The sequence below is a fragment of the Lactuca saligna genome, chromosome 8, assembly GCF_052625555.1.
Source record: "Lactuca saligna cultivar CGN05327 chromosome 8, ASM5262555v1, whole genome shotgun sequence".
NCBI classification, from domain to species: domain Eukaryota; kingdom Viridiplantae; phylum Streptophyta; class Magnoliopsida; order Asterales; family Asteraceae; genus Lactuca; species Lactuca saligna.
The window spans coordinates 90966537-91038625 of NC_136424.1; the positions used below are offsets into that span (position 1 = coordinate 90966537).

The 72089-nt window shown below is 38.8% G+C and overlaps 1 protein-coding gene and 1 long non-coding RNA gene across 2 annotated transcripts; both read right to left on the reverse strand.

Annotated features, from left to right (window-relative positions):
- Positions 1–22763: 22763 nt before the first annotated feature.
- Positions 22764–25205, reverse strand: LOC145012703 (heat shock cognate 70 kDa protein 2-like). The gene is made up of 2 exons (XM_078971496.1): positions 24911–25205; positions 22764–24603 (listed from the first exon to the last, which is right to left on the reverse strand). Exons 1-2 carry the CDS (start codon positions 25122–25124, stop codon positions 22877–22879), a joined length of 1941 nt encoding a protein of 646 aa, XP_078827622.1. The 5' UTR covers positions 25125–25205; the 3' UTR covers positions 22764–22876.
- Positions 25206–27598: 2393 nt separating this feature from the next.
- Positions 27599–28971, reverse strand: LOC145008059 (uncharacterized). Its single transcript, XR_013663245.1, has 2 exons — positions 28139–28971; positions 27599–28043 (listed from the first exon to the last, which is right to left on the reverse strand). It is a non-coding gene; the product is annotated as an uncharacterized LOC145008059 (long non-coding RNA).
- Between the last annotated feature and the right edge of the window lie 43118 nt (positions 28972–72089).

A 72089-nucleotide genomic window follows, 5' to 3' on the forward strand; every position in this document is an offset into this window, starting at 1 on the left:
TTTTTTGGGTTGCCCTCAGAACTAGTAGTTGGGTAGAATGATTTTTTAAGAGAGATGTTGATTTATTGATTTATTATGTGATTAATATAGCAATAAATAATTTGTTAATATATTATGAGATTAATATGTTAATTAGAATTACTATTATTTAATTAATAATTAATCATAAATTAATTGGGTTAATTCAAAGTACATGTACTTAAGTTGTAATCGTTCAATAGTTGAACAAGATAAATTCTAGAACCTTCCATGGGTCATGGACGGTTTTGGAGAGCCTTTTAAGGGTTCTAGATTAATCTTTAAAGGTAATTAATGAGTTGAATAATTACCAAATTTGAAATAATAGTATTATATTCAGATTAGGGTTTCCAAGTTCCTTAATTCAACCATAAATATGACCATTTGCCTATTAGTTTTCGTCTACTCCTAATCCAAGAAGGATAGTTGAAATTTTCATTTCCTAACCCCATCTCTCCTCAAGTCTTCTTGTTACTAGGGTTTAGGTACAAACCATTAGAGACATTTAAATTTTGGTGCTTGCTTTCCAAGGCTTTTGAAGAAAGGAATTGATTTGATTATATAATCAAAAGGTATGTAAACCCTAATCCATTGTTATTTTTGATAATAGTATGGTATTAATAGAGTACTGCTATCAATAGAGAAAACTTAGATCCAAATACGTTGCATGCGAACTTAAGATTTAAATTATTTTTGTTGGAATAGTATCTAAGCCCGTAACTATATTTGGTATGTACTTGACCCGGTTGTGCATGGTCCTTTTGGGTTGCCTTCACCAAAGCAACTTGATAAGGTAATTTAAGGAGAAAGAGAGAATATTATGATTTATTAATATATTATTAGAATAATATATTAAAGGAGAAATCATACTTATTTAATTAGTATTGGTCATAAATTAATTAGGAATTAAGACCCCTAGGCTATGGAAATCGGCTACACATGTTTCTAAGAGAACCCTAGGGTCGATTTCAGCACCTCTCATCTCTCTTCATATTGCCTTCTTGCTTGTGGGGTTTGTGAACCATTAGAGGAGTTACAATTGTGACTCTAAGCTCAAGATCAAGAAGACTACAAGGATTTCAAGCTACTTGAAAGAGGTAAAACATTTAGATCTTTTTTCTTTATGATAATTTCGAATTATATATGATAGATCTAGGTTTGTACGTCTTGGATTCAAAGCATGTACAATAGAGAAACCTAGATCCAAGCATTAGGGTTTGTATGAGCACATATGATTGTTTCTTATGCGCAAATCCCATCAGTGGTATCAGAGCCTTGATTGGTTTTAATTGTATGTGATGCTTAACTGTTTTGCTTGCTGAAAATCGAGTTTCTTGCCTCTGCCCGACTCAACTCGGCAGTCAGTATTTGGACTCGGCGAGTTGGCCCCTACTCGGCGAGTTCAGAGAGCTGACTAGGCGAGTTCGTGCGTCAGGCAGAGGATATTTTGGGATTTAGTTGCCTTTTGTCTTGGATTTAATGCCTAAATCGTTTTTTGAAGTTAAAATCCGAATTTTACCTTAATTAAATGATTATCCTTGCCAAAACAATAGATAATTTCAAATCTTTTGAATATTGGTTGTTATGTGATAAATATGGATTATTTAAAATTATTTGGTAATTATCTAATGACTAAAACTGGATTAGGTCAAATATAAATAATTATGAAATTAATTGTTTAATTTAAATTATTTATTATTTGATCCCTTTGGTTTTGAAAAAGTTCAAAACTTGCCCTCAAGTTTTGAAATTTGAATTTTGTGATTAAAAGTTTAATTTTGAAGAATTTAAATTTCAAACCCTTAGAGTTTTACAAGTTTAAAATTCAATCCTATACTATTATATTATTACAAGCTTAATGAATATATATATATATATATATATATATGGGTAAAGTGAATATACCTAACAACCTTATATAAGCTTAGGTACCTAACTCCATAATACTACATCGGTTTGTATCATATTTAGATTGTAATTGCCTAAGGTTCTTAAACTTCAACCTCATAACTTGATTACTTCCAAAATCTTTGGACTTTCAACAATATCTTTCTTTTACATCACGTCTTTTATCGAATACCACCTATGGGCTTCATATCTTACCGCTACAAATGAAAGGATGTAGGAGAAATATAATAATGAACTTCCAATTTTTTTTGAAGTAAATCAAGTTTAGGGATAAATTTTAAGAATCTTGGATGATTGCAATGAAAATTTAATGCAAAATGACGTAGTTTGATGAGGTTAGGTACGTAAGCTTATATAAGGTTGTTAGGTATATTCACTTTACCCTATATATATATATATATAATTAAAATGCTAGTCTTACTGTTAGTAGGCCTCATTCACGAAGCCGGTCTATAAGGTGGGTATAAGGTTACTGCCTATAAAATGGTGCTTAATGGGTGTACACTCACACCCACCGCTTGCTTCACTGGTGGAGGGTCGTTAGCCGAACGGGTAGGATAGGGCAATCCTCTCCTTATTAAAAGTATAATGTAAGATACAAAGTAACTACATGTTTTACAAAATTCCCAATCTTAGTTACATCAGGGTAAAATGTGAAAATGATGCTATTCCATGGAATTACACTTTGTACCCTTGTCAAATGTTAGTGGAGCGTGCGTGGTTAACCGACACTCTAATTTGGGATTGACATTGGTGGCGAAGGGTGACTCGATGTTTTATCATAGATCAATGGAGCGTGTGTGGTTTACCGGCACATTGATTAGGTGATAGAGACATTGAGTGCACCATGTAGATTCGCATGGTTATTCACAACTTGTTTGCGATCCTCGGCATCCCAGTTGCAAATTTGAAGTGCATATCGAGATTTAAACATGCCATTGAAAAGTTCAATGAATCTCAAAGATCTAGGAGTTTTCAATACAATTAAAACTTAAATCTTCTTTTTCGTTTTTCATGGAGAGAATTAGTGAATCGTCATTCACTTACCTTCAAATTATTTACTTTTAGAGTACGACATCCCTTTCTAAGTTGTAAATAATGTTGTTGGGTCCTAGCCCTAATTTCTTATTTGGGTGTTTAATTAGGGACTCATTTCTAATCAAACTTTGTTCCTTTTCTTTTCAGATGTCTGGAAACAACAACAACGCTTCTGGGTCATTCTCGTTGATGAACCTATGTCAAAAGGTGACATTTGATGGCTCAAACTTCAACGAGTGGATGAGGTATATTCGCATGATCACTTGCTACGAGGACAAAGAATATGTCCTCGATGAAAAGCTTGAGAAGATCATCCCAGATGTTGCTACTCCTGAAGAGTTGGCCGCCTTTGATACCCACGAGCGTGATGCTATGAAAGTTCATTGCATCATGCTGGCCACCATGAACCTCGAACTCCAAAAGTCCTATGAGGACATGTATCCGTATGAAATAAATCAGGTTTTGCTAGACCGGTACCACCAAAGCACGATGCAAGAGCGCTATGAGATCATTTATAACATGATCACTGCTAAGATGGGGAGTGGAGAATCGTCTTCTCAAACTTAATGTTAAGTTTGATGAGGATTTGGCTATTGACATAATCCTCCACTCCTTTCCCTCCTGTTACAACCAGTTCAAAATGACCTACCACATGAACAAAGAGGAGGTCTCCTTAAGCAAGCTCCAAGGACTGCTGAGAGAAACCTCAAAGACAAATTCGTTGCGCCATCCCCTGCTGTGGCTACTCCCGTGTTGGCAATTGGCCAAGGAAAGGGTAAGAAGAGAAAGGCTCCCTGTAAGGGCCACCATAACGGTAAGACCCAAGATGGTTCCTCTTCTAGTGGAACCAAAGTTGGTTCAGTCAAACCCTCTTCCGACCCCAAAGAACAAGAGTGCTATTACTGCTACAAGAAGGGCCACTGGAAACGAAGCTGCCCTCAATATCTGCAAGAGATAAAGGATGGGAAGATTAAGCCGACCTTCGCAGGTATGTATTCTATTAAATCTAATAACTCATCATTTGCTACTTCATGGGTTCTTGATACAAGTTATGGTTACCACATTTGTTCTGATTTGCAGGGCCTAAGAAGAAGTAGGGAGATGGAACATGGGAAGATAAACTTGATTATGGGAAACAGAAGATCGTCGCCTGTGACCAGAGTCGAAGTTTATTCTTTAGTGCTGAGTAATGGGTTAGGGTTAGATTTAGAAAATTGATGTTATTCGCCAGATATGGCAAGAAACATTATTTCATTTCATGGATTGTTTAGACAAGGTTTCCGATGTTCTTTTGATAATAGTAATGGTTATATTAATGTTTATTTGAATGGTGTCTGTTATTTCAATGCATTACCTTGTAATGTGATTTATGAATTTGTGATGGTTGTTGATAATTTAGGAAATGATGTGTTGAATATTGATTCGTCTACTAGCCTAGACAAAGCATGCTTGTGGCATTGTCTATTTGGCCATGTCAACAAGAAACGCATAGCCCAACTCCAAAATGATGGAGTGTTGGAGTCATTCGACCTTAGGGACGATGACGCGTGTGAATCTTGTTTGCTTAGGAAGATGACCAAGTCACCCTTTACTGGCACTTGTGAAAGGGGTGAGGGTCCATTGGATCTCATACACACCGATGTGTGTGGGCCCTTTAGATCCACCACAAGGGATGCTTGTCGTTTCTACGTGAATTTTACGAACGATTATAACAGATATGGATATATCTACATAATCATGCAAAAGTAGGAAACCTTTGAAAAGTTCAAAGAGTTTAAGAATGAAGTGGAGAATCAGTTGGGCAGGAAAATCAAGATGCTTCGGTCAGACCGAGGATGAGAGTACCTAAGTCTTGAGTTTCACGACTATCTAAAAGAATGCATAATTGTTTCGCAATTGACGCCTCCGAGAACGCCACAGTTGAATGGTGTGGCTGAGAGACGTAATCAAACCTTGTTGGACATGGTTCATTCTATGATGAGTTGGACTTTGTTACCAATATCTTTCTGGGGGTATGCCTTAGAGACTGCCGCCCATATCCTTAACTTAGTTCCCACCAAAAAGGTTACCAAGACTCCTCACGAGATGTGGACAGGGAAAGCTCCCTCGTTAGCACATATTAAGGTTTGGGGTTGCGAGGCTTTCGTAAGACGAGAGACTTACGACAAGCTCGAATCTCGTAGTGAGAAGTGTTATTTCATCAGCTATCCACATAAGACTTTTGGCTATCTTTTCTATAGACCGAATGACAATGTTATCTTTGTTGCTAGAAGAGGAGTGTTCCGAGAAAGGGAATTGATAAGCCAAGAAGACAGTGGGAGGCAAATTGATCTTGAAGAGATTCAAGAACAAATCGGTGAAGGAACCTCTAACACTGGCGTTCAACTCGAGGAGGAAACTCTTGTTGAACCCGTTGACGAGTCCTTACCTCTTAGACGTTCTAATAGGGTTAGTGTTCAACCCCAGTTTTATGGTTTTCATATTACTACTGAAGGGGATATGTTTATTAGTGATGAAGCACTATTGAATTTGGATGAACCTAGCAGCTACAAAGAAGCCATGGTAGACCCGGAGTCTGCTAAATGGAAAGAGGCGATGGACAGCAAGATTCAGTCCATGTACGACAATCAAGTTTGGAACTTGGTTGATAATGTACCGGGTCGTAAGACAGTCGGGTGCAAATGGATCTTCAAGAAGAAGAAGGACATGAATGGGAATGTGAACACTTATAAAGCACGATTGGTTGCGAAGGGCTTTACTCAAACTCTCGGAGTTGACTATGATGAGACCTTTTCACCAGTTGCAAAGATAAAGTCTATTAGAGTAAAGCTTGCGATAGCTGCGTTTCATGATTATAAAATTTGGCAGATGGACGTAAAAACCGTTTTCCTTAATGGGAAGTTGGCTGAAGATGTGTATATGAATCAGCCAGATGGTTTTGTCGATACGAAGCATCCAAATAGAGTGTGTAAGCTTGATAAATCCATTTATGGATTGAAACAAGCATTTCGCAGATGGAATCTTTGTTTTGATGAGAAAGTTAAACAGTTTGGCTTTCTGCGAAGCGAAGATGAATCTTGTGTATATGTCAAAGCCAGTGGGAGTATAGTGAGCTTCCTTGTATTGTATGTTGATGACATACTACTCATAGGAAACGATGTCCCAACCTTGCAGGGGGTCAAGTCCTGGCTTGGGAAATGTTTCGCTATGAAGGACCTCGGAGAGGCTGCTTATATTCTGGGAATAAGGATAGTAAGAAACAAGGAAAAGAGACTGATAGGACTTAGTCAGGATACATACTTGGATAAGGTACTAAAGCCTTTTAGTATGGAAAATTCCAAGAAAGGGGAGTTGCCAATCCAAAGCAATACCAAGTTGAATAAGACTCAAAGCCCGAGTACAGAGGCTGAGATAGCTGATATGAGCCGAGTACCTTATGCTCCCGCAGTAGGATCTTGATGGGTTTTATACAAACAATCCTATGTGTGCATGCAACCCTAGTATTGGATCTATGTTTTCACTATTAGTTATACAACTTTATGAACACAAAAAGAAACCTGGCATGCTATTATAATTTTTCGAAATTCATATATAAAGCTAGAATACATACCTTTTGTTGTTATATAGCAATAACAACTAGTTCATTGAATTTCCTTAGCTCTTGAAAGCAAGTACCACAAGTGTAGTACCTCTAATGGAGTCACAAACACCATATGCAACTTGGATGAAGAGGAGAAGAAAAGGAGGCACCAAAAACGGCTAGAAACCCTAATGGAAGTGTTGTCCACGTTTTTGGGGCCTAAGAGGTCCTTTATATACTTGTGTGGGCTGCTAGGGTTTCAGTCAAAACCCTAATGGACAGCTTAAACTCTAAGCAGCCCATGGAACCTTCTGGACAAGGCTATGGACGAAAATATGATGGGTTTCCATCATAATTTCGTTCACCCCTTATTCCTTTAGCATTCCTTAGCCCAATAACTCAATTATCCAATAATTGCAGTCCAGTTCCCTATATTTAATTAATCTCTTTTAGTCACAAAATTAATTCTTAATTAATTATTGACTAATATTAATTAAACAATATGATTTCTCCTTTAATATATTATTCTCATAATATATTAATAAATCATATTTAAACCTTTCTCTCCTTAAATCATCCTACATATTGCTATGGTGAAGGCAACCCAAAAGGACCATGCTCATAATCGGGTCAAGTACATACCAAAATAGTTATGGACTTAGACATTAATCCAACAGTCTCCCACTTGGATAAGTCTAATAACTATTTTCCGTATGACTTCAGAACCTGATCAGCAATCGTAGCTTTCAAAAGCCGCTGTCAACTCTGATCTTATCAGATAGCGTGTCCTCTAGATAAGGGATTATATATTCCTCCATTCTCAAGATATCGTATAGACATAAGACATGAATTTCAATCATTCTCTCTATACTGTTTCCCGACTTCCGATTTATGACGACTGACTCAAATGCTCGCTTGCATTTACTGATCAAATCACACACAACAATAAGTTTTATAACACCAAGTTACTGGTGCGTTTACTTATTATCAATGTGCAACCGACCAACAAATAACAACTCACATGTCTCGGTTTCAAGAATATACAATATTATCGTCTCACTAATCACTCGTGATAAAATCATGAAGTGATCCAAGTGAGCGTGGGTTTAATCCAATACTTTAATCTTATCAAAGCACTCACGAACTCTGCAGCAAACTTGTGCCATGTCTAAACACTTCAGACAATCTACAGACAGATTCATGACAGTCTTTATTCATACCTACTCCCAACGTATGACCAACTGTGGATGTTTGAATAACCTAGTTATTCTGGAAGTCAAAACATGCAAATTGAAACATGACAACAATACTTAATCCTATATGGCCCCAAACTTGTGAGAGTAAATAAAACCCTTCTATTTATCCACCATATTGATTACTCATTATTTATCATTTAATGTTTCGGATAATCAACTCATTGCTTGAATTACAACAACAATTGTCCCATGCTCTAAGCATGCACACCGTGTTTCCTATGGTCCATGCTTTGTGAAATACATCAATTGAACACATTTCCAATCATTCTCATTTCACAACTCCAAATCCATTTTCATAAGTGTAAGAATATCAAATTCTCGCTACTTATAGAATATGCTAGATCTTAACACTTTATGCAACGATCCCTTCATAATGTCACTGCACTATTGCCAATGATATTACAAAGTCTTCTATCGGAGATTGTTACAAGACAATTCCTTAGATATGATGTCTCTCACTCAAAGTACATTCCTTTGAACATCCTTTTGCATAAAAGTTTCTAATCTAGATTTTCAATATTTACTTCCTAATATGAACACGCTTCCATATTACCCTCATGACAACCCATTCTTAATAGAATCTTTTCTATTTGTAATGATGTCGATATGGTCCATCCAATATGGAAACATTTCCATATTTTTCCAATACTATACTTCCAACTACTCACAAGCGACCAATCCTCGTCGAACTTTGGATTGTCCTTTGATAGTTGTTTAATTATTTTAGTCGAAACCAATTCTAGTCCCTTTTTCCCTCTAAATGCGCTAGACATTTGGAAAATTTTAGAATGGTAAAATACTATAGCATTTGCAATCGATCCTATACCCGAAACGTATGGGACACGATGCATAATGTCCTACATAAAGATCTGATACTTTACCAATCTTTTGCCATAATATTTTATGTGTCATGTTCTCACAATTCGAACTATGAAGAGGGATGCCGTAATCATAATCGAATTTTAAGAACACACAATGTATCCTTTGACTGAAAATGTTAAAATTTCTTAATCTAAGCTTTAGATTTTGAAACAGAGTATAATATTCTCTCCCTTAATTATAGCAAAACAACTTTTCAACCCATGCAACTTTGCAAATGGAATCTTTGTTTTTCTATAATTAATATTGCTAACTTGCAATACTCGCCATAACAATCATACAAGCATAACACTTATGCTCCCACTATCATGATGATTATCATATAAGCATAACATTTATGCTCCCACTAGCTTTGACATGTATTCAGAAAACAAATGAACTTCCCGAAAACAATGCCTATTGAATTTCTGAAATTCATATTTTTAATACTAGATGCTTCGATAAGCCTTTATCTAAGCTTGTTAACCTTATACACCTTTGCCTTCGATAGCTCATATGTGTGTTTAAACAATTCATAACTTATGTTACTAAGTTCCAAATTTTGAAACTAATTGCCAAATCTCACAATTCGAACTATGGAAAGGGATGCCGTAACCATAATCGAATTTGAGAATACAATTTTCACAATTGCTATCTTCTTAAAATCTCTCTTAGTGAAAGCATTTCCTCACAGTCATTTTCATGAAGGAGAGAATCTTATGACACTTAGATTTTATGGTGTATGAGTTCCTATCCATGTGAATTTGCCAAAACCAAGGTTTGCGACAAATCCAAACTCATATGGACTGAACTTTCTTAATCTTGATTTCTTGCCCTATGGTAACACGAGTGCCCACCATGTCTTCCAAGTAGTTTAGTAACTTGTCATATCAATTTACTTTCCATTGACTAAGGCTTTAGTGTGTATTCAAATGAGAACTCATAGAACTCATATACACAATTAACTCAATTGGAATGGCACAGAAACAAAACAATGTCAGCACGATAGGTTGTAAACCTCAAGTCGTGTGCTAGTGATGATCGATAAGGTTTATTCTTGATTTGTTCTTGAAACTTTTCAAGACCATTAAAACTCCCATTGACCTCTTGACATATATGATTCTCTTTGTCAAGAAACATTTCTTGACAATCAAATATTCAAGAGTCAGTGCAGTTATTATCAAGACAAGAACACTTCACAAGTTGGTCCTAGTTGGTCTTTGTCTTATCCAAGACATCACAACTTACCAATCTCAAATGTACAAAAATAAGAAAACTTTTCCAAGTTCCATATTTGATGAGTGTTATAAACCTACTTAAAACTTTTCACTCAATGTCATAATCTTGACTTTAAGACTTGATATTGGAACGAAGTATGATTGACTTCTTGATTTAACCATTTCTACAATACTTGATTCCTCTTCTTAGACATGCAATTGCACTAAGACTCACTTAGAGGATCTATTGAGACATGGTTCTTAATCTTTAAGACTTAACACAATAAAAGGCACTCTCCCTTCTTCTTAGAATAGAGAAACTTTTATCTTTCTGCCTACTTGATTCTTCTTTATTCGTTCTACTATTCATTGAAACTTTTTCAATCAACTCAGAATTATACTTAATCTTATAAGTATAATCATATTTACTAAGCTTTAGTAAATCATGACGAATATCTTTGTCACTCTTGTGGTGGACTTGATCAACACACAACCTAGTGTACTTGATCTCCTTGTCCTTCAATTGACACTTTGCCAAAGAATTAGTCTAAGTTTGCCAAATGTGAAGGTTTTTCATTCATCATACAATACACACTGCATGATTCCAAGTTTTTGTCCAATTGAAACTTGGGCGATGAGAAACTCTCCCTATTTGGTAAACGTTTGACATTTGCACAAATAACATAATTAAGAATCAAATCCATTATGCTAATAATAGAAGTACATGAACATCAATTTTTCATATATTTCATTGTAAGGATAAATAAATAAGACAAAATCAAAATTTATTTTATTGCGGAAAAAAACTTGTCCTTACAATGTAATTCAATTGAAAAACTATGTTAACAATCTATTCTAACTCCAAGTTGTAGCTCAAGAATCCATTCTTCAAGTAATGCGATCGAAATCCATTTCTTCATGATCAGATTCAGCTCACTTCTTTTCTCAAGCTTCCTCTCTTTTCTTCGATCCTTCAAAACATCAAAATGTAATCTTATCACATCATGTATTAAGAATCTAGAATAGGAACTTAAAAGAGTTAGTTAATGGATTTTACCTGAAGCAGAGCCATACGTCTTGACTCTCCCATCTCTTGGATCTCTCAGGTAATTAGGGCAGCTTCGTCTCCAATGCCCCTTCTCTTGGCAATAAAAGCAAATAGACTCCTTTGGCACAACACATCGGACAATCACAGACTTAGTTCTTTCTGGACTTCCAATGTTGCCAGTGTCCATTGAAGTTTGGGAGTTTGATTCACTAGACAAATTTGCTTGACCATCACGCCAAATCATTGCTGATTCAGCAGCTATAAGCAAATAGGTGAGATCAATTAGGGTCACGTCGTGGTCCATCATATAGTACTCTCTAACGAACTCACTATATGATTCAGGAAGTGACTGAAGAACCCAGTCAACAGCCAACTCACTTGAAATCTCGACACCCAACATGTTTAACTTATCAATGTATGGCTTCATCTCTAAGACGTGCGCACACACAGGTTTCCCATCTTCGTGTTTACTTGCCAAAAGGGCTTGAGTGAGCTTGAACGTTTCAAGCCTTTGAACTTGTGGGTCAGGGAGAATAATTGGAGGATGTGGAGGAAGTGAAGCATGACTCTCATTTCCTCGATCGTATCTCGGAACGTCATCTTCATTTGGAAAGCTTGTTCCAAAGGATTTAGGAAGACCATTGTAAGATTCAGACATCTACAAAACGGGAGAAAATTCAAGTTATGTTGATTAGAATTCTTGATGTGACACCTAAATGAAACATCAAGCTAGGATCCAACACAATACTCTACAACCTAGAAGAGGGATGCCGTAATCTAGTTGCAGAATATTTGAAGGTAGGTAAATGACGATTTACCAATTTCCACCATGAAAAACGAAAAAGAAGTTTAAGTTTTAAATGAATTGAAACTCCTAGATCTTTTGAGATTCATTGAACTTTTCAATGGCATGTTTAATCTCGATTATGCCCTACTATTTGTGACTGGGATGCCGAGGATCACAAACAAGGTGTAAATAACCATACAAATCACGTGGTGCACCCAATGTTACTATCACCTAATCAATGTGCCGGTTAGCCACACACGCTCCATTGATCTATGACAAACATCGAGTCACCCTTCGCTACCAATGTCATCCCCAAATTAGTGTGCCGGTTAACCACACACGCTCCACTAACGTTTGACAAGGGTACGAAGTGTAATTCCATGGGTTAGCATACAATTTCACATTTTGCCTATGATTTCGGAATTTGAAAAAGCATTTAGTTACTTTGTACTTCATTATACTTATAATGGAAGGTTTCTGTCCTATCCTACCCGTTCGGCTAACGACCCTCCACTAGTCAAGAGTGCGGTGGGTAAGAGTGGATACCCATTCAATCGCCATTTTATAGGCAATTTCCTTAAACACCCCTTATAGACTAGTTTCGTGAATGAGGCCTACTAACGGTAAGACTGACTTTTTAGTTATACATATATAATATTAAACTTTTAATGTTATATATAGTATAAGGGTGTATTTTACACTTTTAAAATACTAGGTGGTTTAAATTATACTTTTAACTAACCAAAATCATTATGGATTTATTAAATCTCTTTTAATTATACACTTAATTAATTTAATAAAACCATAAGGGTTTAATTTGAACTTTTCAAAATCAGGGTTTTGGAATTTAGACTTTCAAAATTAACTTTTAATCAACAATTTAAATTCCAAAACTTGAGGGCAAGTTTTGAAACTCTTCAAAACAATTAGGTTTTAATCTCACTTAAAATTTTCGAATTTAAGACATTTAAATTAAAATTTTAAATATTAAAACTCTTGATTTAATAATTACCATAAATTAAACAATTAATTTAAATTATTAAATCACAAGGGATTATCTAGATCATGAGGATAATTACCAATTATACATCTAAGATATCCTAATCCCTTGAATCCCTCTCTAAATCTCGAAAATAAGGGATGGGATAATTCAGGATCTTTAATTACCATATTTAACAATTAAAAGATATGAGATTATCCAAATCCCTAAAATTTAGGATCTAACCTTGGGGAAGGAGGTAATTTCGAAATCCAAGGGTTGGATAACCCTAGATTTCAAAATCTTGGAGGCTAAGGAAAGGATTTGGGAAACCCTAGCAAAAATCGTCATCTAGGGTTTTGCAACCCTAATTGCGAAAATTACCTAGCCTTTAGGGTTCATTAGCCATAAACCCTAATATGTCAAGTTCATAAAATTGAATAAAAGCTAATTGAAAACAAAAACCAATGGCTCTGATACCACTGATGGGTTTTATACAAACAATCCTATGTGTGCATGCAACCCTAGTATTGGATCTATGTTTTCACTATTAGTTATACAACTTTATGAACACAAAAAGAAACCTGGCATGCTATTATAATTTTTCGAAATTCATATATAAAGCTAGAATACATACCTTTTGTTTTTATATAGCAATAACAACTAGTTCATTGAATTTCCTTAGCTCTTGAAAGCAAGTACCATAAGTGTAGTACCTCTAATGGAGTCACAAACACCATATGCAACTTGGATGAAGAGGAGAAGAAAAGGAGGCACCAAAAACGGCTAGAAACCCTAATGGAAGTGTTGTCCACGTTTTTGGGGCCTAAGAGGTCCTTTATATACTTGTGTGGGCTGCTAGGGTTTTAGTCAAAACCCTAATGGACAGCTTAAACTCTAAGCAGCCCATGGAACCTTCTGGACAAGGCTATGGACGAAAATATGATGGGTTTCCATCATAATTTCGTTCACCCCTTATTCCTTTAGCATTCCTTAGCCCAATAACTCAATTATCCAATAATTGCAGTCCAGTTCCCTATATTTAATTAATCTATTTTAGTCACAAAATTAATTCTTAATTAATTATTGACTAATATTAATTAAACAATATGATTTCTCCTTTAATATATTATTCTCATAATATATTAATAAATCATATTTAAACCTTTCTCTCCTTAAATCATCCTACATATTGCTATGGTGAAGGCAACCCAAAAGGACCATGCTCATAATCGGGTCAAGTACATACCAAAATAGTTATGGACTTAGACATTAATCCAACAGATCTATCATGTACGCTATGACTTGTACTCATCCTGATGTTGCCTTCGTTTTGAGCATGGTTAACATATATCAGGGGAATCCTGGTAGAGCTCATTGGATTGCAGTTAATAATATTTTTAAGTACCTACGAAGGACCAAGGAATGGTTCCTAGTCCTCGGTGGGAGTGATGACTTAAGAGTACGAGGGTATAGTGACACTAGTTTTCAGACAGATTGGGATAGTTACTGATCGCAGTCGGGCTGGGTCTTTACCCTAAATGGAGGAGCAGTAACTTGAAAAAGTTCCAAGCAGGAGACCGTGGCTGATTCAACGTGCGAATCAGAGTACATTGCGGAAAGCGAAGCGTCGAAGGAGGCTTATGGTTTAAGAACTTCATTGGAGACCTTGGAGTTATGCCATCCATAAAGGAGCCGATGGAAATTTAAGCTGTAGTTGTTCAATAGTTGAACAAGAAGGATTCCAGAACCTTCCACGTGTCATGGACGGTTTTAGAGTGCCTTTAAGGGTTCTATATTAATCATTAAAGATAATTAAAAAGGTGGATAATTATCAAATTTGAAATAATAATTTTATATTAAATTCGGGTTTCCAAGTGTTGACGTTCCCACCGGGAATCCATCAAAGATAACAGAACCGTTAGTTCGATAAATGGATCGACCAAGGAGCAACGCATGACTAACGTTGGGCCTTATCCCTCTCCTTCGAGACCCTGTATCCGTTCCTTGGTTCCCAAGTTCCAAGGCTAACGTTGAAGACAAAGCAGTACCAAGAGTTCCCCAGAGTGACAGGTGTAGTGCTCTGGACGCTGCTTCTGGCAGAGTCTACACCAACAGCGAACAACCAACCCTGGAACACACTCCTCTAATCAAAAGCCATCACCCTACCAAACCTAAAAAGGTAGAAGATACTTTCGGGGATCTGTTCCCCTAACCATAGGTATAAAAGGCACTTTTCTCCCTCAAGAAAAGGGGCCAAGAAAAAAACGCCTTAACACTCTCTTTATGCATTAGAGCCACTCCTTCTCTCAAACCAACACTGACTTGATCATCGAAGCCTCGTTCCGGGACTACCTACTCGATGATGACTGAAGGTCTTATCTTCTTTGTTGTGATTTATAGGATCTTCATTTCCACCCTCACAGAGACAGAGTTAACCTAGTGACATATCACAACAGTTGACGCCATCCGAGCTTGCAACCATTTCTGCAAAACCCACTCAACAACACCAGGCACCGGAAATGACGAACAAAGGAATGTGTCGGCAAGAATGTGACACCACTAGCCTGGTTCGACCAATGCAATCCTTCAACGAAAGCAGTCTTTCGACATTAGAAGGACAGCTGCTAGCATAAGCACTGACAACGCCGCCAGTCAGCTCCGCGCGAAGTTCATAGCTTGTTTATCGCGACCAACACCCACCGCAACGACACATCCAGCCACGACGACCACCATGGCACCCTAAAGGGTATCGACCACAAAATCCCAGCCAGCAGCTATCCATGTGGTAGGCATGAACTAGCACCTGGTGCCCGAGCACCATCCCATCCGCTCTTCAACCAATTCTTGTAGGTCACCTGTCCTCCCTGATGACCCATGTCGCACATCGTGCTATTCGCATAACAACCAACATTCAACCCATACTACTACTATTATCAAGGCATGTACCCCCGACACAACCGCAAAACAACAACAGTCAAGGCACACGATTGTAAGGGACACACTCACATACCATGGGACCAACAGAATCGAGCCCACAATCAAATCAATTGGTGCATGCATACCCCACGCATGCGGTGTATGTGCCACAAAAGTCGGGGTACAACCACGGGTACCATTACGAACATGGTCAAGGGTATGCCAATACCTATCACATGCAGCACCCAATGTCCAGTGGAGAACTTGCATATCTAGACATACACGACTCAGTATCAACAATTAGCTCAACATTTTTCTAGGAGCTCCTGCTGTACGAAATACCACATTCCACCATCATCCCAAATATTCCAAAATATAACGGCACGATAGATCCCGACGAGCACATAGACACTTATGAATCGACGATGACATTGCTCTAGATGGACAAGAGGTTCACCTGCACCTACTTCCCAGTTACACTATCAGGAAATGCCAGCAAGTGGTTCAAGGAGTTACGGCCTGAAAGCATCTCCAACTTTAAACCATTGAGACATCTATTCCTCCACAATTTCATTTAGTTGAGAAATGTAAAAGGAGATGCCAACTCGATCATGGCATGCAAGCAAAAGGAGGGAGAGTCCATCTGAGCATATTATGACCGAATCACCTTAGCAACTTTAAGCGTCCCAAACCATGAAAAATTCTTAGTCATAGGCGCCTTCGCTCAGGGGATACTCCCAGGCCCCCTATCAAGAAAAATGCAAGGCACAATACTGAAATCTAGAGACGAGCTTAAATACAAGGTCGAGAAATACCTCTGACAGATCAAAGGAGAAGAACACAAATAAGCAAATTAAAGGTTGTAGCAAATGCCTACCTTACACAAGAATCAATTGATAGGGGTGACAATTGTTGACACGACACGATAAAAATACACGACACGAAACGAAATTGGGATGAAAATGAAATTCGAATTTGTGTCCGTGTCGTGTTCGTGTTAAGTGTAAAAAACACGATGTCGTGCCGTGTCGTGTTCGTGTTTGTGTTTAAAATTCAACACGAAATTAACACGATTTAGCATTTATTTGTCTTGTTTTTTGTGTTATGTATGATTAAATATTAATTAAATAAATGATTTTTTTATTATGTTCTCTTTGTCGTGTCGTGTTTTTTGTTTTCTAATCAGTTTGTTTTCATGTTAGTTAATAAAAAACACGACATCGTGGCGTGTCGTGTTCGTTTTACATAAAACATTGTCGTGTCGTGCCGTGTCAGACAAAAACATGACACGATGGCCTGATTTGCCACCCCTATCAATTGACTCTTACTCCCACCACAACCATAAAGAGCACAAGTATAGGTACCACGGCAAACAGAGCAAGCATTCAAGACAATCCTCCCGCAGATTTTGCCCGTTCTTCAAAGACGATCCAAGAGCCATAGGTCGGAAGTACACGCCATAAAAAAACCCCACAACGGATGGAGAAGGAAAAAATCAAATACTATGAATACCACATGAGCAAAACAAACGACACCGGAGAATGCACGATACTCGAAAGAGAAGTAACGGAAAGGCAATTTAACGGAGACCTAACAGAAATAGCAAGGACCCTACGGTCAAATTTCAAATTTGACCAAAAAGATGGACGAAATCGCAAGGAATCAAGCAAACAACCAATCAAAAAAGAGGAGATTTTCACAATAACAAGACCCAAGGATTGAGACAAGTACCAAAAGCTGGCCAAAGGCCATGAGATCCCACCCGAAGGCACTCTAAACATCAGTTTCTCGCCATTAGACCCGTGGGTGCCCGAATGGGACCTAACATATCCAATTATAATCCATGCCACAGTCATACGGTAGAAGACACGGCGAGCCTTAGTCGACAGAGGTAGCATAATCGAAATCCTCTACAAACACTGTTTCAAGCAACTCCCATCATCCTGGAGAAGAAACCTGAAACCCCTAGCCCCGACACCACACGTTGGCTTCACGGGACACAAGTTGTGGCCACTCGGCACCATAAACCAACCATTGACTATAATCAACTGAAACATCCAAAAATATGGTCCCAAAAAATTCAATTTATTAATAGATAAAATAGTATTTTTCCATAACATCCAAACATTTGAATAAAACCAATGTATCAATTTTCCATAAATCAGAGTACAACATCATAGCGGAATCTCAATGGTGTGTGCGATACAGTCATCCCGAGCTCTTCCCTTTACAATCGAAAGTACCTGAAACAAAAACTAAAAACTATAAGTACAGATCTTAGTGAGTTTCCCCAAAAATACCTCATACCATACATACAATAAATATATAATGGGCCCAGCCCAGTGCATACGACATATATACATAGCATACAAATAGTCATCAGGCCCCACCCAACATCAGACCTTAGCCCGGAAAGCATATAAACACAAACAAATGCAAGAGTCATGAAGATAGTTGGCATACTATCAACCATGTCATCTTCTTTAGATGCCACCAGCCACTGTGAAGAGGCGGTTGTGTGCGTGATTTGGTGGTTGTATGACCGTATTTCATAAGGATAATGCTTTGTAGATCTTTTCTTGGCCAGGAAACAGAAGGAAATTCATCACCGCCACCGGTCGTCGCCGTTCCGCCACTTGCTGTCATTGCTCCACCACTGTTAGCCATTATCTCGGGGTGGCTGTGGGCTTTCGGGTGCGTTTGGATCAATATCTGGAGTACCTTTGGTGTTGTATTGGCCGAGATCATAATCACCACCACCGTGAGGTGGTGGCTGCCACCATATACCACCACCAACTACCACAAGGGTGGTTGTGTGTGTGTTTTTATTAGTGTGTGTGTTTATATTAATGTGTGTGTATGTTATTTGGATTGTGTTGTAAGTTGTAATCAGTCGGAATAATGATAGAAAACTTATAACAACCACCATGAGGTGGTGGCTGCAGCCACCAGCCGCCGTGTTGGGTGGCGGTGTGCCTCGTTTGCGTTTTGACTCGTTTAGGATGCTTGGACATAATGGGCCTAATGAAAACCTAATGGGCCCAATGAAACACTAATGGTCCCAATGAAGCCTTAATTGACCTAAAAGCCCAACCATGTGACTAATGGACTTCTATTAGGCAAGAAACCCTAATTAGGGTTTGGAAAACCCAAATGTCATGAAGCCCTAATTTTGGGAATTTGATTGGGACACGCACGAGAATTATTTAATAAACCTAAAATATTAATTAATAATCATTTGCAAATAACCTAAGGCAACATTTGACTTAATTGATTAAGTCCTTAATGGGTTAAGTAAGAAACACTTAACCTTAATCATCATTTCATTTGAAACCCTAATTTCACTTAGACCTTAAGTTGGGCGTTTCTATTGGGCTTTGGTGATTGGGCCAATAATGGGACATTCAAGAACAATCATATGGACTAGAATAATTGATGAGCTTTAGGGTAAAGCCCATATGAGGGGATGGACCTAATTTGGAAAATTAGGCCATAGATGGTCCATTATTTGGGCCTTGATGATTATGAGATATTGGTCCATTTGAATTCCAAATGTTTGGATTGGACTAAATGGTTGGGCCTTAAGGGAAGACCATGTAGAGGTTTGGGCCCAATTTGGAAAATTGGGCTGTAAGTTGGGCTTTGGTCTATTAGTTGACTATTAGGCCTTTAGAGTGTGAGTTGAACCTTGGGCTTAGAACCCAATTATTAATTGGGTGTTGTTTGATGTTGGTGGTTGAGGCTTATCTTCTTTGTGCGAAAGCCAATAGACCTAGGCATTCCAACCCGATGGTTATGGGTCGTGAGTATTCCATCTCGTGGATGATTGGATTCGTAGTATGTAGGCATTCCAACCCGATGGTTATGGGTCACGAGTATTCCATCCTGAGGATGAGTGAACTCATAGTTTGTGGGAATTCCAACCCGATGGTTGTGGGCTGTGAGTATTCCATCCAGAGGATGATTGGACTCGTGTTATGTGGGCATTCCAACCCGATGGTTGTGGGCCGAGGGTATTCCATCCTGAGGATGACTGCACCCGTTATATATATTGGCATTCCAACCTGGGGTATTCCATCCAGATCGATTACTGAACCCGAAGGTTGATTAGGACCCATAGTATGCTGTTTGTGATTATATGTTTATTGTTGTGTGTATGGGTATTTTTGGGGAACTCACTAAGCTTTGTGCTTACGGTTTCAGTTTATTGTTTCAGGTGCTTCAAATATTTCGGTAAGGCGAAGGCGTGACCGTACACATCCTCATGTTTTGGACTTATGGTTTCCTAGATACTCTGATATTAAACTAGTTTGAAAACAGTTTGTAATAACTAATGGCCTTCGGATGTTTGAAAAAGTTTTAAATTGGCTTGATTTTTGTGGGTGTTACAAGAAAATTGACACGATTACTCATAGATCCTTCTAAATCAGATAGTAACCAACATAAGTAGTGGATGTGATTTATCTTCAATCGATCTTTTACTCTATTTGGTTTTTCCCGTTCAAACTGCAACCCACACAAGGGTGCGAGTATGGTTTCTCTTGCCTTGCGAACAAAGCCCACAACCAGAATCATATAGAAAGGCTTGCGCATAATGATGGAGATAGTCCAAATAGCAATAAAGATGGTGATAACTCGACCTCTAGCTCTATTCTCTGGCATTTCAAGGTCTTGACTGGAAAATCATCGATGAGAGCTTCTCTTAATTGGAAAGTTGCACCACCGACTCGTTGATCATTTAGGGAGCATTTGGGAATTTTTTGAAAAGCCATGAATCACTAGCTTTTTAAAGGGAAATATTCAATAAAGTGTCAGTATTTTAGGTCATTTTACGGTTTAATCTCAGATTAAATTTTGTTTACAAAAAAGAAAGATTATCGGCTAAAACTTCGGAATAACCTTTCGTGGCCAGTTTCCCATCATTTAGCCAGTATCTTGTCTTTTTTCATTGATTGATCAAAAATTTGGGGCCTTTCTGAAGATTATATCATTTTTTACCAATTACGCTAAAACTAATGTATATTATATCATCCAATTAATATGTACAATTCCCCATCTTCTTTCTTGCGCTCTTTCTAGGCTCACCATGTGTTTCCATCGTTGTGGTCGAACACAACAACAAAAAGCTCACTCACAAGCATCGTTAACTCCATTGATTTTCCAAAGTCATCCATTCACAACTTTGCTATCATCTTTTAATCTCTAAACGAAGAAAGGAGAAAATCCTTGTTTATCATGTGGAACTTCCTCGATCATTCACCTTCTCTTTTGGTAATACATACTTTGTATCTTCATGAATCATCTCTTAATTTGGTACTTTTTCATGTATATTTTCTAAACTTTCATTGATTGTAAAATGACGGATCTTACTCGAAGTTTCAACTATTCAAAGTGTTTGTTTCGTTTTTCTGTACAAGTAGTGTGTGAAACCAAAAGTTTTATATTTTTCCTTTCCATTTCTGATCTGATGACTTATTCCTTTCACTAAATTGCATATGAAATTGATTGATTGCACGTCTGATTGAATCGAAAGAAGCTGAAAATGTTGTAGGGTAAAAAATTTACAGGCTTCATCGACCTAAACAACAATTTCCAAGACACGATACAAGAAATCCATCTTAAGCTCGATGAAAAAATGTCAATGGAAAGTTTCATTAGCTTGAATATGAGCAACAATGGAGGTCCAATAGCATTCTCCATAAATAACGGCAATGTCAGCTCAAATAACTCCTCAAGGGTTCCAACACTCTGATGTTCTTATTACCTAACCATAACTTGAACCATGGTTCGAACCAATACACTAATGGACTTGGCCGTAGTGTTGTTAACAACAGAAGACGAATCCCATATGGTTCAACCACTGATACATTAGCTCAACATGAGTGAAAAATAATATAATCTTCAGAAAAGCCTTATAATTTTGATAATTTATTTTGCATTTTAAAAATATTTTTTTTATCTACAAAATAAATGGTTAGGATTGAATCTCCCTATCTTACAAAATATAACACTCATATATATATATATATATATATATATATATATATATATATATATATATATATATATATATATATATATATATATATATATATATATGTATATATAATCTGCTTTTCCTTAAAACTTTTTTTTCTTTAATTAAAAAAAAAAAAAATTTTAATGTACTTTTATAAATCGAAAGTCGCCAATGTTTCGACGTAAATTTTGAACTTTTATTCATCAATTCTTTTTAATTTATTTATTTATTTATATATAAAAAGTTTATTTACGTTTCACGTAATTTTTTTCTTTTAGGTTTTTGTGCTTATATTTATATCCAATTTCTACGTATGAGTCGGATCATATATAATACGTTTTAGATTATGTAAACTTTCGTTTGTTAATTTAAAAAAGTTAAATTCAAGTTTTTTTTATGTTTAGATGTAAATTTTATATCTTTTTTCATGTTTATTTTTTTTTCTGCAATTTAGTACCTTTGTTTTTTTGTTTTTTAATTTTGTAGTTGTACAACGTAAATAAATCTACTTTGTTAAATGATATTTTCTACACTTTGATTTTCCCATAGTTAATAGCCATCAACTTTATTTCTACGCTTTCATGTTTACCCCTATGCATTGCCCGTTACCACCCCTCAATTGTGTAAAATATCAATTTTACATCCTAGACTTTTAACTAATGTGGTTGTTTGTGTATTTGTCGTTTTAAATTGGAGGTGGTCAAATGTTTTAACGTTAATTAAAAAAAAAATCTTCCTTAATAAATAAATAATTTTTGCCATGTGTTGCTCTCTAATTAACTTTGAGACATATCATTTTTTGTATTTTTGAATAATTGGTTTTTCTATTTCTCATTTAATAATTATCCTATTTTACATCTTATTTAATAACTGCCCAAAATATAAAAAAACAATGTTTGGGCCTATTTGTAAAACAATCTACATGCCCATTACACAATTATAATAACCCATTAGAAAGCACCAATCTACAAATTTCAAACACAACCACAATGATTTCATATGAAATAAACAACCATGAAAACATCATCAATAAGAAATGGTTTCCTCACAAACACATCCAAAATGGTCTACTTTTAACCAATCAACTATTAAAATACTTTCTAGAATTGTTTGGTAATGTATTGTAAAATCAGAAATACCAAATAGAAACTTCCATATATTAAAAAAAAAAACAATGTCTACTTATCGTCAAGAAACAAAAATTATCCCCAATCAGAAAAATAGCGTATCAAATGGCTATAAACAAAATTTAATCAACCTCTTCAATCTTAGGGCCAGCACCACCACCGGAAGGAATATCCTCATCCATGGATCCACCAGCAGCACCCTCTCCACCCTGATACATCTTAGCAATAATTGGGTTGCAAACACCCTCAAGCTCCTTCAACTTGTCTTCAAACTCATCAGCCTCTGCAAGCTGATTTGCATCCAACCATGAAATGGATTCATCAATGGCATCCTCAATCTTCTTCTTATCAGCAGGACTCAACTTCTCCCCGATCTTCTCATCCTTGATCGTGTTCCTCATGTTGTAAGCATAATTCTCCAATGTGTTCTTCGCCTCCACCTTCTTCTTATGTTCCTCATCCTCAGACTTATACTTCTCTGCCTCCTGAACCATCTTCTCAATCTCCTCCTTGGAAAGCCTTCCCTTGTCATTTGTGATGGTGATCTTGTTCTTCTGCCCTGTTGTTTTATCCTCAGCCGACACATTCAGAATACCATTTGCATCAATATCAAAACAAACTGTGATCTGTGGGACCCCCCTTGGTGCCGGAGGAATCCCAGAAAGCTCAAATTTCCCGAGCAAATTGTTGTCTTTGGTTCTTGTTCTTTCACCTTCGTAAACCTGAATCAAAACCCCTGGTTGGTTATCAGAGTAGGTGGAAAACACCTGTTCCTTTTTGGTTGGAATAGTTGTGTTCCTTTGAATGAGAGTAGTCATAACACCTCCGGCAGTTTCCAGACCCAAAGAGAGAGGAGTGACATCCAAAAGAAGCAAATCTTGAACTTTTTCGTTACCCTCACCACTCAAAATTGCCGCCTGGACTGCAGCACCATAAGCCACCGCCTCATCCGGGTTGATGCTTTTGCAGAGCTCCTTTCCATTGAAAAAATCTTGAAGAAGCTGTTGCACTTTGGGAATTCGGGTCGACCCACCCACAAGAACGACTTCGTGGACTGTGCTTTTGTCCATCTTCGCGTCTCTCAAACACTTTTCAACAGGCTCCATGCATTTTCTGAACAGATCCATGTTTAGCTCTTCGAATCTGGCACGGGTTATGGTGGAGTAGAAATCGACACCTTCATACAAAGAGTCTATTTCGATTGTGGTTTGAGCGGTGGACGATAAAGTCCTCTTAGCTCTCTCGCAAGAAGTTCTTAACCTTCTCAGAGCTCTTGGGTTTCCGGTGATGTCCTTCTTATGCTTTCTTTTAAACTCCTGAACGAAATGGTTCACCATTCTGTTGTCGAAATCTTCTCCGCCGAGATGGGTGTCACCGGCGGTTGATTTCACTTCAAAGATACCTTCTTCTATTGTCAAAAGAGACACATCGAAAGTACCACCACCGAGGTCAAAGATAAGAACGTTCTTCTCTCCGACGCTCGTTGCTTTCTTGTCGAGACCGTAAGCGATTGCAGCGGCGGTTGGCTCGTTGATGATACGCATGACATTCAGACCAGAGATGACACCGGCATCCTTGGTGGCCTGTCTTTGCGAGTCGTTGAAGTAAGCAGGAACAGTGACGACGGCGTTCTTCACCGTTGATCCGAGAAAAGCTTCAGCGATTTCCTTCATCTTGATGAGAACCATGGACGAGATCTCCTCCGCAGCAAATTGTTTTTCCTCGCCTTTGTAATTGACGGCGATCATTGGCTTCTCAGCTGGGCCGGGAGTGACCTTAAAAGGCCATAACTTGATGTCACTCTGTACAGAGGCATCGCTGAATCTACGACCAATAAGACGTTTTGCGTCTGTTACAGTACACAATTAAAGTAAGCATAAAAACAAAGTCAGATTGAAATTACAGATCTATGAACATAAACAGATGACAAAGTCAACAGCAAAACTGGAGGTTGGAGATTGAAAGTTTAAACATTGAGTTGATTTTACAATATAAAAGTTCAGACTAAATAGATCTTGAAAAAAAAAAGCTCTGTAAGTGCAGATCGTAACCTATTAAAATCTTCTAAACATAATTTCCAAACACAATGAATGTAAATAAACGTACATAAATAAATCAGATCTAATAGGATTTAAAGTCGATAAAGAAGAACTAACCAAATACTGTATTTGTCGGATTCATCGCCACTTGGTTCTTAGCAGCATCACCAATCAACCTTTCGGAATCGGTAAAGGCAACGTAAGACGGCGTCGTCCTGTTACCCTGATCATTGGCAATGATCTCCACACGATCATGTTGCCAAACGCCGACACAAGAATACGTAGTTCCGAGATCGATTCCAATCGCTGGACCTTCACCTTTGCCTGCCATTGATTCTCTGATCTGATGTTGTGTTTGTTTAGGCGACTGTGCTATTGTTTTTAGGGTTGTGAGAGAAAGATTATTATATAAGTGGAGAGGTGCTGTTGTAACGAAAGGTATAAATAGGGTTTTAGAAGATGTGTTGTCTGACTTCTAGAATGTTCTACAACCGTTGAGATCAGATTCAAAAATATAAAATCGACGGCTAAGATTGATCACGGAGGGTAGCGTTCAATATTGGTCTAAGTAGGGTTCATATTTCCCGCGGCTCTCGGTCTATAGCTTCTAAGAAGAAAGAGGCTTGTTCACCATAGGAAAGTCAAAAAGTTGAGTGAGGCCTTTTTTTTTTTTTATTTTTTTTTATTTTTTTTTTATTTTTTTTTATTTTTATTTTTATTTTTTTATTTATGAGAGGATCACTCCTTATCGTTAGGCTATTAACATTTGGTGTGAGACCCTCTTATCATGGAGGTGATGTCCTGTATGAGATAGTTGTTTAAAAAATCGTAAATTGGAAAGGGGTTGGGTAAGATTAACCCCGTTTTATTTTCGGAGGCGGGGGCGGGATAGGTAGTTTCGTCCCGAAACCAACATGGGCCCCACTGATAAATTATATTCCGTTCCAGATCGCAGTGCGCTCACCTCGTACGCAGCGTGTTCGGTCATGCGTGACACTCCATCGGATACCTTGCTTTGGATGCGATGGGTGATGCGACTAGGGGGCGACGTGGTTGTGACATCCCGGAATTTTGGTCAAAGACTGTAAACGGTCAAGTTCACAGTAAGGTAGTGTTTGTTTTTTGTCTGCAGATCTGCGAGACGTCTTCTGTCTGCGCCGCGCAGATCACGCGCAGACATTAGTTTTCGCAGACTGTTTGTATTTTTGAAGACTGCAGACCTAAAAATGTATGCGCGCCCTCTTCTTGGCGCAGATGTGGACCAGAGTCTTCTAACATCTTCAGACATCTTCTAGCTTAAAAAAACATATATATCTTTATTTTTTTAAAGTTTTTTTTTTAATTTATATTTTTTCCAACTTTATTAATGATAAACAATATAAAAAAAATTACAAAACTTAAAAAAAAACATTTGACGATACAAACATGATATTTTTAACAAATTTATAAATAAAAATTTATTATAATAATATTCGTTGAAGTTGTTTATATAAATATGAAAAAAAATCATAATATATTCTTATATTTTTTTGCCAAAATTTTGTAAAACTTTATTTAATAGAGTATCATCAATTTTTCGAGAAAATATTTATCGTACGTTTTTAATATATTTATTTGAAAAAATCGAAGTTTATTTCCATCTATTTATGTATCAAATTCTTTGATCACTAATTATAATGTTTAGTTATAACTTTGCAATCAAAGTTGTTGGTTTTTATCAAATATGTATATGAATTAATACCATTTTTATTTTTATTTTTTATATAATAATACATAAAAGTTGATCTAGATTCGTTATATATTTATAATAAAGTCGTAAAAATATATAAAAAATTCGCTTTGAAGTTTTAAAAAATCAGTTTATTTAGATTTCAGTTTATTTTAATAGCCCGTAGATGTTAAAAAAACAAACAGTCTTCTTTTTTCAGACTGCAGACGTTTGGTCCACCTCTTCTACTGCAGAGGTCTACAGATGTGGTCCGTAGACTGCAGACATTTTGCCTCAGAAAAAACAAACAGCACCTAAGTCTCTTGGTAAATTGACTTATTGAGTTTCAGTACACTTAATATAAAATAAATGAGCTATTTCAACTATTATAAGATATCAGATGGTATTTTACTTATGAATATGGAATTTGGCAAGCAAAACAAATAGCTCAAACTACAATGTGAAAATATATCTGGAAAACTAAAATTTCGTAATAAGTCGTTAAGAGAAAAAAAACAAACTAACCTCGTAGTACGTGTTTCCCTGATTCTGAAAATAAAAAGAACGTCCAAATGGTGTTCGTATACAAAAGATACGACCGTTTTAAGAGCCACAAACAAATATAATATTGATTTTTCTAAAATCGTTAAAACCATTACTAACCATTGAGGGACTTGCACACCTCAAATGGAATTTCCGAAAACATTTTTGGACTCAGGGTATAGCTTAATATTTAATTTTGTATTTGAAATATTTTTAGCAAAAATATTTATAAATGTTGAGAATTTAGATGTTTTCATGTTTATAAATCGTGAAATGTTAAACTATTCATTTCGACATAATTTCTACTATTAGTTATGTATTCCAGAATAATAATACATATAAATCCAAATCCAGTTAATTTGGACGCTAAAAATATTTATAAATGATATGGATATGATTCATAATCTATTAGATGTTGTTGGTTAAATTTTCATAAATATACATCATATATAAAGTGTATTTTAAAACCAAGGTTTAACAAATTAATAAATTTCATATTTCCTAACACATGAGTTTAAATTTATATATTATCCATATATGTATACTAGAATATATATAACCAGCAAAATAAATCAATACTCATTAAATACATCATACACCTTGCTAATACACCTTGCTGACTACTCAACTGATTTGCACACAGTGAACTTTGTACAACTCACTTGGAGTCCAAGTTGTATCCAAAACAAAACTATACACAAAAGATAAACAATCCCACACTCAAACCAAAGGGAAACATGTTTCCCTTTCTCCCTGGAAGCTGTCACATGAACAATCCCCTTCACACTCATTCTCTTCTACAATACCTATCAATGAGAACCAGGTTAACACTCGAACACAATGAAATCAACAATCAAGCCAACCATCACCTGCATTGCTTCATTAATTCGTCCATCAAAACCACAACCAAGACCCCCTATTCGTAAATACTTCTATCCTCCCCTCTCCTTTCCTGTGAGAAATCAAATCCAAACATCCAAATTATTCCTCCTTTGAATGCTGTTAAACATCAAACAAACACCCCGTTGATCGATCATTTATTCCTTGTGGATTCCAAATCATGAAAACAGAATAAAATAGGGTAACAAAGTTACATGTTGCTGATCGGGTTCATTGTTTTGTGTTGAAGAAGAACCACCCAAATACCCTAGCTGCCATGATCGATGAATCTACTGTTGCCTTCATTCTTTCTACTTTCATTCATATATCTTCCCTCTTCAGTCAATCAAGAATCTGAGATAACCTCACCTTTTCTCGTCGACCTTCACCACCGAAGCATCCCCGTTCACCCAAATGTCACCACCGGTCTCATCTAGCCTCATCACAGAACCATCGAGACCAACAATCGAACCCTTTTACCCTCCTCTTCTTTTTCCGTCGAGTTCCACTACCGAGAACCCTCCCCATCATAGCAGCGGTCGTTAATAACTCATTCCTTCGCACCTCGCTGCCGGAAACGAGATCACAACAACCTCGCTGCTTCACCTATTTTCTTCTTCGACCTTGACGATCCAAGAGATGACCATTCTCCTCACGATAGATCGATCAGTCGCTGCCTTTTGCCTATTCTCCTCCCTTTCGCCGACTGACATTGAGAATCATCACCTCTCCCTCCTCGTGACCATTTAGCCATCGTAGTCCCCCATTGCCTCCCTCTCGGTGTTATAGAGACACCTGATCGATCTCCGCCCTCCAGTTTCCCTCACCGACTGATCGATGGACGCAAGGAAGGGAGCAGCGGAGCCACCCAGCGCCGCTTGCTGCTGTCGCTGCCTTCTGCTTCCACCATTAAATCCAACCGCCAACTTGTGACTCTTGAACCGAGAGAACCGCTAGAGACCTCGACGAAAGATCAGCAGCCACCGAACATGAATTGTGTTTGCCTGTCCTTTATCGATGATCGCTTTTTGTTCCCTTACTCGATCAAAACAAGAAACGGGGTAAGAAGTAACAACCCTGATCTTTTTTTTTGTAAATGGATCCCTTTGTGTGGATCGGACTTGGAGCCCCGATAAACAAATGGGTAAGGATTTTGACCTAGTCAAAGGTCAAAACTAAATCAAACTTATATTTAAATTAAACAGAATTTGTCCTTCCCCAGAAAAACCTAATAAATTAAGTCCTAATACCTTAAAATAGTTTCAAACAAACATGTTTAACCCCTGTCACGAGAATAGTTTGCATATCAGTCCCTGAAGTATGATTTTGGCAAAATCAAACCCTAGAGTCCATTTATTTTAACAAAGACCACTATATAATTAATAATTAATACCAAAACTATCATTTGGTTTATTAGGAAATACAAATATACTCGGTGATTCGTTTTACGAACGAGGAATGCCACGTAACAAATCTCACGACAAGTTTCCCAAAGGAATCCGAATACCGTACGAATCAACCTCACGCTTCAAGGGTGAGTGCTTACGGCCCCTTTTCAATATTATTTCGGGGGGGAATACATGTGCCTATATATTTTGTTTATACAAATATATTACCTTTTTATGCGAAAACCCTAGTTTATAAAAATATTATCATTTAACAATTTACTATATTGTTACGAATAACCTAGTGTAAATTTGCGTATACGTATTATGGTTATTTTATTGTGAAATAACCATTTCACACAACAAATACTACATACAATAAATACTATATGATACAAAGTTTTATGATTTTTATATTATAACACGTACGTTATGAAATTGTGTAGTATTTCAATGGTTCAAGATATTACTATACATGTATATTTATATGTTTATATGCATAAAGTTTATACATGTACATATGTTCATTAATTTGAAACATGCATTTTTAGTCTTATATGATATGCATACTACCAATTAAAGTATTTCAAAGTTTCAAGACTTCTATACATGAATACTTTTATGCATGGCTTTACACACATATACAAGTTCGTTATATTGAAATATATATCTCTATAAAAGCGAGTAATTTATACTTTTATAAATACGTCAACCATACTCGGCTTTTAAAAATGTTATACTTCGAAATTCATTATGCGCGGTACTTAACTATAATTAAGTTAGGGCTGAGAGTTATTCACAAACTTTTCGTTAATGGTTTTTGAGTGAGACGCTACTATTCATTAGCTGAGTTTAATTACTTAGCCTACCCCACGCTGCTATAATCGTTAATCTTCGGAGTGAGGTACATATGTATAGATCTATATGGGGTTGACAACCCCACCTGTGGTTGCTAGCTACAACCTTCGACTGATCAATCGTAGCAGGTGATATGTGTCTACGATCGTTACTACGACGTCCAATGAAGCGTCGTAGGGAGGGGTACTTCTCGTCCATAGCTCGATTATAGAACTCACTAAAAACATTAACACGAATCTCTCTCTCACTCTTTCTCTTACTACAACCATAGGCTTGGTTGCCTTCAAGTACATTTTTAAGTATGAAAATTACTCATACAATGCATTCATTTTGACTTTTAATGAAGTCACTACAAGTACATTTTAAGTAAGGAAATTACTTATACAAAACATTCATTTTGGCTTTCAATAAGTCATTACAAGTACATTTTTAAGTATGTAAGTTACTTATACAAAACATTCATTTTGACTTTCAAGGAGTTGTTACAAGTAAATGTTAAAAACATGAATTTACTCATATCAAAATACATTCTTGGATTATAAAGACACTTTGCAAATACTGTTTTTAACTATTGTTATAGTTATACATACAAAGTTAATACTTTTTAGACTTATTAAAAGTATTACTGCGTTAGCAGAAAACCTGTGACACTCACCAACCTTTGTGTTGACTTTTAAAATTACATGTATTCTCAGGAAAACACTAAGCATACATTCAAGACAGATTGGATTACAGGTGATCAAGTTTATTTGTTGTTGTATCATATGCCTACCTACCTACCTGTTAAGGCAATTAATGTATTATTATTATTATTATTTGTAAAATCATTGTATCAAGATGGAACATGAATGCTTTTTTGTTTATTGTTGTACTTGTGCTATATATTCAATTTGTCTGTGATCCATGAACTTAGTCGCACTGCCCGGCGTGTTCCGCCGTCTCGGCCGGGGGTGTGACAGTGGTCAATCTGATGCCTTGCATTGCGAACACGGGGAGTTCTTAGGAACGTAGGGCGTTTCCTTCAGACCAACCTCGAAGTCTGTGCCCAGATCTTTAAAAATATGTAACTTTCGTGTACGAACTCCGTTTTTGACATTCTTTATATTCATGCGTATGTTAGAATATACTCTACAACTTTCGTTTCGAATCCGTCGGATAATTTTGAATTTATTTTTAATATTATATTTTTAACAGGTCGAGACATGAAAAGTCCATTAAAAATTTATAACTCCTTTCATCCGACGTCTGATTTCGTCTGTCTTTTTATCGTTGCACTACTATTATCGAGATCTTCAATTATTGTTTAGGTTGCGTTGGCTAAAAATCACTCTATCTTTATTTCGAGTTTTTAGTTGTCTACCGCTATTTTGAAACTTAGAAAAATCATAACTTACTCATACGAAGTCATATTTGGATGTTTTTTATGTATGTTTACGGTTCAATGTATTCTATGACTTTCATTTAGATACTTAAGGCTAAAAAGTATTTTATTGAAAACTCATTTTTTACACCTAACAATGTTCTACCGGTTTTGTCGCGGATCTTCGGTTGGTCATAACTTCTTCATTATAACTTGGATTTTTGTGTTCGTTATATTTATGAAAACCTTGTTACGATATCTATCATTTTACACATCCCAATTGAGACTTTTGAACATTTCATTTTTGACGCTATTTTATTATTGTTTCAAAAATAGGTTACAATACTTGACTTTCGATCATTACATTGAATCGAAATATTGGGTTGTTACATCATCCCCCAGATAGAGGAATTTTGTCCTGAAATTATTTCTAAAATGAGCATTTATGGAATAGGGAAAAGATGCGGATACTTCTGTTGCATCTGATCTTCTCGCTCCCAAGTGAATTCAGGTCATCGCTTGGCATTCCAGCGAACCTTCACTATTGGTATGCGAATTTGTTTTGTTCGTTTGGTTTCCCTATCCATGATTCCAACGGGTTCCTCCACAAAGTTAAGATTTTCGTTCAATTTAATCTCCTCAAGTGGAATTACAAGAGTTTCATCCGATAGACACTTTTTCAGATTTGACACGTGAAACACAGGATGTACGTTGTTAAGTTCGAGTGGTAGCTGGAGTTTATAAGCTACTGGACCAATACTTGCAATAATTTCAAAGGGTCCAATATACCTTGGATTTAGTTTCCCACACTTTCCAAAGCGTATCATGCCCTTCCAGAGTGAGACTTTTAGTAGAACACGGTCACCAACCTCGAATTCCAAGGGTTTTCGTCTCTTATCGGTGTAGCTCTTTTGTCTATCTCGTGAGGATTTCAGTCGTTCGTGGATTTGGACAATCTACTCAGTCATTTCTCTAATTATTTTTGGACCTGTGAGAGTGTTGTCAGAAACTTTTCTTTTAGCTAACTATGTGTCACCCATCTCAGCATATAGGCATTCAAATGGAACAACCTTTATGCTCGTGGGATAACTATTGTTATAAATGAGTATCCCATGCCTTCCCAAAGTCTATCACTCAAGCTCGCAATATGTCTTCCAATGTTTAAATAGTCCTCTCACTTTGTCCGTCGGTTTGCGGATGGTAGGTTGTACTCATGTCCAACCTAGTTCCTAGGGAACTTTGTAGCGACTTCCAGAACCTTGAAGTGAACCTACTATCTCTATCAAAGATAATGGATATGGGAACACCATGCAGTCGTACGATCTCCCTGATGTGTGTTCTTGTTAGTTTCTCCATCTTGTCAGTTTCCTTGATAGGCAGGAAGTGTGTGGACTTTGTTAATCTTTCTACAATAACCCAAATGGTATCGATACCACCTATTGTCTCGGGCAACTTGGTTATGAAGTCCATCGTGATCCGCTCCCACTTCCATTCCGGTATCTCAGGTTGTTGTAGTAAGCCTGAGGGTTTCTGGTATTCGACATTAACCTTGGTGCAAGTAAGACACTTACTCACGAAGGTAGCGGTCTTTGCTTTCATGTTACGCCACCATGATAGCTTTTTAAGGTCAAGATACATCTTATTTGAACTTGGGTGGACGGAATATCGAGTGTTATGTGCTTCAGTCATGACCAAGTCTCTGAAACCACCGTGCCTCGGTGTCCAGATCCGAACCATGAGTTTTACGACTACACCACCCTTGACTTCCAAGTTTTTATCCATCCCTGTTAGGGATTCACCCGCCACATTTTCAGGTTTTAAGGCTTCTAGCTAAGCCTCCATAATTTGTGTGGACATATGTGAATGGATAGTTATAGTCAATGATTTGACTCTACAACCAGAGTATTCTTTCCGACTTAGGGTGTCAGTTACTACGTTGGCTTTACCGGGATGACAACGATTTTCGCATTCGTACTCATTGAGTAGTTCGACCCACCGTCGTCATCTCATATTGAGCTCCTTATGGTCGAATATGTGTTGAAGGCTTTTGTGGTCTGTAACGATAGTGCTTTTTGTACCATACAGGTAGTGTCTCTAGATTTTCAGAGAAAATACCATTGCTCATAAGTCATGATCGTGTGTGGTGTAGTTGACCTTGTGTGTCTTTAGCTGTCTTGAGGCATAGGCAATGACCTTACCTCTTTGCATAAGGACACGGCCGAGCCCTTGGTTGTATGTGTTGGAATAGTGTCTAAGGCTGCAACTATATTAGGCAAGTATTTGACCCGATTGTGCATGGTCCTTTTGGGTTGCCTTCACCATAGCAACTTGGTAGGATGATTTATTATGAGAGAATATATATTATTAATATATTATGAGAATAATATAAGGAATAATAATATAGTTATTTGATTAATATAAGTCATAGACTAATTATTATTAATTTGGTGACTTAAGGAGATTAATTAAATAAGAGGGTATAAACTATCAATTGTTTGATAGTTAAACTTTAGGCTGTAAATCCATATTGGATAGATAGTGGACGGATTCTAGAAGCTATGGATAGCTTTAAATCGTCCAAGGTTATCTAAGGAATGGATTTGGATTGCTTTAAGAGAAGATTATCCAATTAGGGTTTAAGTGGTAACCCTCAAGTTTAAATAGACCCTATGGCAAAGGGAATTCGACACATCATCTAAAGTAGAGAACCCTTGCCAAATTTCACCTCTCTCCTCTCTCTCAAATCATCCTCTTTGCTAGTTGGTGTTTGTAAGTCATTAGAAGAGTGACAATTGTGACTCTAAAGCTCCAAGAACAAGAAGATCAAACAAGTGTCTCAAGGTATGATTCTAACTCTGATTTTGTGTTGTTCTTATACCTAATTAGCCATTAGAACTCTTGGATTCAAAGCATGTTTAATAGAGAAACCTAGATCTGAGCATTAGGGTTTGTATGCACACTTAGGAATGTTCTTATGTACAAAACCCATCAGTGGTATCAGAGTCTTGATTGGTTTCTATTAAATTGATGCTTGAATGTTTGAATATTAACTACAAAATTCGATTTTTTGTGTTTCTGAGTCATGGACTCGGCGAGTTGGCCTGACTCGGCGAGTCCAGTGTGAGTACTCGGCGAGTACGAGCGTCAGGATTAGCCAAAAACGGGATTTTTTCATATTTATCTTATGGAAACTTACCTTAATCATATTAGATCAACCCTAATCCGATTTTATGATATATATGATTATATTTTTGATCTAATTGAAGATATTTATCAATTAATAAAATATTTAATTTCCTTATATGATAATTATTAATAAAATATGGATAATTATGTGATTAATTGTTAATTTAAATTATTTGTTATTTGATCCTTTATGTTTTAAATGTTTAAAACCTGTCATCAAGTTTTGAAATTTATGTTTTGTGATTAAAAGTTTAATTTAGACAATTTAAATTTCAAACCCTAAAATTTTACAAGTTTAAAATACAACCCTATACTAATATAATATTACAACATTAATATCTATATATGTATAACTTAAATGCTAGTCTTACCGTTAGTAGGCCTCATTCACGAAGCCGGTCTATAAGGTGGGTATAAGGTTGCGGCCTATAAAATGGTGCTTAATGGGTGTACACTCACACCCACCGCTCGCTTGATTGGTGGAGGGTCGTTAGCTGAACGGGTAGGATAGGGCAACCTCATCCTCTCATTAAAAGTATAATAAGAAATACAAAGTAACTACATGTTTTTTAAAATTTTCCCAATCTTAGTTACTTTAGGAAAAGTGAATTGATGCAATCCCATGAAATTACACTATGCACCTTGCTAAGAAGTTAGTGGAGCGTGTGTGGTTTACCGGCACACTAATTGGTTCTAAGCGAATGTGGCAAAGGGTGATTCATTGTTTATCATAGTTCGATGGAGCGTGTGTGGTTTACCGGCACATCGAATAGGTGATCGTTACAATGAAGGACCATGTTAATTTGCATGGTAATTCATACCCGGTTTGTGATCCTCGGTATCCCAGTCACAAACAAGAGGGGCATATCGAGATTTAAACATGTCATTGAAAAGTTTCAATGAATCTCATCCGAACCTAGGAATTCTCAATACATTTAGGACTTAAAGTTATATTTTTCATGGTGGAGAATTAGTGAATCGTCATTCACTTACCTTCAAATTGTTTGCATATTAGATTACGGCATCCCTTTTCTAGTGTGTAAATATTGTTGTTGGATCCTAGCCCTAATTTTCTAGTGTGTAAATATTGATAATTAGGGATTCATATTCTAATCTATCTTTGTCCTTTCTATTTATAGATGTCGAACGCCAACAATGTTGCTACGAGTTCTTTCACTTTGATGAGCCTTTGTCAAAAGATCACCTTTGATGGAACGAACTTTAGCGAATGGATAAGATACATTCGCACGATTGCTCGCTATGAGGATAAAGAGTATATCCTCGATGAGAAGCTCGAGAAAATCAACCCTGAAATTGCTACTCCCACTGAAATCATCGCTTTCGAAACTCACGAGCGTGATGCAACGAAAGTGCATTGCATCATGATCGCGACAATGAACTCCGAATTCCAAAAGTCCTACGAGGACATGTATCCGTACGAAATGCACCAAGAATTATTGGAGAGATACCATCAAAACGCGAGACAAGAGCGTTATGAGATTTTCACGAACATGATTTCCGCTAAGATGGGTCATGGAGAGTCTCTTACCGTGCACTTGCAAAAGATGCAAAGGTATGTCGACCGCCTTCGCAAGTTAAATGTTGACTTTGGGGAAGACTTGGCGATCGACATGGTGCTTCACTCTTTGGCTCCAAGCTATAATCAATTTCGGATGACCTATCACATGAACAAAGAAGAGGTCACCCTAAGCAAATTCCAAGATCTCTTGAGGGTCGCTGAGAGAAACTTCAAGGACAAGTCTGTTGCACCAACTCCTAATCTGCCCGTTGCTCCTGTCTGGAAATTGGACAAGGAAAGGGAAAGAAGAGGAAGGCTTCATCAAAGAACTATCGAAAGGTTAAAGCCCGAGATGGTGCCTCTTCTAGTAGGACCAAAGTTGATCCAGCTAAGCCCTGCTCTAACTCGAAGGAGGCAGAGTGCCACCACTACCACAAGATAGGACATTGGAAGAGAAGCTGCCCGGAGTACCTGCAAGCCATCAAGAAAGGAAAGATCATGCCATCTTTCGTAGGTATATATACAATTAAATCTAATGATTCATCTCACAATACTTCTTGGGTTCTTGATACCGGTTGTGGTTACCACATTTGTTCTAATGTGCAGGGACTAAGAAGAAGTAGAGACGTGGAGCATGGAAGAATAAATCTAATCATGGGGAACAGAAGATCGTCGCTTGTGACCAAGATTTGAGTGTATTCTTTAGTGCTTAGGAATAGTTTATCTTTAGATTTGAACAATTGTTGCTATTCGCCAGAAATGGCTAGAAACATCATTTCTTTTCATGGTTTGTTTAGACAAGGTTTTAGATTTTCTTTTAATAATGAGAATGGTTCTATTTTAGCTTATCTAAATGGTGTCTTTTACTTTGAAGCTGTTATGATTGTTAATAACTTAGGAAATGATGTTTTATACTTGGATTCTTCTAATAGTATGGATAAGGCATCCTTATGGCATTGTCGTCTTGGACATGTCAACAAGAAACGCATATCCCAACTCCAAAAGGATGGAGTGTTGGAGTCATTCGAACTTAGGGAAGATGACACATGTGAATCTTGTTTACTTCGAAAGATGACTAAGTCACCCTTTGCTGGTACGTGCGAAAGGGGTGAGGGTCTATTGGACCTCATACATACCGATGTGTGTGGACCGTTTAGATCTACCACGAAGGATGGTAGCCGCTTCTACGTGACTTTTGCCGATGACTATAGTAGATATGGGTATATCTACTTAATCAAGCAAAAGTCGGAAACTTTTGAAAAGTTCAAAGAGTTCAAGAATGAAGTGGAGAATCAATTGGCAGGAAGATCAAGATGCTTCTATCCGATCGAGGGGGAGAGTACCTAAGTCTTGAATTCCACGATTATCTCAAGGAGTGTGGAATAGTTTCACAATTGACACCACCTAGGACACCACAATTGAATGGTGTGGCAGAAAGGCGTAATCGAACCTTGTTGGACATGGTTCGCTCTATGATGAGTCGTGCTTCGCTATCTATCTCTTTTTGGCGGTATGCCTTAGAGACTGCCGCCCATATCCTTAACCGAGTCCCTACTAAGAAGGTTACCAAAACACCTCACGAGATGTGGACGGGGAAAGCTCCTTCGTTGACACATATCAAGGTTTGGGGTTGAGAGGCTTTTGTAAGATGAGATACTCACGATAAGCTCCAACCTCGTAGTGAGCGATGTATTTTCATCGGCTACCAGCAGAAATCCTTTGGATATCTCTTCTATAGATCGAAGGACAATGTTGTCTTTGTTGCGAGGAGAGGAGTTTTCCGAGAGCAAGAACTCATAAGCCAAGGAGACAGTGGGAGGCAAATCGATCTTGAAGAGATTCAAGAATCGATAGATGAAGGAACCTCTACCGCTGGCACTCAACCCGAGGAGGAAACTCCAGTTGAACCGATTGACGTATCATTACCTCTTAGACGTTCCGAAAGAGTTAGGTTTCAACCCCAGTTGTATGGTTTTCATATTACTACCGAAAGGGACACGTATATTAGTGATAGTACACTAATAAATCTTGATGAACGTAATAGCTATAAGGAAGCCATGGCAGGCCCGGAGTCTGCGAAATGGAAAGAGGCAATGGAAAGCGAGATCCAATCCATGTATGATAACCAAGTTTGGAATTTGGTTGATAATGTGCCTGGACGTAATACCATTGGGTGCAAATGTATCTTCAAGAAGAAGACCGATGTGGATGGAAAGGTACACACGTTTAAAGCGTGATTAGTTGCGAAGGGCTTTACTCAAACTCCCGGAGTTGACTATGAAGAGACCTTCTCACCAGTTGCGAAGATAAAATCTATTAGATTGATGCTAGCTATTGCCGCATTTCATGATTATGAGATTTGGAAAATGGATGTCAAGACCGCTTTCCTTAACGGGAAGTTGGTTGAGGATGTTTACATGGCTCAGCCAGAGGGTTTTGTGGATCCGAAGCATCCGAATAGAGTGTGTAAGCTTAAGAAGTCCATTTATGGACTAAAGCAAGCGTCTCGCAGATGGAATCTTTGCTTCGATGAGAAAGTCAAAGAGTTTGGATTTGTACAAAGCGAAGATGAATCGTGTGTATATGTCAAAGCCAATGGGAGTGTAGTAAGCTTTCTCGTTCTATATGTCGATGACATATTACTCATAGGAAACGACGTCCCGACTCTGTAGGAGGTTAAGTCCTAGCTCGGGAAGTGCTTCGCTATGAAGGACCTCGGAGAGGCTTCCTATATTTTGGGAATAAGGATAGTAAGAGAAAGAAGTAAGAGATGAATAGGACTTAGCCAGAACACTTACTTAGAGAAGGTACTAAAACGTTTTAGTATGGAAAACTCGAAGAAGGGAGAATTACCGATACAAAGCAATGCCAAGTTGAGTAAGACTCGAAGTCCGAGTACTGAAGCCGAGATAGCTGAAATGAGCCGAGTTCCATACGCTTCCGCAGTTGGCTCAATCATGTACGCTATGACTTGTACTCGCCCTGATGTAGCCTTTGCTTTGAGCATGGTTAGTAGATATCACGGGAACCCTAGTAGAGCTCATTGGATTTCGGTGAAGAATATCCTTAAGTACCTTCGGAGGACGAAGGAATGGTTCTTAGTCCTTGGAGGGAGTGATGACTTGAAGGTGCGAGGGTATAGTGACGCCAGTTTTCAGACCGATAGGGACAACTACCGTTCGCATTCGGGCTGGGTCTTTACCCTGAATGGAGGAGCAGTAACTTGGAAAAGTTCCAAGCAGGAAACCGTAGCTGATTCAACGTGCGAATCAGAGTACATTGCAGTGAGCGAAGCGTCAAAGGAGGCAATATGGCTAATGAACTTCATTGGTGATCTTGGAGTTGTACCTACCATAAAGGAGCCCATGGAGATTTTCTGTGATAATGAAGGTGCGGTTGCCTTGCCCAAGGAACCAAGAGATCATGGTAGATCACGATATATCGACAGAAAATATCACTTTATTAGACATCGTGTAGAAGAAGGACAACTCGTAGTGAAGAGGATATCATCAGAAGATAACCCAGCAGATCCGTTTACAAAGGGACTAAGTAGGGTTAAGCATTTGCAGCATGCTAGGAGTATTGGGCTGAAGGATGATATTAGCATAGATTAGATAGTATTAGAAACGTGTAATAGATAAATGTAATTAACATTTGATGATTAAATAAAGGAGTTTTATTTATAAGTAATGTTACTATCTTATGTTAATTGTTTAACTATTGTTTCACTTTGCATGTTTTGACTTCTAGAATAATTGAGTTTATTAAGAATAATCGAATTGTTCATATGTCGGAAGTAGATATGAATGAAGATTGTCATGAATAGGTGTGTAGAGTGTCTAAATGGTGTTAGACATAGCAAAAGATCGCTGCAACATTCATGAGTGCTTATGAACTAGATTTGAGCATTGGAACAAACCTGTGCTTGCTGGAATCACCTTATGGAATGTGATAGTAAATGGGTGATCGCAAGATGATAATATCATAGAGTCTTAAAACCTAGATGTATGGTTTGTTATTGGTTAATTGATTGTACATTGATAATGCGAAAACGAATTGGTAACTCGATGTTATAAAACACATTGTTGTGTGTAGTTGATTAATGAATAAGTAAATGCATATAAGTCGAAGTTTATCTGTAACTTTTATTCTTTGAGGGAAAAAGTGATATCTCGACCGCTCGATGATTTGATTTGACTCATGTGCCGGGCACGGTCAGAATTGAATTGATGTGTTCGATTAAGTTCTATGTCAAATAAATCGGAAATCGAGAAACCAAATGCTAGACTAACTATTCCATAGTATTGTCAGCATGATATCTAACACAAGACTGTACGATCCCTTATCTGAAGGACAAGATTAATTAGATCAGAGTTTGACAGCGTCTTTGAGAGCTACGATTACAAATCGGAATGTACCTGCACATATAGTTACTAGACTTATCCAAGTGGGAGACTGTTGGAATAGTGTCTAAGGCTGCAACTATATTAGGCAAGTATTTGACCCGATTGTGCATGGTCATTTTGGGTTGCCTTCACCATAGCAACTTGGTAGGATGATTTATTATGAGAGAATATATATTATTAATATATTATGAGAATAATATAAGGAATAATAATATAGTTATTTGATTAATATAAGTCATAAATTAATTAGTATTAATTTGGTGACTTAAGGAGATTAATTAAATAAGAGGATATAAACTGTCAATTGTTTGATAGTTAAACTTTAGACTGTAAATCCATATTGGATAGATAGTGGACGGATTCTAGAAGCTATGGATAGCTTTAAATCGTCCAAGGTTATCTAAGGAATGGATTTGGATTGCTTTAAGAGAAGATTATCCAATTAGGGTTTAAGTGGTAACCCTTAAGGAGTCTACAAGTATAAATAGACCCTATGGCAAAGGGAATTCGACACATCATCTAAAGTAGAGAACCCCTGGCCGAATTTCACCTCTTTCCTCTCTCTCAAATCATCCTCTTTGCTAGTTGGTGTTTGTAAGCCATTAGAGGAGTGACAATTATGAGTCTAAAGCTCCAAGAACAAGAAGATCAAACAAGTGTCTCAAGGTATGATTCTAACTTTGATTTTGTGTTGTTCTTATACCTAATTAGCCATTAGAAGTCTTGGATTCAAAGCATGTTTAATAGAGAAACCTAGATCCGAGCATTAGGGTTTGTATACGCACTTAGGAATGTTCTTATGTACAAAACCCATCAGTATGCATCACAATAAACCACGAAGTCGTCTATCCCTTCCGAGAGGGATAGTATCGGTGTGCTGTATAAGGCTTGCTTTAGCGTTTGGAATGCTTTTTCTTGTTTCGCTTCCCAGTCAAAGGCCACGCCTTTCTGGGTCAATGTAGTAAGCGGTTTCACGATCCTAGAGAAGTTCTGAATGAACCTGCGATAGTAGCCAGCGACGGCTAGAAATTACGAATTTCTATAGGCGTCTTTAGTGCTGACCTGTTCTCAATAGCCTTAATTTTGGAAGGGTCCATATGAATTCCTTCTTCGCTAACCACGTGACCCAAGAATTCGACTCTTCAAATCCAAAATTCGCACTTTGAGAACTTCACATAGAGCTTCTCTGACCGTAGTGTTTCTAAGTTCTGTCGTAAATGTTTACTATGCTCCTCCTTACTACGAGAGTAGATAAGTATGTCATCGATGAATACAATGACGAACTGATCTAAATAAGGACGACACACCCTATTCATTAAGTCCATGAATACTGCGGATGCATTGGTCAATCCAAAAGGCATCACTACAAACTCGTAGTGTCCATAACGAATTTGAAAGGTTGTCTTGGGAACATCCTCCTCTAGCACTTGTAATTGGTGATACCCGGATCTCATATCAATTTTTGAAAAGTAATTCGCCCCTTGCAGTTGGTCGAACAAATCGTCTATGCGAGGTAGAGGGTAACGATTCTTGACAGTAAGCTTGTTTAGTTCTCTGTAGACGATGCACATACGGAACGATCCATATTTCTTCTTCACGAACAAGACCGATGCTCCCCAGGGTGAGAAGCTTGGTCTAATAAATCCTTTGCTGAGCAGTTCGTTAAGTTGACCGGATAGCTCCTGTATCTCAGCTGGTGCTAGACGATAGGGCGATTTGGCTATTGAGGTAGCCCCTGGAACTAAGTTGATTCTGAACTCAACTTGACGCTGTGGTGACAATCCTGGTAGCTCTTCTGGAAAGACGTCAGGAAGGTCGCATACTTCTGAGATGTTCTTTATGTCTTTCGTCTCTTGGCTCATATCGACAACATGAGCAAGGAATGCATGATATTCCTTTTGTAAGTACTTATGAGCTTGTATACTCGAGATGATACGAAGGTTTGTGCTGGGTTTGTCGCCATAGATAACTAGAGTTTCGTTAGACAGTAGATTAAGATGAACGGACTTCTCATAACACATGATGCCAGCACGATGAAGAGTCAACCAATCCATGCCGATTATTACGTCGAAAAATTTAATTGAGACCGGAATGAGGTCGATTATAAATGAATTGCTATCTAGAGTTAGAGTACATCCTATGTATATACTGCTAGTGCTCTCAGTTTTTTCGTTAGACTTTTCTATAGTGAGCGGTTCTTTCAGTGCACCTGTTTTTTTTTTAAGTAAGTGAGCAAATTTTTGGTTCACGAAACTCCTCTCCACTCCATTATCAAACAGTATGCATGCATAAGAGTTATCGAGGAGAAATGTACTCGTAACCACCGTGGGATCTGCAATGGCTTCCTCTTGTCCTATTGCGAAAACTCTGCCTCCTCCACCAGCATTCCTATTGTTTGCCTTTGGGCAGTCCCTCCTAAAGTTCCCCACTTCATCGCATTCATAATAAGTACGGCCCACTCCAAAATTCGTGTTTGGAGCGACCAGTTAGATCAGTTCATTGCAGAAGTAGAAAATATGTCCCTTCTTGTTGCACCTCGTGCACTGCATTTCACGCAGGGTCCGTGATGATGATAATTTCATTTATTGCACTTTGGCAGGTTTCTGGAGTATGACTTTGTTGGTGTTGGGGTGGTTGGGACATTAACAGCGTGAGCTGCCACTATTGTTGCCTCTTAGGGTTTTCCTGTGATGTTTGCCCTTCCGTTTGTTCCATGGTTTCCTTCGGTTCTCATTCTCCTTTAGTTGATCAGAAGTAATTGCGATTGTGACCTGGCAAATCCCATGGTCCACCAGTCGTTGAGCCAATCGCTTCGTGCTGTCAAACGTCATCGAGTTAGACGCTAGGACATGCTCTTGGATTAGGGGTGACAATCCCCGTATGTACCTCTCCACTTTCGTTGGTTCCGGGTTCACCATACCTGGGCATAAGGCTGCCAAATCACTGAACATGGCCGTGTAAGTGGCAAGATCAGATCTATTCATCCTTAGATTCCACAACTCCTGCTCTAACTTTTAAATTTCGTCCATTGAGCAATATTCCTCCAGCATCAAGATTTTTAGATCCTGCCAAATCATGGCATTAACAACCAGGATATATAAGGCTTTCACATGGCCCTTCCACCAAGTGAGGGCTCGATAAGAGAAAGTACAAGCTGCAAACTTGACTTTACTTAATTTCGGACATACGCATATTTCAAAGACCGTTTCGATCTTCTCGAACCATTGCATAAGTGCAATGAATCCTCCGCTTCCGTTAAAAAATTTTGGTTTTGCATTAGTAAAGTCCTTATATGTTAATTCTCTGGAATGACCATAACCAATTCCTTGGTTTAGGTGGTTAGTACTACTTCCTGCTCCACTAGCACCATTAATGTTTATCTGTGTCAAAGCAGCTGCTACTGCTGTAGTTATAGCAGATTGTACCATCATGGGGTCATATTGTTGAGGTGGTGTCGGTGTTGCATTATTGATGCGTCTACCAGATCTACGAGGAGGCATCTTTCTGCCAAAGAATTAATAATGAAAGACAATAAGTCTTTGATAATGATTGTAAGCCGAGTTTTAATAGGCTAATTGATTCCAATTTTTCATGTGTTATGAGTCGGCTTAAGAGGTGATTTGTTATTCAATTCATAATAAAAGTTTATATTAAAGATAAACCATAAGTTTTGAGTGGTACATAATGAAGTGTAGTACAAAGAAAATACTTATATATATATGTATGTATGTATATATTTGATACATCATGATGTTGGGAAAATTGGGCCTTTCTAAAGGTTTATAGTACACAAAGTTAATGAAAGTAAGACATTTAGCCGGAGTCCTAGGCTATAAGAAAATTTGGAAGTAGTGCAAGTACTACTTGCGACGCGTACTGCGTCGAGTACTAGACTCTGCTTCTTGGTGTTTGGTTCCCATTAACTGCCTTTCAAGGTTATTTTGAATTTCCCTCATCTCTCTCATTTCTGTAAGGGCTGCAATCATTTGGTCTTGTAGTACCTTGGTGTGGGTTCGGGTTTCATCATGTAATCCGTCCAGGTGAAGAATGTCTGCCCTGTTGATTTGTGATGTTACATTGACTTCCCGGATCCAGTTTATCTTAATTCTCGCCTGATCGGTCTGGCGAGCTATCTTATCCACAATGATAGGGAGTGCTCTGTCAACTGAACCTCCGTTACTAACATTGTAAAAGTCTCAACACATTCCATATGGAGGGCGCACTCCTTGTTGTTGGCTCCAGTGATGTATAAAATTTCCCCAAATTGGCTTTGGTCCTTTAAAACCCCTCCTGATTGTAGGAGGTGGGATAGCTGGTGGGGGATTGTACACTTCGGGCTCTGTATCGGTACCCTCTGACTCTTCATCTTCTTCTTCCTCCATAGGTTCTTCTTCTTCTTCATCCTCTTCCACAATTCCTTTTGGATCCTCTTCCATACCATCTTCTATCCATCCTCTATTGCCTTGGTTCGGGAAGTAAGGGTCCCCTGGTAAATAAAATCCAACCATTGCGTCTGTACGGGAATAGGGATGTGAGAATTTCATGAAAAACTAAAGCATATAACAATTATACCTCGAATTTGAACTACTGCATTTATAAAATACTCCTATAGTGTATATATTGTACATTTGGTTCTAAGGTTTATAAGTTTGGTAAGTTTTAGACTTGTCGTCTACTGTAACTATTCCCTGGCATATGTTAGTTGACTCTTAGATAAATATAGTTGATCAGACTCTATTCATCCCTGTCCCGATTTCATATTCAAAAGCATACTTGAAGTGCACAACTCATCTATAATACTTCTACATTGTTTTTATTACGACATTGTTCCTGTTACAAAATGTATGCATGTATACTTTTATAAAATTTTCATTTAGAAATTATGACTCTTAATCAGAGTGTTTTTGCCCAATTGCTTTTATAGTTGGATATCATAAATAGTTTGATATACTTAGTTCACTATAAACAATGCTCTGATACCAATCTGACACACCCCCAATCCTGAATGGCGGAAGCATTCGGGGGCGGATGACGTCATGTACAATATCATAACACTTGAATACTAAAGAAAGTACACAGAACCATCATATACATCATTGAAAATTTTACATGATTGTAAGTATTACATGATTCAAAAGTCAATTATAATATGATGTTGAAAGATGTTATTAATGCCTAAGCGCCAATCTTCAAAAGTAGTTGATGGCTTGATTTAACGATTCCCTAAGAATACAAGTTATTTGAAAAACAACAAATGTCAAAAATTAAGTTTGTGAGTTCATAAGCAGTTATTTGAATAAATTCATGCCATTCGTAAGTTCACATTTGTTTCCAGAAAATCTGATATTTTCTATAAAATGATTTATGATTGGTTGTTGTATGAAATGGATGTAATAAACCCATAAAATCCTATATTTTCCTAACATTGGAAAGTAGTCTTAATGCTCCAAGACCGTAAATTGTAAGTAAATATGACATACTTGATTTGATGAAACATAGATGTATTTGTAAATAAAACTATTTGAAAGCTTGTATCTTCACATAAAAATAATTGTATTATTACCTTTTTTACGTAAAGCTTAATACCGTAAAAAGTCATTTGTCATATGAGTTTTCATAACCGTACTAAGATGGGTTTGCCTGTAGCGATGTTCTTTAGGCGTCGAAATGTTATGACATTTCTCACCCTTAACCTGCCGGTCGGGCTGTAGCTAACAGCCAGGGTGCGGGATCATCAGTCCCGTATAGATCTATACACACTTATCACGTTCTCCGGACAGAGACTCTGATTATAAAATAGGACTTTCTTGTATATGTTGATAGGTACTAGGAAGACGAATGGATTACAGATTCCCAACGAGTTACGTATTTTCGAAATGAATGTAGTTATGTCTGAAATTGTTACCCTTTTTACGATGTTTATAAAAACATAAAAATAAATCATATATATATATATATATATATATATATATATATATATATAAACATTATTTAATGCGAGAGGGTAAAGTGGTATCATGAGATGTTTTGCATGCTAATATTTTCAGATAAAAGTTATAACAACAAGAAAATATAGCAAAAGTTTGATATATTTAACACGATTTATTCCCGTGTTTACTTGTATCCCCCTTAAAAATGTAAAAGGATATGTAAAATAGGGGTATGTGTCATACCCCCAATCAGAAACGAACGACAGAAACGTCCGGGGGCGGGATCACAACAGTCATATCATAGCAATCAAAGTAAACACAACCATTACATTAAAATGTGAATATTTACATATGTTTGAAACATAGTTTGTATACATCAAAAAGTAGTAAAAGATAAAGACGAGACTCCAAAATGCTCCGTATTCTCCAAAAGCTAGCGAAGGTACCTGTCTATCGTTGCCCTGAGAATACAAGCGGTTTTGAAAATGTATCAGCATAAAGTTGGTGAGTTCATAAGCATGTTTTTGTATTGGAAACTAGTCATTGATTTTGTACAAATGATTTCTTATCATTATAAGTAAATATCGTTTGTATTGGAACCCTGGTTATCACCAGTAAGTAAAGTATGTTTCGTTCGAAAAACCCTGGCTACCGCCAGTAAGTGATGTATGTTCTGTTCGAAGACCCTGACTTCCGCCAGTATGAAAACATGTTTCATTTGAAAACCATGGCTGCCGCCAATATGAAAGTTAGTTTTACTACTTAAAATAAAACCAAAGGTTGGATCCCTGGAATACCCTCCAGTGTAGTAAGTAGGTAGTCTAATTAATTAAAATAAAACTATTGAAGAAGGAAAATCCCGTAAACAAAGGTTAGTTGATACTATTGTGAGTTCGTATAACCATGCTAATATGATTGATGACCTCTATGATGTTTCTTCAGGCGTTAGATGCTACAAAATTTGTCACCCCAGGCATGCCTGCCTAACTGTAGCTAACAGTTCAAGTGTGGGATTGTCGGTCCCGAATAGATTTATTCACAAATCTCATGCTCTCCTTCCAGTAGACTCTAGTTATCCTAAAAGTAGAGGATTTACCAGTACCCCGAAGGGTACTATGAAGAAGGTCACACAATGCTGTATTAACTAGTTTACGTGTTGTTATGTTGTTCTGATGTTCGAAATCGTTTGTATACGGTGTAGAGTATAAATAATTATACACAAAATAATTATTTATTAATATACTCTTGTTATCTGAATATATTAATGGATAAACTAAATCTGTCATAGTTTATATGTTTGACTTTGTAGGTAATTTGAATATGTAAATCTGGTAATGAAATCCCCAAACTATACCTATTATAGTTTGACTGGTTTGTTATGTTCATGTACTGTTCTGAAAACTATGCAATTAAGTTTGGAAAATGTCCCTTCTGCTTTGCATAATACAAAAGGGATAAAGTATCTAGATGTTTGATGTAAAATTGTTGAAATTGCATCAATTTTAACTTATGAAAACCTTTATGTTTGGCTTGTATCCCCCCCATGAAAACGTTTTAAAAACTATAAAAGTTTAGGGGTATGAACTCATAGTTTGTTGGTCAGAAAGGATTGAATCAGAAGATCCTCGAGTTGATGCGCGTGACACTTAACGGAATCCTAATATCAATAAATACATATACGTATCTAAATTAGCGATTTCGTTAGATAAAGGGGTTAGATAAACACTTGGTTTCGGTTAAGGAAGGTTACCAGGACTTGGTTGGATCGAGGAAAACATACTTTTTCCCACGAAAGAGCTGTTTACGGCCGTATATGGGGTTTACGGCGGTGAAATGGTTTGCGGCCGTGAACGGAGTTTACGACCAATAACTGGGTTTACGTTCGTGAACATGGTTTACGGTCGTGAACTGAGTTTGCGGCTTTTGAAGATTGAAGGGTTTACAGCCGTAAACTCAAGAACGAGGGTGCTTGTTTTCGACGAAAAAGTGTTCCAGATGCTCTCAAACAGCCCCAAATGATGATTTCTGGCGTTTTTCGGGGGAAAGAAGGGCTTTTTGGTGTTTACGGTCAATCAGGTTAAAGAGAGAAAAGGGTGTGTTTTCAGCCAAGAGGTTCAAATGAGGGTGGGGGTCCTGTATTTATAGGCCAGGTGTAACATCCCCCTCTGGCACGTATCACAATATTATCCGCTTTGGGCCACTCGGCACGAGGACTTCCCAGGGGGTCACCCATCCCGGTACTACTCCTGCCCGAGCACGCTTAACTGCAGAGTTCTTATGGGATTTGCTGCCCTCACGGCTTTAAAACGCGTTGTGATAGGGAAGGTATCCACACCCCTTATAAGGAATGCTTCGTTCTCCTTCCAAGCCGATGTGGGATCAGATCTAACCCACTTTCACCCCCCATTATAGGGTTTGACGTCCCCGTCGAACACATCGACCCGTGCCCTAACTCTGATACCATTTGTAACATCCCCCTCTGGCACGTATCACAATATTGTCCGCTTTGGGCCACTCGGCACGAGGACTTCCCAGGGGGTCACCCATCCCGGTACTACTCCCGCCCGAGCATGCTTAACTGCAGAGTTCTTATGGGATCTGCTGCCCTCACGGCTTTAAAACGCGTTGTGATAGGGAAGGTATCCACACCCCTTATAAGGAATGCTTCGTTCTCCTTCCAAGCCGATGTGGGATCAGATCTAACTCACTTTCAATTGTAACATCCCGAAATATCAAGAGTAGAGTTGAAGGGCTAAAAGAGTAAATTGGGAAAGAGTGACTCGGCGAGTCCATGTGCGGACTCGGCGAGTAGAGTCGCGACTTGGTCGCGTGTTAAGTGGCCGACTCGGCGAGTCAGTGTAATGGACTCGGCGAGTAGGCGCTGAGTGGAGAAAACCCTAATTCTCGGGATTGAGCCTTATATAAAGATCACTATGTTTTCCTCCCAGCCTCTTTATCACCCCTTGAGCCCCAGAAAACCCTAAATCACGGAGAAGCACCATTGTTGAGTGGATTGGAGCTTGGAGAAGTAATGGTTGAAGGAATTTTGGGAAGATTGAAGGCTTGGAGCAAGGGGCTTTGCTTGGATTCGAATTGCATTGCAGTTGGGGCATCACTTAGAGGTAATATCTTGCTATTGACCTGTTGTTATGTTGTTTCTTCATTTTGGGGTTTGTGAGAAATTGTCTATGGATGAAATGGGAAGTCTAGAGGTTAGATCTGAGGTTGCTACCTCAGATCTGGAAGGGAGAAGAATCAGAGAGCATGAAAGTCCCTGTGTTGGAGTGTTTAGTGAAGCTTACATGTCCCAAACCCTAGCCCCAATGCGCAAACGCCTTAGATCTCTTTGGATTCACGTAAAGTTTGCCACTTTACGTGATGGATGAGTGGTAAGAGACTAGATCTATGTTTTGGATCAATTGCATGGCCTGAGATGCTTCTGTATGGATTCAGACCGGTGGTACTCGACGAGTCACATGGGGCGACTCGACGAGTTGCTTGAAGATGGCCTGGAACTCGACGAGTTGGAAGAACAACTCGGCGAGTAGGTTGAAGATAGACTTGGACTCGACGAGTCCATTTGGACTCGGCGAGTCTTGTCGAAGAGTCCCAAATATTCTCTGGTTGAGTTGGGAATCGGTGAGTCGAGGGATGACTCGGTGAGTCGTGTGCAAGTGGACTCAGAGTTGTTGGACTCGGCAAGTCTCGGGGTGACTCGGCGAGTTAGGTCGCAGATTGAGTGAAGTTCTGATTATGGGAACTCGACGAGTCACAGGGTTGACTCGGCGAGTAGGGTCAGTCAGGGGTTGACTTAGACTGAGGACTTTGATTTCGACCAAGGGTTGGCCGTTGACTTTTAGGGTTTGGTCAGCGATGTGGCCTTTGGGCCAAGAGAGAGGTAAAATAGTCTTTTACCCATCAGAGGGTGTTATGAGAGGATTTATTCTAGTCTCGAGAGTTATATTCATGAGAGTATTTGCCTTACGTGTTAGGCGGTGGCGAGTTCGAGATTCAAGTGGGGGATATCTGCTTTCTGCTTGCCAGGTGAGTCTTCTCACTATACTTTACCTTGAGTAGGTAACCAGAGTTATGTGATCAGAGTATTTGTATGCTATATGTACGTGATGTGTTGTACTGCATTATTTCTATGTGATTTATGCTGTGCATGTTTATAGAGTTGGAACCGGAAGGTTCCCAGAGTTAGAACCTGAGGGTTCACAGAGTTTGGGTGCATGGACCCATAGAGTTATAGCCTCGAGTGGCTAATATGTGTTATGTGTGGTATTTTGGGGAACTCACTAAGCTTCGTGCTTACAGTGTTTTGTGTGATGTTTTTCAGGTTTCTTTCAGTATCACGGGACGGCACCGGCTTGATTGTACACACCAGAGAAAGAGTCATATTTTGGAGGATCCTGGTTTTCTATGCAAGTGAAAATGGAGTCATGTTTTGTAAATCGACTATGAATGAGATTTTAAACAAGTGTTTCTAAGAATAAAATGATTATTTTAAATGAAAAATTTGTCTTGAAATTTACGGTGTTACAAGTTGGTATCAGAGCCTTGGTTTGAGGGATTCGGATGCGCCTTCGGGTAAATCTGGACTCAAACTGAGGAAGTAAGAAAAGTTTTAAGGAAATAATTTTCTAAAAATGAATAAAAGTTCAAAGAGAAAGCAAGAAGGAGCAGTGTGTACAATCAGCCAGAGCCCGAACGGTGATTTCCCAAAATACCCTTATTTTTGTGTTATGAGATATGTATGATGCACTTTATGAGATATTATTGCATGCTAGAGACAGGCTAGGTATTTCATATGTTAGGACTAGAGTGGCCTGATCTGTGATGCCTTAGCCTAGGACTCGTTGTTATAGGTGTTATGCTTTTGAGTATGTGATGAGTGAGAGTATCCAGTTAGAACCCATGAGGGGTAGAGTTACAGAGTTCGGTGGTACTTTGAAGGATGAGCCGAGAAGGTGGAGTTATCGCAGAGAGGGAGTCCTATGTATTCTTCGATGCTCGAATGCTGCTTGCTTTGTGCTTTGTGGAACTCTCGATGATGGGAGTCAGCTACCAAGTGAATATGACGATATTCAGGAGGTAGATGGCTGGCATCATTAGGAGCTCTTCAGCAGCTGATAGCAAAGAAGTGGGAGGACAACGGAAGAGCCTAGGGAGTAACCCTATCCAGATGAGTGCGCTTGTAGAATAGAGAATTTCTCTGGGGAGCGAGCACGCGCGATGGGATTGGTGAAAGAGCAGGTCGAGCAGCTATTTAGAAGCTCTGGGATGGTCCGTGTGGAAAGTATGGGTAGATGTGGCAGGTAGTATGGGCCCGTACTACTGAAAACAGAGGACCCATACTTGATACAGGGAGTATTCTGAAGGTTCTAAGGAGTGATGTTATGGTTCAGGTACCATACATCAGAGCAGATTGAGGAGTGATGTTATGGTTTGAGTACCATACATTGGAGCGGATCGAGGAGTGATGTTATGGTTCGGGTACCATACATCAGGGCAGATTGAGGAGTGATGTTATGGTTCGGGTACCATACATCAGAACAGATTGTGGAGTGATGTTATGGTTTGAGTACCATACATCGGAGCGGATCGAGGAGTGATGTTATGGTTCGGGTACCATACATTAGGACAGATTGAGGAGCGATGTTATGGTTCGGGTACCATACATCAGGGCAGATTGAGGAGTGATGTTATGGTTCGGGTACCATACATCAGGGCAGATTGAGGAGTGATGTTATGGTTCGGGTACCATACATCAGAGCAGATTGAGGAGTGATGTTATGGTCCGGGTACCATACATCAAAGCGGATTGGGGAGTGATGTTATGGTTAGGGTACCATACACCGGGGAATATTGAGAAGAGATGTCATGGAATGAGTACCATGGTTCGTAGTGAATGATGTTTGTGGTTCTTCGGTTATTCGGTCACGAGTAAGTTCGAAGGGCATCCCTTGAGAGGGAGATCGAGAGCCCCTCAGAGTATTTTAGTAAGGAGTCAGTGAGAAGGGAGAATTTCGATCTGAGTTGGTCGACCAGTCGATAAAGGAGATGTCACCTCCTATGACCTGGGAGGTACTGATTATGCTCATGTGAAAAATATGAGAAGCATGATGTTTTGGTTTTGGGTTTAGGGGTAAACCCTGCAGGTCGTCATTGATGATGATTTCCCACCAGAGTATCAGGTAGCATGTGTGCCGCGAGGCAGTGATCTATCATGAGCAGATAGTCAGTTGAGACTGGGATAGTCGAGGGCCACGCTATACCTAATTGAGTTTAGTCAGGTGTACGGTAGTGGTATCAGCGGGGAGTTCGGTCGAGTTCAGCGGTGCCGAGAGTTTTCTATCCATGGGGTGTTGAATTTGGGAGTGGGTTCCTGTTCTTGGGATGATCCCGGTGTTGGAGCGTTGGTTAATGAGTTGAGGTGAGGGGTTCGATGATTTTATGGTTCAGTCTATGAGCCAGGGATGTTATCGAGCAGTTGAGTTGTTTGGTACTAAATTGGTACGAGATTTGGAACGACTAGAGGTAGACGTGACGAGAAGTTCTTGAGGAGTTCACCAGAGGTTCAGAGTATATGAGGTCGATTCATTTCCTTAAGGGGGGATTATCGGGTGTTGTGTAGCACTTTCCGGGGGCAGGTGCGATTTTGCTAGAGAATATAGTTATGGGTTAGTTGCGTGCTATTTGGTGATGGTTCGAACCCTAAGTGGGGGAGAACCGGGTGCCGTATGTAAGAAAGCAGAGATTTGTCAAGAGTAGTTATAAGTGGAGTATAGAGATATGCGGTAAGAAATCATAAGACCAGAGATGTCGGTGATCGAGGAAAGGGGTCAGAGTGAGTTAATGCGGGAAGTACTTGTTTGAGAAGGATGAATGTCTCTACCACAGGTGTTTATTAGTCAGGAATCTGGTATTGGTCAGTGTTGGGGCAAGTAGATAAAGAATGATTGGGCAGCCAACTCCCGGGTCGGTATGCGTATCCTTGTTTGGATTTTGAGCGGTGGGAAAAAGGGTTACGGAGAATTATCAGCGTATTTTGTAGCGTTAGCGTTTCTTCGTATTGCAATTGAGAAATTGAATACACCGAAGTTGCAACTTGGGAAAAATGAAGATCTAGTTATGGGGTTCAGAGGGAATGCCTTATTGCATCTATATGGTGCTTGGAGCAGGAGATCTGTGGTTGTGGCAGGATCTTGTGATGTTCGGTGGGGGTGTTCCGAGGTATCCGGGTATTGATATCCTTATTTCAAAGTTATTCGTGAATCTTGAGTTGAGATGACTTGTGGTATATCAGGTATCTATGGATCTAGTGAGAGCCTTCGAGTATGGGCATCCAGGGAGATTACTTGGGAGAGTGGATCTTCGCAAGGGTGGGCATCTGTTATGACGATTGCCTCCAGAGTCTGTGATGAATATTCGAGACGAGTATGGGTAGCCGCCTATGATAGTCTGTGGAGCACGAACTAGTGGAGTCAGAGGGTGTTGTGATACTGCGGGGAGCCGTAGTACTCACTAGTCAGAGGGTGTTGTGATACTGCAGGGAGCCGTAGTACTCACTAGTCAGAGGGTGTTGTGATACTACGGGGAGCCGTAGTACTCACTAGTCAGAGGGTGCTGTGATACCGCGGGGAGCCGTAGTGCTCACTAGATGGCAAGAGAGTGTGATGATGGAATGTTCTCCGATCAGTGTATGATGTGGAAGAGTTTTGGGCTTGAGTAGCCCTAGTATTGAGTTTTTGGAGCCTGGATGTTGGACCGGGGGTGAGACTGGGGTCCCCGTCTCTGTCGGGGAATGTGGTGAGATGCGCAAGGGATATGCGCAGCAGAAACCAGAGATCAGAGTGGAGACGATCCTCGGTTGGATTGTACTTTCTTGCATAAGGAAAAGAGAATTTCGTGACTTGCGTGTCACGGGGCCAGAATAGTGGTCACGGGGAGGAAGTTAGTGGGATATTTGGATCATGATTTGGGTGACCTTTGGAGGCTCAGCTGTGGAGTCAAAAGCTGACCTGGTGACCAGTCTCAAAGAGGGATATGAGATGAGCTAGAGCCTAGCATGATGATGTCTGAGGACACCTCAGAGAGAGTGAACGATTCAGATGCTCAAATACATGCTTCAGGCATGTGTATTAGATTTTGGAGGGTGTTGCGGCACGTATTTATCCTTGGTTGAGTTATCCTATTTCAACAGCCATCATTAGTGCATTGGTATGCCACCCTTTGTGCTGTTGTATGGGAGGAAGTGACGGACCCCCATTTGCTGAGGAAAGTGTCGATTCGCGGAAGTGGAAGCTGTAGTGAGAATGGATGATTTGGAGTATGATGGTCGAACATTGTGTATGTGACAGTGGTATGGAATGACATCATGATGGGATGTCTGCTGAGGATGCGGAAGGGATTCCGCGGGTGTAGAGCCAAGAGTCTTAGGATGGATGTAGGGATGGAGTCTGGGACTCCTAGCTTGATTCTGATCAAGGGCCGTGTGCGTAGTGGTGGTGTCTCCTGGGGATGTTAGAGATGTCATCAGTGCGACGGGTTCTCCTAACCCGAGAGTACGAAGGTTGGTGCGGCTTGGGTGCTTGATTACAAGAAGAGGACTCATGAGAGTTGCTCTGGGATTGAAGAGTGGGCCTTTCTGTCGTCACGGATTGGATAGAATGGGATTCGGATCGGGGATCCGATGGTTCATGGCTTCTAACCCTTATGGGTCGAGTGATTGTTGAGATTTGGGTCAGTGATGTTTCATGGGTAATTCTCGGATCGTTGAGTATGGTTATCAGAGGGTACGTCCGGTGCTCGGTTCGAGACAGTGGTCAGGACACCGTAAGGAAAGGAAAAGTGTGTTCGAGTTTCGATGGGTATGCCTTGTGAGATCTGGTCCGATTAAGGCCAGGTGGCACGTTGTGGGAGTATTTCTGGAGTTGAGTTGATGTAGGCTTCGAGGGCGAAGCCTAATTTAAGTGGGGGAGAATTGTAACATCCCGAAATATCAAGAGTAGAGTTGAAGAGCTAAAAGAGTAAATTGGGAAAGAGTGACTCAGCGAGTCCATGTGCGGACTCGGCGAGTAGAGTCGCGACTTGGTCGTGTGTTAAGTGGCCGGCTCGGCGAGTCAGTGTAATGGACTCGGCGAGTAGGCGCTGAGTGGAGAAAACCCTAATTCTCGGGATTGAGCCTTATATAAATATCACTATGTTTTCCTCCCAGCCTCTTTATCACCCCTTGAGCCCCAGAAAACCCTAAATCACGGAGAAGCACCATTTTTGAGTGGATTGGAGCTTGGAGAAGTAATGGTTGAAGGAATTTTGGGAAGATTGAAGGCTTGGAGCAAGGGGCTTTGCTTGGATTCGAATTGCATTGCAGTTGGGGCATCACTTAGAGGTAATATCTTGCTATTGACCTGTTGTTATGTTGTTTCTTCATTTTGGGGTTTGTGAGAAATTGTCTATGGATGAAATGGCAAGTCTAGAGGTTAGATCTGAGGTTACTACCTCAGATCTGGAAGGGAGAAGAATCAGAGAGCATGAAAGTCCCTGTGTTGGAGTGTTTAGTGAAGCTTACATGTCCCAAACCCTAGCCCCAATGCGCAAACGCCTTAGATCTCTTTGGATTCACGTAAAGTTTGCCACTTTACGTGATGGATGAGTGGTAAGAGACTAGATCTATGTTTTGGATCAATTGCATGGCCTGAGATGCTTCTGTATGGATTCAGACCGGTGGTACTCGACGAGTCACATGGGGCGACTCGACGAGTTGCTTGAAGATGGCCTGGAACTCGACGAGTTGGAAGAAGAACTCGGCGAGTAGGTTGAAGATAGACTTGGACTCGACGAGTCCATTTGGACTCGGCGAGTCTTGTCGAAGAGTCCCAAATATTCTCTGGTTGAGTCGAGAATCGGTGAGTCGAGGGATGACTCGGTGAGTCGTGTGCGAGTGGACTCAGAGTTGTTGGACTCGGCGAGTTAGGTCGCAGATTGAGTGAAGTTCTGATTATGGGAACTCGACGAGTCACAGGGTTGACTCGGCGAGTAGGGTCAGTCAGGGGTTGACTTAGACTGAGGACTTTGATTTCGACCAAGGGTTGGCCGTTGACTTTTAGGGTTTGGTCAGCGATGTGGCCTTTGGGCCAAGAGAGAGGTAAAATAGTCTTTTACCCATCAGAGGGTGTTATGAGAGGATTTATTCTAGTCTCGAGAGTTATATTCATGAGAGTATTTGCCTTACGTGTTAGGCGGTGGCGATTTCGAGATTCAAGTGGGGGATATCTGCTTTCTGCTTGCCAGGTGAGTCTTCTCACTATACTTTACCTTGAGTAGGTAACCAGAGTTATGTGATCAGAGTATTTGTATGCTATATGTACGTGATGTGTTGTACTGCATTATTTCTATGTGATTTATGCTGTGCATGTTTATAGAGTTGGAACCGGAAGGTTCCCAGAGTTAGAACCTGAGGGTTCACAGAGTTTGGGTGCATGGACCCATAGAGTTATAGCCTCGAGTGGCTAATATGTGTTATGTGTGGTATTTTGGGGAACTCACTAAGCTTCGTGCTTATAGTGTTTTGTGTGATGTTTTTCAGGTTTCTTTCAGTATCACGGGACGGCACCGGCTTGATTGTACACACCAGAGAAAGAGTCATATTTTGGAGGATCCTGGTTTTCTATGCAAGTGAAAATGGAGTCATGTTTTGTAAATCGACTATGAATGAGATTTTAAACAAGTGTTTCTAAGAATAAAATGATTATTTTAAATGAAAATTTTGTCTTGAAATTTACGGTGTTACACCAGGGGTATGATCGGTGGTGGGGTCCACCTGGCACCGACCGTAAACGGGTTTATGGCCGTACACGAGTTTACGGCTGTAAAATCGTCTTGGCCGTGAACTCATTGTTTTTTGAGGAATCGTGGGTTTTTCGTTCGATTTTTGGTTTTCCGACTCATATGTAATTATAACAATAACCTTAGTTAATTTACTTAACTCAAGAAGTTGACTGGAATTTTTTTTTTACTAATAGAGGTGGGTTAAAATAACGGAAGAAATTTCGGGTTGTCACAGTATGAAATCACCTGGTGGGAGTGATGATTTGATGAAAAACGTGGCTTTACTTGGGCAGCACTTCGATTGGAAAGAGGTTGACTTTCTGAGAATTCTGGGGCTTCGGGCTTCCGTTAGAACTTGGATACGTAACCGGGGCGTCGGGGTAGTCTCGAGGGCTTAAATGCATGAAAATATTGGAGAGAGGTTGTGAATTTGCAACCTAAACCCGTAAGACTCGCATCCTTTTTATAGGACTGGACTGAACCTCGAACATAGGGCGTTCCTGCGAAGAACGCTAGGCGTTCTGGAGTGCATGGCGCTCACCTCGTACGCAGCACGTTCGGTCATGTGTGACACTCCATTGGATACCGAGCTTCGAACACGACAGGTGATGCAACTAGGGGGCGATGTGGTCAATATGAGGCCCTGCATTGCAAATACGGGGCTTTCCCTTCAGACCAACCTCGAAGTCTGTGCCTAGATCTTTAAAAATCCATAACTTTTGCGTACGAGCTCCGTTTTTAACGTTCTTTATATCCACACGTAGGTGAGAATATACTCTACAACTTTCGTTTAGACTCCGTCGGATAATTTTGAATTTATTTTTAATATTATATTTTTAACAAGCCGGGACATGAAAAGTCCGTTAAAATTTTATAACTCCTTCATTCGACATCCGATTTCGTCTGTCTTTTTATCGTTGCACTACTATTGTCGAGATCTTCGATTCTCGTTTAGGTTGCGTTGGGTAAAAATCACTCAATCTTTATTTTGAGTTTTTAGCTGTCTACCGCTATTCCAAAACTTAGAAAAATCATAACTTCCTCATACAAAATCAGATTTGCACGTTCTTTTGATGTATGTTTATGGTTCAATGTATTCTACGACTTTCATTTAGATACCTAAGGCTAAAAAGTATTTTAATGAAAACTCACTTTTTACACTTAACAGTGTTCTACCGGTTTTGGCGGATCTTTGATTGGTCATAACTTCTTCGTTATAACTCGGATTTTTGTGTTCTTTATATTTCCGAAAACCTTGTTATGATATCTATCATTTTATACATCCCAATTGAGATTGTTGAACATTTCATTTTTGATGCTATTTTTTTTATTATTTCAAAAATAGGTTACAATACTTGACTTTCGATCATTACATTGACTCGAAATATCGGGTTGTTACATCATCCCCCTTATAGAGGGAATTTCGTCCTAAAATTATTTCTAAAATGAGCATTTATGGACTAGGGAAGAGATGCAGATACTTCTGTAGCTCCTTTGTGGGTCAAAGCTATCAACGGAGTAGCGATCGAAGAAAAGCCTTGGATAAACCTTCGGTAATATCCGGCTAATCCTAAAAAGCTTCGGATCTCTGTGAGACTTTTCGGTTGTTCCCACTTCATCACAGCTCCGATCTTCATGGGATCAACCATTATCCCTTCTTGGTTGACCACGTGACCCAAGAATTGGACTTCACGAATCCAAAAATCACATTTGGAGAACTTAACATACAGCTTCTCCTTCTTCAAGACTTCTAACACTTCTCGCAAGTGTCTGCCATGCTCATCCTGGCTTTTTGAGTAAATCAGAATGTCATCTATGAACACTATCACAGATTTATCAAGGAGCGGATTACAAACTCTGTTCATTAAATCTATGAATGCTGCTGGAGCATTGGTTAGTCCAAACGACATAACCAAAAACTCGTAGTTTCCATATCGGGTTCTGAATGCAGTCTTCTCTATATCCTGCTCTCTTACTTTCAGCTGATGATATCCTGACCTTAGGTCGATCTTCGAGAAATATCTCGAACCTTGTAGTTTATCGAATAGGTTATCAATCCTTGGAAACGGATATCTATTCTTTATTGTTGCCTTATTCAGCTCTCGGTAATCGATGCACATTCTCATACTTCCATCTTTCTTCTTCACAAATAACACTGGAGCTCCCCAGGGTGATGAACTAGGTCTAATGAAACCTTTGTCCAATAACTCTTGAAGTTGCATCATCAATTCCTTTATCTCCGTCGGTGCTAATCGATAAGGTGCTTTTGCTATTGGCGTGGTTCCTGGTAACAAGTCAATTCTGAACTCCACTTGTCTATCAGGTGGTAATCCAGGAAGATCTTCGGGAAATACTTCCAGATAATCACACACCACTGGAATACTCTGTATCACCTTCTTTTCCTTCTTAGCATCAATCACGAATGCTAAATATGATGTACATCCCTTGGTCAAACACTTTCTGGATTTTATTAGGAAAATGATTCCAGAATTCACTCGACGTTTGTCCCCATACACCATAAACGATTCCTTCCCAGGCGGGTTCACTTTCACTATCTTCTTCTTACACAAAATCTCGACGTCATTGGCGCTAAGCCAATCCATTCCCAAAACGATGTCGAAACCGTTAAGTTCGATAGGCTATAATTCCTCGTGGAACTTATTCCCATTCATATCAATTAAGATGTTTTTCATACGATGGATAACAGGTACAAACTTGCTACTAGCAACTTCGACTAATAAAGCATTATCTAGTCTGTCAACAGACAAAACTAGTTTTCTACCAAATTCATGCGATATAAAGGAGTAGTTGGCTCCCGAATCAAATAAAATTTGGGCAGGCAATTTGTTTACGAGAAAGGTACCTGAAGCAACATCAGCTTCATCTTTAGCGGCTTCCAGTGTCATCTGGAATGCTCTCGCCTTTGGCTTTGGCGGAATGTTGGGTCTAGCTGCCTCCTTCTTCTTCGGGCAGTCCATTGACATGTGTCCCTCCTCACCACAACCATAACAAACTTTCTTAGTGAGGGTACATTCATTGGCATAGTGACCTGACTTTCCACACTTGTAGCATGTAGCCACTACCTTACATTTTCCATGACGCTTCTTCTTTCATTTGTCGCACCATTTCGCTTCGCCTCCACTTCCCCTCGAACCAGACTTCGAGAACTTGTTTTTCTTATTGGACCCTGAAGTTCCATCGAACTTCCTCTTTTCACCAACTTCTATCCTTTCCAGACCCTTTTCCTTCTGATGGGCCTCCACATTCTTAGCTGCACGAACAGACATTTTCAGAGTAGTTGCCATCTTGACTGTCGGACCAAAGTCGGCAGGCAGTCCATTAGCAAACCTCTCAATCTTGGAGAGTTCCGTTGGCACTAGGTACGGAAGTAATTTCATCTTCTCAGTGAATACCGTAGCATAGTTGTCTACGCTCATCCTCCCTTTCTTCAAGTTTTGGAACTCATTGTTCAGATCAATTAGATCTATCTTTGAACAATATTGCACCCTTAACTGTTCCAAGAACTCCTCCCATGACATTTTCAAAGCTTCTCCTCGTGGCATAGTATCTGCTAACAACTTCCACCAACTCAAGACTCCAGTCTTCGGTTGCCTAACTGCAAAGACAGTCTTCTGTTTGTTGCCACAGTCGCAACTTTCAAATACCATCTCCATTTCGGAGATCCAATCCATTATTTCAACAGGATTTGGGCTCCTAGAAAGACTTGGCGGTTTGGCACCCAAGAAATTTTTGTACATTCACCCATACTTGTTGTTTCTCTTTTCCGGATCGTTCCTTCGTTCTTCTTGAGTCCCAATTTGACTCATAATTCGACTATTGTTCCCTTCCTCCAATTGCTCGATAATCAATTCAGGTTCCTCAATAGGTATGATAGGTTCGTCCCTATTATTATGCAACATTTGTCGCATCTCCTCCCTTTGTTCGGCTAACATAGCCCGAATCATGGCTTGCACCCCAGCCATCGTTATTGGTTATGGTGCTGCTGCTACAACAGGTGCTTGCTCAATCACTGGCGGTTGATTCCTGTTTTCATCCGCGTTTCCAACACCGCTTCTTGTTCTCACCATTTTTGATCTACACACCGAATAAGGTGAAATTTAGATCTTCATTCACGATAGATTTCAAATCATCCTTATCACTCCGAAACGATTACATGCTAGTTCTAATATCGTATACATACGCTTAGAATCCTAAACACATAAACCTTCAGATTTGGTTGGCAACAAACCGTAGATCCGAACAAATAATATCATATATGGCAACATATAACATTTAGCACATAAAAGCATTTTAGGCAACTTTTCTAAAAATAAACTAGTGCTTGTGTCTAAAATTTAATAGACACACACCTCACAATCTCCACTTAGCATTCTAAGTTTAAGTTTAGAAATCCTACAAATTCCTAGTTCGCTTAAACTAATGATCTGATACCAACTGTGACATCCCCAAAATCACGGCCAGAAAAGACCGATTTTATTTATGCTTTTTAAAATAATTTCAAAGTAAATCCTTTTGATTTTAAAGTGTTGCGGAATTTGTTCCCAAAACAAAACATGATAAAATAATATTTATTAAAGCATTTCATCAAGAGATGCATTTTTATTATATGATTAAAACTCGGGGTGTCATGTTCCGATACAGACCATAAAGCATAAACGATAACATTACAAGTCATTCAACAAATATATACATATACAGACTTGTAAACAAAACAACTCGATGATTCATCCATCTTACGCCCTTGCGCTACTTCCTGTAATACAAATAAAACTGAGTGGGTCAGGCTTGGGAGCCTGGTGAGCATATAGGGTTTTCAACCCACAATAAATAAATTATATTTAATTTCACCAACCAATCACTATCCCGATTACCCATTCCCGTTATCCTCACTTTACGTCCCTAAAACAACATCTATCTCAAGGGACCTAATCTAGGATTTTCATCGGGACGGACATTACTGCTAAGGGGTTTCCTCAACAATAGATATCCTAAAGGCAACCATGAGGGGGATGAGTACACCGGTGAACACATTATTCACAACACCTACAGGTTATGAACCTGCTGGCGTTCCACGAGACTATCTAGAAGGAATCTGTGGTCGTTATCCATACTCCGCTGAATAACTAGGTCAACAACAACAGCATCGAGGTCTCTCATCTGTTTATTACACACCAACTATCTACCCATGTTCTACCCAACATATTAGTAGAAAAAAATATATATTATTATACATAGTTTAAAACCTGTATAACATTTTCAGTCAATATATATTCCACATACCAGATGAGGCACACCCACATAACACGTATTTCATAGAAAACAAATCAGATCTATGAGATTGAAGAGAGTGAATATACATGTGACATCCCCATTTTCACGGCCAGAAAAGACCGATTTTGTTTATGCTTTATGAAAATTAGAGTACTTCATTTTATAAAAAGGTTGCGGAATTTGTTCCCAGAAAAACACGATAAATACGTTATTAAAACATTTTCGAAGAAACGTATTTTTATTCATCTTAAAACGTTTGGGATGTCATCGTTAATACAGAAACATAAGCATAAACAGAACTTACAATTATTTACACTAGTGATCTACATCTCTTTAAATCTCTCAGTGTAATGTCACTTCATTTCGTCACCTGTGGTATACATAAACTGAGTGGGTCAGGTTGGGAAACCTGGTGAGTACATAGGGTTTTCAACCCACAATAATATAATTATTATGTTTAATCAAACAATCAACCCAATTACCCATCCCCATTGTATTCTTTACTCTTTAAGGATTTAACCTAAGAGTCATCTATCCTTCATTCGTTTATTCCGAAGTCCCTTACTTCCAGGGTTCTAGGACTGGCACTAAATCCATAGCTGCCAATGTTCGTTCATAAAGCACTAATTCCATAGCTGCTATAGTCTATTCATCGGGTACTAAATCCATAGCTACCAGTCTTTATCTAATAGGTACTAAGTCCATAGCTACCAATGTTCAACAGGTACTAAATCCTTAGCTACCAGCGTCTAACTAATAGGTACTAAGTCCATAGCTACCAATTCCCAACAGGTACTAAATCCATAGCTACCAACGTCTAACAGGTACTAAGTCCATAGCTACCGGGTTTAGTTTTTAACGTTAACCACGACTAATTAATAGTCTAGCTATTATTACTATTATATAAGCGTTAAATAACACTCAATATAACTCATAATAATAGCCCAAATAATTATTTTAAGGTCCTAATAATGTTACTATAATTAAATAAAAGCTATATTAAATATAGTATAGGCATAACTCACTTACAATGGGTTTTTATTAAAAACCGGGCTTCGTTGGAGCAGCGTTTCCGAGCCGAAAGCTTTTCTTCTCGGAGCCGTCGGGCGCTCCGGGGCTTTCTTCTCGTGATAGGGAGGTTCCGTAGACTTGGGAGGGGTTTAGAGAGAAGTTAGAGAGAGACAGAGAGGCTTATGGTGTGAAGAAAATATGAGGAGTTCACCCTTGTATTTATAGGAGTTTTATAGTAAAGTAGCCTCTAAGCTTCGTCCGTAACTTTTGCATAGGAGCTCTGTTTTTGTCTGTCTTTTTACCGTTGAGATCCTATTAATGAGATCTTCAACTTTCGTTTAGACCTCGTTAGCTAATTCTCATTCTATCTCGGATTTACAAAACTGTATCGAATTCGTCGCGCTCGAAAAGTAGGGACTAAGCTTCGTCCATAACTTTCGCATGCGATCTCCATTTTTGTCTATCTTTTTACCGTTGAGTTCCTATTAATGAGATCTTCAACTCTCATTTAGACCTCATTGGCTAATTCTCATTCTATTTCGGATTTACAAAACTATATCGAATTCGCCGCGCTTGAAAAGTAGCGACTAAGCTTCGTCTATATCTATCTCATACTATCTCCGTTTTCAACGTTCTTTATATCCATGCGTAGGTAAAAATAATATCTACAACTTTTATTTTGGCTCCGTCGGCTAATTCTCGACCGATCATAAATTTGACAGTAGGAGGCGTTTAAACTGTTAAATGACCGCGAAGAATTCGTAACTCTTTCATACGAACTCCGTTTTCATCCATCTTTTTACTGTTGAGTTCCTATTATTGAGATCTTTAACTCTCATTTAGGTCGCGTAAGCCAAAAACCGCTCGAACTAAAATTCGAGTTTCGGGCTGTACACTACTAAGCTGAAACTTTGAAAAATAATAACTTCCTCATACGAAGTCAGATTTGGGCGTTCTTTTTACAGATTTTCTCATTTTAACATACTCTACGAATTTGGTTTAGATAAGTAAGGCTAAAAAGTCTTCTATCATAAATTCACTTTTTACGCTTCCCGGTGCCGTGCCGGTTTTGCCGTAAAACTTCGACGGGCCATAACTTCTTCGTTATAACTCAGATTTTGGCGTTCTTTATATGTACGGAAACCTTGTGACATATACTATAACTTGGTTAAAATTATTTATTCTAAATAATCTTTTGCCGAAAAGTCGTTTTCGACCCATATTGCCTCTAAATTGACTTGCCCGGATCTACGGGCGTTACAATTATCTCCCCGTTAGGATGATTACGTCCCGGAATCATCAATGAAACAGGGCTCGTATAATGACTCCATACGTCATCTCTTCATCCTAGGTAATAATTATAACTTCTATATTCCTTCAAGTCTATCTCTTAGACTCATTGACTGTAAGCAGTACTTGATCGTGCACCTGCTCTCTACCTCAGGCTAGACTTCAAATTATGACCTATCATCATGTGATGCACGTTTAGACTTAGGTCTCTTAGAGTTAAATTCTAAAATAGACTATGCCTTCCTTCATGTTCTAATGTGATATAGTCACACTTTAACATGTAGCGTTTCTGGCTACCAACTTCTTTAACAACGAACGCGGTACTTCTATTGATCGCTTTGATTTCAATTGTTTGGTTTTTGTCGGACGCTACATCGAACTTGGTTCCCTGAACCACGCAACATACTCATCGTAGTCGGACTCAATTCGATACGACCACTAGGGTTGGAAATTAACAATCTTTTTAGTCATTATCGAAACGATGGTAATGACATACTTGAAAAAAAAAACAGAATCAATTACTAGCTTCTTGGTAATCCTTGTGACTTTCCCTGATCCAAGTGTGAGTCCTGTGCTTCCGGTAGTATAGGCCTCTACTACCATTCACACCTACTCATACTCGTCCCAAGTATCGTCTCGCAGTTTCCCAAGTCACCATGCAACAAATCACACAACAATTTCACACACCAGATAACAAAACGAAGATTTCATTATTTCTCGAAACTATTACATAGGTGTTCAAGTTCACCCTAGACTATGCCTCTACTAGGCTACATCATACGAAACTATGGCTACTGCATAATCCGATCTTCGGGTAAGAAGTCCTCATTCTTGATTCCTTGCATGGTTCTCTGCCTCGTCAAGGATCATGTGAAATGCCCTCGGCCTTGGTGGCGTTTCTGGTCTTGCTGCTTTATTTTTCCTTGGGCAGTCTCTGGACGTGTGCCCTTTGCCTCCACATCCGTAACATACTTTGTCATTATGCGTGCAGTCTTTGGAATAGTGACCAGTCCTCCCACACTTGTAACAAGTCACTTCTTCATTGCACTTTCCACCATGCTTCTTCTTGCATCTATCACACCATCTTGCTTCACCTCCATCTGCTCCTCCAAGATTTGAGAATTTGCTTTCCTTGTTCGGCCTCGAAGATCCTTCAAACTTCCGCTTCTCTCCTACCTTATCTTTTTCTAGACCTTTTTCTCTTATCTGGGCCTCTACGTTCTTAGCTGCCCTAACAGCTGCTTTCAAAGTAGTTGCCATTTTGACCATTGGGCCAAAGTCAATGGGCAGTCCGTTAGCAAACCTATCAATCTTGGAGATTTCAGTAGGCACCAAGTAGGGGAATAGCTTCATCCTTTCGGTGAATGCGGTGGCATACTCATCAATACTCATCTTCCCTTTCTTCAGGTTCTGAAACTCGTTGTTTAGGTCTATCAGATCTACCTCCGAGTAGTACTGCATTTTCAACTGCTCCAAAAACTCTTCCCACGACATCCTTAAGGCTTCTCCTCGTGGCATCGTATCTGCCAATAGCTTCCACCAGCTCAAGACTCCAGCTTTCAGCTGTCTTACTGCGAAGACAGTCTTCTGTTTCTCATTACAGCTGCAGCTCTCAAACACCATCTCCATCTCAGAGATCCAATCCATAATCTCAACCGGCTTCGGGCTTCCTGAGAGACTTGGGTGTTTCGCACCCAAGAAATTCTTGTATATCCGCCCATCCTTGTTGTTTCTCCCTTCAGGGCCATCCCTTTGCTCACCTTGAGTCTCTACTTGACTCACTTGGCGGCTGTAGTTCCCTTCCTTTGATTGCTCGGGAACTGGCTCTGTCGGTTTAACATGTACGGTAGGTTTGTCTCTATTCAACATTTGTCTCATTTCTTCCCTTGGTTCAGCCAACATAGCCCGAATCATGGCTTGAACTCCAACCATGGTGACTGGCTCAGGCGCAACTTCTTCAACAACAGGTATTTGCTGAACCACTGGGGGTTGGTTTCGGTTCCCATTCACATTTACGTTTCCGCTACGGGTTCTTTCCATCTTGATTTCTACACCGAATAAGGTGAATCTAGATCTTAATTTAGGATTGATGTCTTGAATCATCCTTATCACCCCGAAACGTTTATATGCTAGTTCTAATATCGTAGTTAAACGCTTAGAATCCTAAACACATAAGGTTTCCAGATCCGGTCGGCAACAGACCATAGATTCGAACAAATCATATCATGCGCAAAGCATTTAGCACATAAAAGCAATTTAGGCATTATTCCTAAAATAAGCTAGTGCTCACACCTCACAATCATCGCTTAGCATTCTAAGTTTAAGTCTAGAAATAAATCCATATTCCTAGTTCTCTTAAACTAATGCTCTGATACCAAATGTGACATCCCCATTTTCACGGCCAGAAAAGACCGATTTTGTTTATGCTTTATGAAAATCAGAGTACTTCATTTTATAAAAAGGTTGCGGAATTTGTTCCCAGAAAAACACGATAAATACGTTATTAAAACATTTTCGAAGAAACGTATTTTTATTCATCTTAAAACGTTTGGGATGTCATCGTTAATACAGAAACATAAGCATAAACAGAACTTACAATTATTTACACTAGTGATCTACATCTCTTTAAATCTCTCAGTGTAATGTCACTTCATTTCGTCACCTGTGGTATACATAAACTGAGTGGGTCAGGTTGGGAAACCTGGTGAGTACATAGGGTTTTCAACCCACAATAATATAATTATTATGTTTAATCAAACAATCAACCCAATTACCCATCCCCATTGTATTCTTTACTCTTTAAGGATTTAACCTAAGAGTCATCTATCCTTCATTCGTTTATTCCGAAGTCCCTTACTTCCAGGGTTCTAGGACTGGCACTAAATCCATAGCTGCCAATGTTCGTTCATAAAGCACTAATTCCATAGCTGCTATAGTCTATTCATCGGGTACTAAATCCATAGCTACCAGTCTTTATCTAATAGGTACTAAGTCCATAGCTACCAATGTTCAACAGGTACTAAATCCTTAGCTACCAGCGTCTAACTAATAGGTACTAAGTCCATAGCTACCAATTCCCAACAGGTACTAAATCCATAGCTACCAACGTCTAACAGGTACTAAGTCCATAGCGACCGGTGTTTGTCCCATAGGCACTAAGTCTATAGCTGCCAATGTATACTCACGTCATCTTCTATCTCTCATCATTTATCTACCCATAATCATACCCAACATATTCGTATATATAAAATATGTATACAGTTTAAATCCTTTAAAACATGTATAAAACGTTCATCCAGCATAGACAACAAGTATTCAGATAATATGCACACATAGCACGTAGTTTATATAAAATACTTCATTATTATGTGTAAGATGAAAGGGACTATGCACTCACCTGATTAGGTGGTGATTCTGAACTCAGACAGCACTTCGTTATCTCAAAACAATTTTCCTCGACAAAACCTAGTATCAATACCACTAGGGTTTAGTTTTTAACGTTAACCACGACTAATTAATAGTCTAGCTATTATTACTATTATATAAGCGTTAAATAACACTCAATATAACTCATAATAATAGCCCAAATAATTATTTTAAGGTCCTAATAATGTTACTATAATTAAATAAAAGCTATATTAAATATAGTATAGGCATAACTCACTTACAATGTGTTTTTATTAAAAACCGGGCTTCGTTGGAGCAGCGTTTCCGAGCCGAAAGCTTTTCTTCTCGGAGCCGTCGGGCGCTCCGGGGCTTTCTTCTCGTGATAGGGAGGTTCCGTAGACTTGGGAGGGGTTTAGAGAGAAGTTAGAGAGAGAAAGAGAGGCTTATGGTTTGAAGAAAATATGAGGAGTTCACCCTTGTATTTATAGGAGTTTTATAGTAAAGTAGCCTCTAAGCTTCGTCCGTAACTTTTGCATACGAGCTCTGTTTTTGTCTGTCTTTTTACCGTTGAGATCCTATTAATGAGATCTTCAACTTTCGTTTAGACCTCGTTAGCTAATTCTCATTCTATCTCGGATTTACAAAACTGTATCGAATTCGCCGCGCTCGAAAAGTAGGGACTAAGCTTCGTCCATAACTTTTGCATGCGAGCTCCATTTTTGTCTGTCTTTTTACCGTTGAGTTCCTATTAATGAGATCTTCAACTCTCATTTAGACCTCGTTGGCTAATTCTCATTCTATTTCGGATTTACAAAACTATATCGAATTCGCCGCGCTTGAAAAGTAGCGACTAAGCTTCGTCTATATCTATCTCATACTATCTCCGTTTTCAACGTTCTTTATATCCATGCGTAGGTAAAAATAATATCTACAACTTTTATTTTGGCTCCGTCGGCTAATTCTCGACCGATCATAAATTTGACAGTAGGAGGCGTTTAAACTGTTAAATGACCGCGAAGAATTCGTAACTCTTTCATACGGACTCCGTTTTCATCCATCTTTTTACTGTTGAGTTCCTATTATTGAGATCTTTAACTCTCATTTAGGTCGCGTAAGCCAAAAACCGCTCGAACTAAAATTCGAGTTTCGGGCTGTACACTACTAAGCTGAAACTTTGAAAAATAATAACTTCCTCATATGAAGTCAGATTTGGGCGTTCTTTTTACGGATTTTCTCATTTTAACATACTCTACGACTTTGGTTTAGATAAGTAAGGCTAAAAAGTCTTCTATCATAAATTCACTTTTTACGCTTCCCGGTGCCGTGCCGGTTTTGCCGTAAAACTTCGACGGGCCATAACTTCTTCGTTATAACTCAGATTTCGGCGTTCTTTATATGTACGGAAACCTTGTGACATATACTATAACTTGGTTAAATTTATTTATGCTAAATAATCTTTTGCCGAAAAGTTGTTTTCAACCCATATTGCCTCTAAATTGACTTGCCCGGATCTACGGGCGTTACAATACATTCACGCACATAACAACAAAATTATACACATAACACGTATTTCGTATATAATACTTCATAATTATGCTTTAGAAGAAAGTAACTACACACTCACTTGATCAGAAGATGATTGGACATCACTACGGCTTGTAGAAGTAGTAATCTTCAGCAGATCTGGAAGATCTCTACAAAAATCGAACTTCTCGCGGAGAGAGCTTCGGCTCGGAAACCGCACTTCTCGGGATCTTCGGGATCTCGGGACTTGCTTCGGGACTCGGGAGTATTACCGAGGCTTCGGGGTACTTCTGGCACGCAAATCGATGCAAAACGGGAGAGAGAAGAGAGAAAAATAGCAAAGGAGCCGGCTGCCCTCGCATCCTATTTATAGGAGGTTGGAGCCTTGGAGTACGCGGGGCGTAAGCCTCCGAATTCGTCATTGCATGCGTCATACGAAGAACTCGAGTGCGAGGCGTGTCATGCTTCGCTGTACGCGGGGCGTACTTCAGATTAGATCGGTAACTCCCCTTCGGATAAGGTCGGTTTTAATGATTATATTTAATTATTAATTATTTAATAAACTTCGAAAATTCATATCTTCTTCATACAAACTCCGTTTTTGACGTTCTTTATATCCACGCGAAGGTGAGACTACGGTCTACAACTTTCGTTTATACTCCGTCGACTAATTTTGAATTTTTTTTTATTTATTTTTAATAGGCTGGGATAGAAAATTTCGTTATAAATTCATAACTTCTTCGTTTGACGTCCGTTCTCGCCTAACTTTTTATCGCTTCGATACTAAAAACGAGATCTTCGATTCTCGTTTAGATCACTAAGGCTAAATATCGCTCTAACGTAAATTTCACTTTTTACGTCATTCAGCGTTGCCGGTTCTGTCGCGAAACTTCGACAGGTCATAACTTCTTCGTTATAACTCGGATTTTGGCATTCTTTATATCTTCGGAAACCTTGTTTCAACTACTACAACATTATCCAAAGATATCAAGTTTATTTTATACTTAAATTTTGACGCTTATTTTTATTCTTAATTAATCAAACCACATAATTAAGCAATTAAGCACAAAACACATAATACTCAAATAATACACTTCTATTATTTCAAAACGGGTTACAAAGGTTAACCTAGACTATTATATCGACATTAATGACAGAGCCAGAAACACAGGCATTACAATATCTTCCAATGGTTGTGTGGGTGAAAGTTAGGTGGTTGTTTGTTGCATGGAAGAATAAGTATTGAAAACATTGGCGGATTCACATGGGTACACGTGGTAGCTCGTATGACCCCTCAAATTTCATCTAGATGCATAAAAAATTTCATTGTTTTTTTTATATTCAGTGCTACCCGAGTAAAAAATATGGGCTACCCTATATTATAAATCCAAAATATTTAAAGTCCAAATCTATTAGCCAATTGTTTTACAACAACCCAGATGTTTAAGCCCAATCTTTTAATGAAATAAGAGGCATCCCAATGTCCAAATCTTGTACCCATTTGATAAAAAAAGAATGTGAAATATAAATAAAAGGGTGATCGATTGATGACTTCTCTTGATGCTGCTCGCTGAGTCGTTATTGCTTCAACTTCCTTCATTCACTTCTGCCGACTCGACCTTGATACTAGTACATAATGATCAAAGTCGAATCATACGCGTATTAGTAAAGCAAATTTAATGAAGCAACATCTGGTATCATACAGAAGTGACCATAAACTATAGAGTCTTAACCAATTTGAAAGATCATTTAATGTTGCTGAAATTAGTGAATTTTGGGTTGTTTGATCAAATAAAGGAAACTCAATGGAATTCATAACTATCTCAAAATTTTCCATTTTTTCTTTTTATTGTCTGAATATTCAGGAGCTAAGACCATTCCAATGCCCCCTTTTGCCATGCATAAACTAAACCAACAATGAAGATAAACACAAAAATTAAAGCTTCTACAAATACATATACACTTAATACATCAAAACTCATTGCCTATGGATAAAGAAAACCCGTTTCAACATAAAAAACAACAAAACTAGAGAAAACATATAATAGCGGATTCAAATTTGTAACCAAGTGTTACCTATTAGTTCTATACATGATTCATAACTAGAAAGTTTCTCTGGTCCTTTGCTAATCAGGTCTAAAAGTCCCAAAATGAATAATACCAAAATAGGAATAAGACTTGATAT

What these genes read in the sequence shown, in the direction of transcription:
- LOC145012703 (XM_078971496.1), bottom strand. Translation starts at nt 25,124, where the DNA reads ATGGCAGGCAAAGGTGAAGGTCCAGCGATTGGAATCGATCTCGGAACT. An exon ending in TCCGACAAATACAGTATTTG is followed by an intron (nt 24,604 to 24,910) that starts GTTAGTTCTTCT and finishes GTACTGTAACAG; the next exon opens with ACGCAAAACGTCTTATTGGT.